The sequence below is a fragment of the Polypterus senegalus genome, unplaced genomic scaffold, assembly GCF_016835505.1.
Source record: "Polypterus senegalus isolate Bchr_013 unplaced genomic scaffold, ASM1683550v1 scaffold_3850, whole genome shotgun sequence".
Taxonomy (NCBI): Eukaryota; Metazoa; Chordata; class Cladistia; order Polypteriformes; family Polypteridae; genus Polypterus; species Polypterus senegalus.
Genome location: NW_024385209.1, coordinates 79,935 through 152,023, shown reverse-complemented (window position 1 = coordinate 152,023; position 72,089 = coordinate 79,935). Strand labels below are relative to the sequence as shown.

The 72,089-nt window shown below is 40.7% G+C and overlaps 1 protein-coding gene across 1 annotated transcript; it reads right to left on the bottom strand.

The window, feature by feature from the left end:
* Positions 1-18,420: 18,420 nt before the first annotated feature.
* On the bottom strand, positions 18,421-66,591 carry LOC120522257 (E3 ubiquitin/ISG15 ligase TRIM25-like; the record flags this gene model as incomplete). Its single annotated transcript, XM_039743315.1, has 5 exons — positions 66,013-66,591; positions 57,831-57,926; positions 52,942-53,175; positions 28,789-28,948; positions 18,421-18,481 (listed from the first exon to the last, which is right to left on the bottom strand). Coding segments are annotated over exons 1-5 (1,130 nt in total), but the record flags the coding sequence as incomplete, so codon positions are not given.
* Between the last annotated feature and the right edge of the window lie 5,498 nt (positions 66,592-72,089).

The window sequence follows — 72,089 nt, the reverse complement described above, 5'->3', positions numbered from 1 at the left end:
TCCACTGATACACATTTGTAGGACAAGTCAATTAAAAGAGTCCGACAAACAGCAACTGAGATATTAAAACATTTTATTGAATCTGTTCTGACAATTATAGTCTTTTAATTAAAATAATGATTATAATTATCTGAAAACATAGCCATTTTAATGTCAGCATAAAACCAGGCCAATAACATCTTTGTGAAATAATATCAGCAGTTTTATAAATTCCAGAATGTACACTGATAGCACTGGCATGAACTTCCTTACAAGTATCCTTTGTCTACTAAACTCAACAAATAATTTTCATATTCCTCCTGTTGCCCTGCTTGTCTTTTTTGACAATAGTAAAGGTCATCCCCTTGAAAAAATTATATTCACACAGCAATTAATAATATGGTTATAATGTAAAACACTTCAAACAAACCTGCAAAATGTACATTTTCTTTGATTAAGTTGACTTCTTCAATGGATCTAACACTTAAAACATGGGGCACTACAACACACATACGCAGATATCGTTTAGTACTGTTTTAAGATAGCCTTGAAATTTGTTAGTATCTGTCCCTCTATCCAAGCCATCCATTTACAAAAGAGATTTACAGGCTTGGGCCAGAAGGACAAAAAATGAAATGGAAAGAAATGCCAATCTAGTGCTTGCCACACTGACGCTCGCTCATACTACTACGATTTGCCACCCAACCTGATGCCAACTCTTTCAGATGGGTAGTGAAACCCGGAAAATGTATTAATGGATACAGGAAAAAAGTTGAAAGACTTATTCTGACAGTAACCAAGTTGGGGATTGTTGATCTGTGAAGTGGCAGTAAAAATTAAAAAAAAAAAAAATTAAAAACCTGATTACAAAATATGTCAAGAAACCCCAAAAGGTTTATAATGATTAATTTATGAAACCTCCATAGAATACTTTCTAATACATGTTTTCCTTCAACAGTCATGCTAATGTCAGAATTTCAGTGTTTTATCACCTATACTTTATGCACATATTGAAGCTGTTTTATGGAAAACGCAGCAGCACGAAGTAAATAATTGTCAGCGGTTACAATTTAAATGTATATTTGCAGTATATACTGTATCCTGAAATGCCAAATTGGAAATGAGAAGATGATGAAGTTATTTTTTGCTTAATATACTTTAAACAAACTGATCACAAAATTTCCAAATCAGTTTGACTTTGTTGGTACCCTAGAGTGGCACATATCTTGGAAGTCCTATCAGGTTTATTTGGATTTTAAAAAACCTAAATAATAATAATAATAATAATAATAATAATAATAATAATAATAATAATATCTTACATTTATATAGCATTTTTCTGGCTATTCACAGCGGTTTTCATAGACATACTTAAAAAAAGACAGTGTAAGCACTTGTTTGTTTTTTTATTAGTGGATAAGTAAGGACATAGCAGACAAAATAGTGATATAGAAGACTTCCTTCAATCTCTTTTAAATAAACTGTGGACAGTTTTGTAATTCCAGTATTAATTTACAAGCAGTAGACAGGGCATACATTTCTACAGCATAGACCAAGCTGTGTGAAATAAGTATGTCTCCTCTGCTAGAAGGGATTAAGAGACACAATCGATATGAGTGTGCTAAAAAGACTGTCTGATAGGCTTATTAAAGAAACTGGGCACAATTTAACTGCCTGGTGTTCACCTTGTAATGGACCACTACAGATAAGGAATGTCACAGGCTACTAAAAGTTTTTAAAATACATTTGATGAGTTTTAATCTCCCATGAAAAACGCTGCACAGAACTCCTATGTGTTTTAGATAGCACAATTGCACCTGCTGTGAAAATGAGATTCCCATCCAATGTACAGTGAAAGGGTGGGTGTGATAGGAAATTATTTTTATTTATATATATATAACTATATTTCATTCCAATAGTTTAGTGACTATCGAGAGGAGTCAGATGAGGTGGCTCGGGCATCTGATCAGGATGCCTCCTGGGCTGCCTCCCTGGTGAGGTGTTCGGGCACATCCAACGGGAGGAGGCCCGGGGAAGACCCAGGACACGCTGGAGGGACTATGTCTCCGGCTGGCCTGGGAGCATGGGATTCTCGGAAGAGCTGGAAGAAGTGGCGGGGAGAGTCTGGGCCTCTCTGCTTAAGCTGCTGCCCCGGACCCGACCTCGGATAAGCGGAAGAGAATGGATGGATGGATGGATAGTTTTAGTGACTCACATGGCGGAGGTGAAATTTGAGTTCAACAACAAAAACTTTCCCGTGGTTTTTTTTGCCCTTTTTTTATTCCCAGGAAAAACTACCTTGACATTGTGTGCAGCAATACAGGGGCGCCGCAGGGGACTGTACTTTCTCCGGTCCTGTTCAATCTATATACATCAGACTTCCAATACAACTTTGGAGACCTGCCACGTGCAAAGTTAGCTGATGAACACTGCTATTGTGGGCTGCATCAGGAGTTGGCAGGAGAAGGAGTACAGGAAGCTAATCAAGACTTTGTTAAATGGTGCGACTCAAACCACTTACACCTAACACCAGCAAGACCAAGGAGCTGGTGGTGGATTTTAGGAGGCCCAGGCCCCTCATGGACCCTGTGATCATCAGAGGTGACTGTGCAGAGGGTGCAGACCTATAAATATCTGGGAGTGTAGCTGGATGACAAATTGGACTGGACTGCCAATACTGATGCTCTATGTAAGAAAGCTCAGAGCCGACTATACTTTCTGAGAAGGTTGGCATCCTTCAACATCTGCAGTAAGATGCTGCAGATGTTCTACCAGACGTTGTGGCGAGTGCCCTCTTCTAGCGTGGTGTGCTGGGAGGCAGCATAAAGAATAGGGCGCCTCCTGGACAAACTTGTTAAGAAGGCAGGCTCCATTGTAGGATTAAAGTTGGACAGTTTAACATGTGTGGCAGAGCGACGGGCACTAAGCAAACTTCTATCAATCATGGAGAATCCACTGCATCCACTGAACAGGATCATCTCCAGGCAGAGGAGCAGCTTCAGTGACAGACTGAGGAGATCGTTCCTCCCCCACACTATCGACTCTTCAATTCCACCCGGGGGAGTAAATGCGAACATTAATTTTATTTTAATTCTTTTAATTTTATTACTATTTAATTAAATATTGTTTCTTTGTATCAGTATACTGCTGCTGGATTATGTGAATTTCCTTGGGATTAATAAAGTATCTATCTATCCCATCTATCATCTATCTATCTTATCTATCTATCTATCTATCTATCTATCTATCTATCTATCTATCTATCTATCTTATCTATCATTTGTAAATGTTTAAGAGCAAGCTGTCACTTATCGCATGACAATGGATTGCTACGTTTATTTTAACGAGCTGTCTTTTAAATGTCTTTGTAAAGTGTTACTGGGTGTCGAGCAATGTATTATTATTACTGATATTTTACTAAATCTTACTATCCACGTTTCTTGTTGATGAGTCCGTTGAAGAATGTTTTGGTAACAGAACAGTAAATACGCTAAAACTACTGAAAACACAACTGGACTAGTATTTTTCGATATCATTTTACCAAAGTTTACTGTCGCCTCAATCACAGAGCACCCCAGTAAAGCGTCAATAGCGTTTCATAAACCTGCAGCCTTAGAACGCAGACATCGGAACGCTGCGCGGCGTGTTTACTAACAGATATGACAGCATTTTGCACGAGCATGCGTTAAAACAAATTGATTAAGATCAGCGATTTCAACGGTTCACATGTTTGACGTAAGATTTTTAAAGCAATCTAATTAAAAACTTCTTTGAAGAAATATGACACAAAATCGTCTACTACGCAGATTCTATACCATTTATAGGATTTTATATCATTATTTTAATAATACACATACACTATATGTGGACTATAAATCAATACATGTATAATTTTGTGTATTTTAACCAGTTGACATCTCTCAACTTGTTAAAATTTGTATATAATCAATTTATATGAACCTTTACTTCAATAATATACAATTGTTTGTATATGGTGCAACTTGCTGTGTAATTATTTCAATGAACTTTGGTATTTCGAGCACATAGTGTCTATTCATACCCACTCGCAGAGCTGAATTTGATCACGCATTCACGCGTATAATTAATAACAACAATAATAATAATAATAATAATAATAGTCCATTATTATTATTGTTGTTATTAATTCCTTACGTTTTATAGCGCCTTTCTTACTACTCAAAGCAATTTGTAAAATAAATGAATAAAATAACAGAAAGGAAGCCCCCGAACACAAACCAGTGATCATTTAACTGCGAGTCAGTAATTCCCTCTTAACCACCACCTCTTCCTGTTAGATACGCGCATTATAATTTGGAGCACTACTTTATTTTATACTGTCATAAACAAATTATATCAAAAGGTTTTTAAAAGCCAATTTGAAGCAAAGAAGGTAAGTAATAACTATTTTCTTTTGTAAGTCAATCAAAAATGCTTAAGCCTAAAAAAAGATTGTCCTGTCAAAATAAGAGACTGTTTCACCTTGTTGACGTGAATCATCTTTAAATTAAATGCTGCCAATAAGGAATAATAGAAATCACTGCGCTGCTTTCTAACTTGGACGAACTAAAGTTTTATTGGGTGAAAAAAATCATCTTCCGTGACAGATACACTTAATCAGTAGTGTTGCACACGATTTGTGAGTTTGAGTGTTTGTGTTGTGTAATGCTGTTTGTGGTTTTCTCAGTTTTACAAAAAAAACAGAGATCAGTTATTTGTGAAGCAGGAATATTCTGATCATTCTGGTCCCTGATCAGTGGGGTTCTACATTAAATTGCTCCCCGGCGAGACTCCCACCTGGCCCAAAAAATGACATGACAAAACTAACATTTTGTACACACCACACGTTTATTGTAGTAATTCCGTATTCCGTACAGACCAATTTTTGCAAAATAAATAAATAAATAAATAAACTGCTCATAACTTAATTATACTCTGTACAAACCAATATTATTTAAGAAAATATATTTTAAATTATTAAGAATAATATACAAATAAAAAATAGAATAAATCACACTAAAGAAAATTAAATTATTTCACTCAGAACAGAAAACACAAACTGAAACTAAAATCTGACATTTCTGGCCTTTCTAGATGCAAAGTCATCAATAATGGCATCATATGAAATATGCTCCCTACTGAATGATTAATGCTTATGACAGCAAGGCCAGTGAGCGTTCCTGAGACATGGTTGACCTCAGGTATGTCTTGATTAACTTCAGTTTGGAAAAGCTCCTCTCTGCTTGAGCCACAGTCACTGGCAGGGTAAGTGCAATCCTGAGAGCAGTCCAAAAGTTGGGTAGATCTCAGATAGATCCTTATCGTGCATGAAAGTGATAAGCTCGAGGAGGCTCATGGTTTTGATGGCAGGTGAGGGAAGTTCTTGATTTCCTGCAAAAGCTCTCTACTGTCCAAATCAGAATGCCCTTCGAAGTGCAGTGGTACCTAGTGCATTGCACTGCTCTGCCAGCTCCTCATCTGCAAGACTAGGAAATTTGTCAAAACCCCAAATTTGTTTTCTCCACATTTTCCAATGTGGAAATCTCTCCGATGGCTGACAGGGCTGCATCAAGAACAACATTGAAGAATCCAATCTCCAACTTCCTAAGGGCATCACTGAAAGGCTCATCATGTGATTCATATGAGAAGTGGCGCTTTTGGACCTCAGCATTTTTGTTCAAAACAGCTTCACATTCATTTCTTCACAAATGTCTTTGGCCGCCATCTGTGCAGTCACAAAGCCACTTGCCCTGTAGCCTGGAGACCTTGCTCAGTCTTCAAAAGATTCACAGCTAGGTGACATGCATATTTGGAGACTGCATGAGTTTGCTGACATGCTGTATTGCAGATAGTATGTCATACCAAACAACCGTGCAGATGCTGAAGCGATCGGAGGAACAATTAGCTCCTTGGTTAATTTACTGCCTCAAATTATATGCTTTGTCACGTAACAGAGTTATAGCAAATGGAAAATGTTTGTCTTTTACACAATCTACACATATGTAAATTACACTGGCTATTTACAGTAGCCAACACAAACCATGGAAATAATATAACTGTACTTGCAACAGTTTTGTTGCAAAAGCATAATTTTGTGGTTAAATTTTATTAGATCTCGTGTTGTATACACTGCTGAAAAACAATAGAACCCTGCCCAAAATAACAGAAAATGTAATGGATTTAATGGTTATAATGGGGAATTGTATTGGTTTTAATGGTAAGTATAACAGTGTCTGCTGGTATATGATGGATTCTATTGGTGGGTGGGATGGTAAATCCTATTGGAAAAGTGCCCAAAACACACTACAATAAGGAATTTTGTAATAGCTTCACTGGAAAAAAGTTAATGGTTCACAATGGTATTTAATAGAAACCATTAGAATTTCTGTGATGGCTTTTACTGTGTTTTTTTTAGTAAGGTAAGCATAGCATGCATGCATCATAAGCCAGAAGACTAACAAAGTAAGAGTTAACGTTATACCACTAATTAACACAATGACATGAATACCTTAATCATACAGAGAATATTGTTGCATACCTTTATCTTTGCCCGCTTCTCCTCATCATCTTTTCTTTTTTTCCTAAATTGGGCACCTGTGTTTACTAAGTAATCGGCAATCAACAGATTTCCCATCAATCCCCAACGCTGTCACTCAGACCGGAAGTCAAGACTAAACCAATTCACCTGCACATCATAATTGTTTTATTACCTATTTTATTAGCCATTTCACACAATTAAATAAATAAATAAAAATGTGCCAATTATTGGTCTGTCACAAACCGACACTTCGTGAGTAACATTTTTAGAAAGTTCAAAAAGAAACGAAATCGCAAAGCGCCTGTGTGCCGAGTCGAACAAGCTTTTGCAGAATACATTAACTGACAAGAGGCTGGCCGCACTTTCCGAAGTTTTGGTAGTCGTGATTGGTCAATTCTTGGTAGCCGGCTAGCCGTCATTGGTCAATTCTTGGTAGCGAAATGGGTCGATTGGTCAATTCTTGTAGCCGATACGAGGCCGCGATTGCGTGCTTTCAATTCTGGTAGAATCTTGGTAGCGGAGAGCGATCCGATTGGTTCTCGCTACAAGAATTACTCGACTCACAGCTGCTTCTTGCGTCTTCAGCAGCAGGGCGGCGAGGTATCATAGATAATAGAAAACCGCTTAGCTGGACAGATGATTTTTTCCTCCAAGTTCGGCGCCCCCACGTGTCATGAAAAATGCCGCCGGCGGCGCCCCTGTCGCCCATGCCAAACCCGCCACTGTCCCTGATCACTGATAAACATTCAGAAGAAACAGCGCTATTCTAGTGTTTTCCTCCATAACATCCTTTCAGCAAACAGGACTAAGTTCCTTGCTGAAACAGATCAGCTTTAATGAAATGCTGCCAATATGGAATAACAGAAATCACCGGGCTTTCAGTCAATAATAAACCAGCGTCTGTTGAGGTGAAAAATGGTAGGTACTCCGGTTGCTATCAATGCTTCCTGGTAACTCAGGTTTTGAGAAGAATCTGTTTTATGGGGTGAAAAAATAATCGTCCTTGGCAGATACGCTTAATCAGTAGTACGTGCGACTCAGGATTTGTGAGTGTGAGTGTGTGTGAGCGTGTACGTGCTTGTGTGTGGTTGTGTTAGTTTTACTATAAAAACAGTTAAACATCAGTTATTTGTGAAGTGCAAATATTCTGGTCATTTTGATCCATGATCAACATTTAAAGAAAGAGAGCAACTCCAGTGTTTTCCTCCATAACATCCTTTCAGCAAACAGGACTAAGTTCCTTGCTGAAGCAGATCGCCCTTTAATGAAATGCTGCTAATGCGGAATAACACAAATCACCGGGCTTTCCACCAATGATAAACCAGCATCTGATGAGGTGAAAAAATGGGACGTACTCCGGTCTGCGATTAATGCTTTCTAGTAACTCTGCTTTTGAGAAGAATCTGTCATGGGAGGGACAAGAGGGCGCGAGTGAGGCGGGTACAATGAACCTGGGTGGGACGGAGCGAGGCGAAGAGGCGGGTATCTGTGCGAGTGTTTTAAATAATGAAAGGAAAAAAAGTGCTTTGAAATCGGGACCCCCAACCAAGGGCTTCTGAAACAAAACACGACAGACAGGCATATGCTACTTGTATAAAATGTGCATATAATTACAACAGTGTTGAAGCAATGATAAAGCGAAGGGAGCTGCTAAACATGGGTGGCGTTGTGCCTGCCCATAAATCCAACCAATGTATACTGTATATCTGAACGGATCTATCTGAACCAATACAGTATATATATCAGAATGGATGTATCTGAACCGATGTATATATTTAAACCAATCTATTTTAACCAATATATATATTTAAACCAATGTATATCAACCAATATATATATTTCAACCAATGTATATATTTGAACGGATGTATTCAAACCAATGTATATATATCAGAACGGATCTATGCAAACCAATTTATATATATCTCAACCAATGTATCTAAACCAATGTATATTTCTGACCGGATGTATTGAAACCGATGATTTGTATATATCTCATACCAATATATATATTCTGAACCGAAATATATATCTGAACAAAATGTATTAAAACCAATGTATATATTCAAACAATGTATCTGAAACATATATATATGCCCCTACTGGTTCATTTCAATGCTTATGACAGCAAGGCCAGTGAGCCGTTCCCGAGACATGGCTGACCCCAGGTATGTCTTGATTAACTTCAGTTTGAAAAGTTCTCTGCTTGAGCCACAGTCACTGGCAGGCAAGTGCAATCCTGAGAGCAGTCCAAAAAGTTGGGGTAGATCCCAGATAGATCCTATCGTGCAAGGAAAGTGATAAGCTCAAGGAGGCTCATGGTTTTTGATGGCAGGTGAGGAAGTTCTTGATTTCCCTGCAAAGCTCTCACTGTCCAACCAGAATGCCCTTCTGAAGTGCAGTGTGGTACCTAGTACTGCACTGCTCAGCCTCATCTGTAAGACTAGGGAAATTTGTCAAACCCCAAATTTTGTTTTCCACATTTTCTCCAATGTGGTAAATCTCTCCGCGATGGCTGACAGGGCTGCATCAAGAACAATATTGAAGAATCCAACTTCCAACTTCCTAAGGGCATCAATGAAAGGCTCATCATGTGATTCATATGAGAAGCGGCGCTTAGACCCCAGTATTTTTGTTTCAAACAGCTTCCACATTCATTTTCTTCACAAATGTCTTGGTCAGCCATCTGTGCAGTCACAAAGCCACTTGCCTGGTAGCTCTGGAGACCTTTGCTCAGTCTTCTTCAAAAGATTCACAGCTAGGTCGACATGCATATTTGAGACTGCATGAGCTTGCTGATGCTGTACGCAGATAGTAAGGTCACACCAAACAACCGTGCAGATGCTGGCGGTACGGAGGAACAATTAGCCCTGGTTAATTTACTGCCTCAAATTATATGCTTTGGTCACGTAACAGAGTTATAGCAAATGTGAAAAATGTTTGTCTTTACACAATCTACACATATGTAAATTACACTGGCTATTTACAGGAAATAAATACAAACCATGGAAATAACACAACTGTACTTGCAATAGTTTTGTTGCAAAGCATAATTTTGTGGTTAAATTTTATTAGATCTCGGTTGTATACACTGCTGAAAAAACAATAGAACCCCTGCCCAAAATAACAGAAATGTAATGGATTTAATGGTTATAATGGGAATTGTATTGTTTTAATGGTAAGTATAACAGTGTCTGCTGGTATATGATGGATTCTATTGGTGGGTGGGATGGTAAATCCTATTGGAAAAGTGCCCAAACACACTACAATAAGGAATTTTGTAATAGCTTTCACTGGAAAAGTTAATGGTTCACAATGGTATTTAATAGAAACCATTAGAATTCTGTGATGGCTTTACTGTGTTTTTTTTTTTTTTAGTAAGGTAAGCATAGTATGCATGCATCATAAGCCAGAAGACTAACAAAGTAAGAGTTAACGTTATACCACTAATTAATACAATATTACGAATACCTTAATCATACAGAGAGAATATTGTTGCATACCTTTTATCTTTTGGCCCGCTTCTCCTCATCATCTTTTCTTTTCCTAAATTGGGCACCCAGGTTTATTTAAGTAATCGGCAATCAACAGATTTCCCATCAATCCCCAACGCCGTCACTCACGCACCAGAAGTCAAGACTAAACCAATCTACCTGTACACATCATAATTGTTTTTATTACCTATTTATTAGCCATTTCACATAATTAAATAAATAAATAAAAATGTGCCACCATTAATCTGTCACAAACCGACACTCGTGAGTAACATTTTTAGAAAGTTCAAAAAGAAAACGCAACGCAGCGCCTGTGTGCCGAGTCGGTCAAGCTTTGCAGAATACATTAACTGACAAGAGGTTGGCCCGCACTTTCCGTAGTTTTGCAGTCGTGATTCATTAATTCTGGTAGCCGAGCGAGCCATTGGTCAATTCTGGTAGCCAATGGGTCGCGATTGGTCAATTCTTAGCCGATACGGGCCGCGACACCTGCTTTCACCTCTGGTAGAATCTTGCAGCGGAGAGCGCATCCGATTGGTTCCGCCACCAAGAATTACCTCGACCAGCCGTTTCTAAAGTGTGCTCCTTTCAGCAGCAGGGGCGGCGAGGTATCATAGATAATAGAAAACCGCTTTTGTACGGACAGATGATTTTTTTTCCCTCCAAGTCTGTGTGCCGCCCCCACGTGTCATGAAAATGCGCCCGGCGGCCGCCCCGCTCGCCCATGCCTAAACCGCCACTGTCCTGATCACTGATAAACATTCAGAAGAAACAGCGCTATTCTAGTGTTTTCCACAATATCCTTTCAGCAACAGGACTAAGTTCCTTGCTGAAACAGATCGCCCTTTAATGAAATGCTGCTAATATGGAATAACAGAAATCACCGGGCGGCTTTTCAGTCATCAACAAACCAGCCTGTTGAGGCAGAAAATGGTAGGTATCCGTTGCTATCAATGCTTCCTGGTAACTCAGGTTTTGAGAAGAATCTGTTTGGGTGAAAAATAATCATTCTTGGCAGATACACGCTTTAATCAGTAGCACGCATGACTCCAGGATTTGTGGGAGTGTGAGTGTGTGTGAGCGTACGTGCTTGTGTGTGGTTGTGTTAGTTTTATTTTATAAAAACAGTTAAACATCAGTTATTTGTGAAGTGCAAATATTCTGGCCTTTTGATCCATGATCAACATTTAAAGAAAGAGAGCAACCCAGTGTTTTCCTCCATAACATCCTTTCAGTAAACAGGACTAAGTTCCTTGCTGAAGCAGATCGCCTTTAATGAAATGCTGCTAATGCGGACAACACAAATCACCGGTGTTTTCCACCAATGATAAACCAGCATCTGATGAGGAAAATGGGACGACCGTTGCGACACGCTTTAGTAACTCTGCTTTTGAGAAGAATCTGTCATGGGAGGGACAAGAGGGCGCGAGTGAGGCGGGTACAATGAACCTGGGTGGGACGGAGCGAGGCGAAGAGGCGGGTATCTGTGCTAGTGTTTTAAATAATGAAAGGAAAAGTGCTTGAAATCGAGGACCTCAACCAAGAGGGCTTACTTAAACAAAAACACGATAGACAGGCATATGCTACTTGTATAAAATGTGCATAATAATTACAACAGTGTTGAAGCAATGATAAAGTTGAAAGGAGCTGCTAAACATGGTACGTAAGCAGCCTGCCCATAAATCCCAAATCCAATGTATACTGTATATCTGAACGGATCTATCTGAACCAATACAGTATATATCAGAATGGATGTATCTGAACCGATGTATATATTTAAACCACCCGGCCTTAAATCCAATATATATATTTAAACCAATGTATATCAAATCCAATATATATTTCAACTAACGTATATTTGAACGGATGTATTCAAACCAATGTATATACATCAGAACGGATCTATGCAAACCAATTTATATATATCTCAACCAATGGTATCTAAACCAATGTATATTTCTTGACCGGATGTATTGAAACCGATGTATATCTCAACCAATATATATATCTGAACCAAATATATATCTGAACAGATGTATTAAAACCAATGTATATATTCAAACCAATGTATCTGAACCGATATATATCTGAACCAATGTATATATTTACGAACCAATCTTTTTTTTCCTGAACGGCCCCCTCATTATATATATATATATATATATATATATATATATATATATATATATATATATATATATATATATATATATATCTATATATATATATCAATTATAAGCATAAAATTGCAATATGCTTGTTATTATAACAATTTAACGATTGACAATCCATCATTTTTAGTAATGGCCACAATTAAAGACAAGGGAAGTACAAGGCGCTGTCGAACTCAACCCTCTTTGGTGGTCTAATGTATACCGCTCCCCTAAATAACACTGAGTACAAAACACTGTGTAACACTCCCGAGTGCCGATATTCTCAAATCAACACCAGAATCAACTCTTGTTAAAATGAATCCTGAAAATAACAACACTAAACAACACTCAAGATTTTGCATTTGGCCGTTTTTTAGTGTTTATTTTACCAATCTGGTTTTTATATATTGTTTTGATAATGTGAGAGCAAAAATGAATGTTGGCAGATTAGCAAATTATTTATTGGGTCAGGATAAGCCTGCCATTTATATCTCGAGGAAGGAAAAAACACGAATGATAGGGAGTCTTGGTGGGTTTTTAAGGCACAATTAAAATAAGAATTTTATTAGAGTTCGTTTTATAGACGACCCACAATTTGCAAACATTTGCTAACAGTGTAAATGAATGCAATTTGTAAAATTGTTAATGAGGAGTGTGTTCTTGTTTTGTGAATTAATTATTGGTGAAACTACAGCAAAAACTCATTCATAGGTTACATAGGAGGTTCTTTTTGATGGTTATTTGTTTTTGTATTTTGTATTGATTGTTGATTGTTTAATAAAAGGTATATTAAAACTCAAAAAAAAAACTTGCTGTCATTATTGCTTTAGTCTCATGTTTATTTATTGTTCTGTTCCTGCCTTGCCTGTTTCCATGTTTACCACTAATCCTTATTGTATGTAGCGTCAGCCAGTTATTCTTGAACCACATCAGAACACAGGTCACTGGGGTCTGCTGAGACAATCCCAGCCAACACAGAGAGCAAGGCAGGTGATATAAAGCCTCTTCTTTTTACTTATTTTATGAATGACACTCAAGGACAGACTACCTCGACACCACGCGCCTTTTCCTATTTTCCCGTTTATATAAACGCACAAATAGGCCTGGCCACGTGATGGCAGAAGCGCACTTCCGCCACGTAAACGCAGGCGAGGAGAACACAAGAGAGCCAAGCCTGAGGGGTGTCAGGTTCAGCAGGCCGACTGAGGAGCTCCGCAAAAGAAGGCGCTTCATTGCTCAGCTGTCAGATAGCCGATCTGCACAGCAGGAGGCAGCGGTGAGCACAACGACATAGAACTCGTAACCGCAGATTCTGTGATATTTGTCCTACTTTTCTTGGTGTCCAAACCAAATGGAATCCGGCGTAAAATGGTAATGGTTGCAAAAAGATGATGACGCGTGTCATTTGTGTTTGTCAAAACTGGAAGTCAAAGTCAACGATCTCATAACTCGCCCGGCCAATTGTAACAACCTGAAGATGCCGTCTAACGTGCGGACCAAACCTGCTCTCCTCCCTTCAGCCCCCAACTCACTGCAGTGCGCGTTTCAATCTCAAAGCGCAGCACCGGACCAAACCAGTCGGCACCCGCAGCGAGCGTGTCACACTGAGACTCCAGCGAGTGAGCCCTCACGCAGCCGTCTGCTTACAGTCGAGGGCTCGCCTAAAGCAGATCTCAAAGTGTCCCATAACACAAGACGGGCTGAGACAGTCCACGGTTGCGTGCGTACACTCGAGATTTAAGGAGCACCGAGAAAACGATAAAGGAGAACATCAGTGATGGAGACACTGAGAGAGAGCGACATCTTCAGATTGGAACGTCTGTGACTATTGGTGGGATGACGTGAAGAGATAGCCAGATATGTTAAGGAGAACTTGAGCTGCTGAATAATCGCCGAGTATCGCGTTAAAATAAATGCAATATATTTTTTTTGATTACATCTCGCCTGAAGAAGGGCCGGAGTTGCCGCGAAGCTTGTATATTGTAATTTTCTTTGTTAGCCAATAAAAGGTAATTTTACTTGACTTCTCACCACTTCTACAATTCCTAAAAATTTGTTAATTGAATCCAGTAAATCTGACTGCTAGTCTCACGCTAAAGTTAGAAGAAGAACTAAAACAAATGCAAGTCTGTTAATAATAATAGCAGGTCACTGGCACTTGATCGTTATTACAGTTATATTATTATGACTATCATCTAATAATTATACACTGCTACCCCATTATTACGACTGAGTTTGACTATGATGGTGCCCAGTGGGTGGCAGGAGAATTGTGTACCTAAGGGTTTTGCAATGAAAGCCAGCAGGGAGGTTTACAGGCTGGTATGGTGCCCACTAATCACACTTCCACCCTAACACACATTCTGTCATTAAACTGGCCGATATCAGAGGTGACGCCTGTGCTGCGGGCTCTGTAACTCGAAGGATATTGATTAGCATGGAGCCATAAAAGCTGTGCTAATGTTTCAGGAGGCGCCTACCTGTTGGAAAGACAGAGACAAAGTGACTGGACAGATACACAGACAGACACACAGACATTTGTCCTTTTATTGAAGAGGATTAATCATAAACAAGAAGTCTTAATATCATCAGAACAATGAAATATGATAAGATCAAAGAATTTATAAACAAAAGTTACTAAACGAACAGATCTGACAACAACAGTCGTCTAGATTTTTATTTTCAGTGTTTTGATCTTTTTAGATTAATAAGCACCAAATTTTTACAAACTGTGAAGCATTAACAGCCATTTATCTCTGTGAATGTAACACCTAATCGTAATTAACTAAAGATTAATCTAAATAAGTATTCTTTTACACATTAATTATTATTAAACCAAACTGTCCTTCAAGGTCATGTCATTATTCTGGCTTCATTTTAGATCTCAACAAACACTTCACATCCTAACTCTCTTGTGTTTAGTATAGAGGCCATAAGAGGGAGTAGTTTGGCTCCAGAAGAATCAGCTGATGTCACAGCCCTGAAAGTCACAGGAATGTCACTAAGGCAAGTCACATGACCAGCGCCTGAGTTGACAGCACATGATGAGGGCTACAGGAGCTGACGCGGAGTCAATTATCAGTGACTGGCGATGTGTCCAGTGCTCATCGACTTTTATGACATTTTGCCCCTGAATGTGCCCACCCGCCCACCCTGCTGACTGACATTTCCATTTCATTAATTCTGAGCTCTAAAAGCCTCCCCAAGGTCACAGGAGACCACCTCAACCAACACAAACATCAGACGACAGGACAACATGGCTGGGGCCTGTAGAGTTTAAACGACTGCCAGTGTGCAGCTGTGACGAGACCTGAGTGACCAGGACAGACCAGTGGCTTTAAGGAGGTCACACAGGGGACTGGAAGCAATGGCCGAGGACAGGAGAGAGAAGAGGGCAGCAGGGCTTAGGTCAGCAGTGAAGAGTTCATCGGTGACAAATTCCGTCTGATAAGCTTTAGTGCTTAAAGAATCAGACGCCCGTCACAAATCGAGATATGGATTTGATCATCGAGGAATAAAATTCAGATCACAGGACGGCCATATCAGCGTGTGACGAGTCAAAGAGGAGAAAAATCAGGTGGAGGAACAAAACTGATAAACACACAAGTGACACTGTCTGACTCACTCTTTGTCTCAGGTCACCATCTCACCCTTTATCACCCTTAACTCTTTCTCTATCATCCTCACCTCCTCACTCTTTATTCACTCCTCTTCCTTTTAACCCCTCAGACTCAAGGAAGATGACAGATTTAGAAGTCATAGTCGCTATCTGCCGGTGAGGCCTGTAATACACAGTAAAGCGCTGTCATCCTGGGCTCTCTACGGCTTCTTCACACACACTGATGTCAGGGTGACACTGGGGCCCTTGAGGGTCCTGAGGGAATTGTAAATTAATTCTGGGAATGTGTGTGTTAGTAGAAAGATAAAAGGTCCCTGGCAACAAGATAAGTGATTGTCACTTTGAACACCCCACATGACCGTGAAGTGAGTCAGCTGACCTTGCCTCCTTGAGGTTGGGGTGACAGTGGGGACAACAAGGAGGAGGTGTAGTTTAATGTTCAACGTGACACCCAGTGACTCAGTAAAACACCAAACTAAGCACTGTATGGGCTGACATGGTGACTGAGCGGTGAGTCCTCGTCTTAGACATTCACAGTGAATTCATTCAGAGGTGACAGACCACCGAGTAAATAATAGGGGCAGATAAATGTCTGTTCAGAGGCCAGCATCTAGTCACTTTCTGTCATTTCCCTCTGCTCCTAAATAGTCACCACCGAGGCCTCTGATACTGAGACAGGCATGGTCTCTGCAGGAGCAGCACTACTATATGCTTGCACTGACTGACAGGTGATATCTAGTGACACTCAGAGGTCACAAGGGTTGGGGTGTCAGCCTGAAGGACATGTGTCATGAATCAACAGTGTCCCTGCTGGTCAGACTGGTATATGGAGGTCTGAGGTCACCGCCCCTCACCGCGATACACACACCCGATTGGTTACCTGCACCAGCCAAAATGGAACTACATGACCGCCCTCATTCTCATCCACAAATCTACCTTACAGAGGTGTTGCTCCCCACCCATAGGAAAAAATCAATTTTGACACCAAACTGCAAACACAAAGTATATCTGTCGTGGGGACATCAAGTGACCATGGAGGGTACTGGTCAGTGGACACATGCTGTCAGGTGGCTGATGGTTATACTCGAGCTTAAATAAAGCCCAACCCTGATAGAGGGGCCTAGTGAAGGAGGTGTTGAACTTGTGCAGGAGGTTCATTGCCTGAGACGCTTATAAATGACAGAGAGCCAGGCCAGTCTAGATACACACCTATTGTGGGGCTGTAGGGGTACTGATTACAGTCTGCTGGTTATTGTGCCACAGAGTACTGGGAATCAGACCACCACAACACCAGGACTTGTCAGTCAGATCCAGGTCACACCCTCCCCCTCCTTTCCTTGCTCAGTCCTTTATATGCGACTCCAATCACCAAGACGTCTCCACTGCACTCACCTCCCAGTAACAGTGAAGTCCCAGTCAGAGCCTCTCTCTGCACAGAAACATGAGGCCAGAAGTCAATCAGGATGATCAGGATATTCAGTCTTTGTCACCTCATATGTCACTTTTTTGTTCCTTTCAGACAGACGGAGGACTCTGTTTGCCGTGTTGATGTCCAGTGTGAGGGACAGAAGTCTGAAAGGAGAGAAAAGAAAACGAGGAGGAAATCTGGGAGTGTAATGGGACCAAAAGGGAGCTCAACAGACAATTACCAAGAACCAATCAGAGCTGCAATGATGACACTAATAGTAAAAGAGCTCATCTGATTGGACAGAATCTGTGGGGATTAAAAAAACTAAATCATAAAACAACAACAGACAAAAAGCAAAGGCAGGCAAGTCAGTCATTTGAAAGTCATCTCAGTCGTCAGAAATTATGACAAACAAATATAAGGTCACCATTGAGGTCAGAGTTCTGATGGACTGTCCACACTGACCGCTGGCTTTATTAAATGACATGTTTTATTGTCACCGCCCACCTCTTAATTTAAAATTAATCAACTGTCACACATCAGAACCACATTAATTATTTCAATAAAAGCTGCAAACCAGTATTTACTATTTTATTCTATCAATCTATAATACAGTGCCTTTCCCATCTGTCATTGTCTCTTTCTTTAGTGTGTTTCCTGTCATCTCTTTTTATTATTTGACTGTTGGTTCTTATCTAAGGTGACTCCCATCATCTGAGATTCCATTGTTTTTCTTTCTTTGTCCAATCAGAGCCCAGGCAGGCAAAGTGGGATTTGCTGAGGCTACACATGGTGTCTGTAGTGGGATTTGAACCCACAACCTCAGGGTTTGAACTCCAAAGCCCTTCACCACCACACCACTGCATTTTCTCCTCCATTCCTCTCTTCTGTTCAATCTGAGGTCAGCTTTACTCAGTTGGTCTCATCAGGTAGGTGCTACAGTCCTGTGGACCCTCAAATATCTTGAGAATATTAGCAGTTGTGCTTCATTGGAACATTGAAGGTCTGCTGTGGAGGTGGTCTTGTAGTTCCCACCGGGTTCAAAAGACGGCTTTGTCTGAGTTCTATTCCATAATGCACCAGTCACAGACCCCTTCACTCTCAGCCCCAGTCACACAACACTCAGACTTTCATATCCTAAGCCTGTCCTGCTCTATTAAACTTCAATGATTTTTATTGTGATGATCCATTCAGTCAAAAGCACAACTCACATTTCCAAAAGTCGTCTCTGCCTGAGGTTTAGGAGGCTGAGGATGAAAAACTGGAGTCGAGCTGAAAACAAAAAGAAAAGAGAAGAAGAATGGAAATCGTGAAGATGGTATTGTGTGATCTTAGTTTAGTTCTCTAAACACGAATTACAAATGCAGAGAGAAGTTCAAATAAACATTTAAAATATACAAGGGTTAAAAATTAGGCCAAAACAACATTTGAATATTCATATTAATAATAAATATACAGGGAGTCAGAGAGTATTGAGACTCTACTTTCTGCACACACTTTACTGTGTTTTTAGATTTTATTTTAAATGGATTAATGTGCCTGTGAGAGACAGAAGTTGTACGTCACTGTGCTGATTGTACACTTGCTGGCCTAATTCCTTCTCGATTAGAAAGAACCGCAGCTACACCAGAGAGTAGATAACACCCTTCACCAGCCTGCCTAAGGACTTTGATAGATTTGTATACGTAAGTGTATGTGTGGTATCTAAACAGAAATAAATGAATACAATAAGTGCACAAATACAAATGAAATACATATATGCACATCTATACTAATAAAAGACAAAGCCCCTCACCACTCACTCACTCACCACTCACCCACCATCACTAATTCTCCAAGTTCCCGGTAGGTAGAAGGCTGAAATTGGCAGGCTCATTCCTCACAGCTTCCTTTACAAAAGTTGGGCAGGTTTTACTCTGGAAATTCTACGTAATGGTCATAACTGGAAGGTATTTTTCCATTTACTGTAATGGAGTTGAGCTTGACCGCTGTGGGGGCGGAGTTTCGTGTGACATCATCACGCCGCCCACGTAATCACGTGAACTGACTGTCAACGCAGTACATAGAAACCAGGAAAAGAGCTCCAAAATACGCTGAAGAAAACATGCATTATATAACTGAGAAGGCAGCGAAACAATAAGAAGCGAGTGAGTGACATATACTACCATATTCATCAGTGCAGCTACTCTCGAAAGAAAGCAAGGTATAAACCTAAAATTTAAATTAAGTTCATAGACAGGCTACTGGGCTGGCTTTTCATGCCCACGGCAATGCAGGATGCAAGTTTAATGAGAGAACGAGGATATAAACGAGAGTTTTGATCACTTTGTAACTAAGTTAAAATTGCAGGTGAAGGAGGTGCTTTGGTAAATTCTGAGAGAGACTGTGTCGGGGACTATGTTATATGGGGGAGTCACGTCATCATCTACCTCCCATTCACTCCTCATTTCGGCCTGAGCGAGCCCGCCAAGCACACCGTCTTCCTCAAGCAACTTTTGTACTTGCCACCAACACTACAGAAACCGCGTTAATACACACGCTGTCTCTAGAGTTTTCCACACTTAGTCCTCCAGGCATTACTTACAAAAGGTCATACATTGACAATCGTATACGTTATTTTAAATCTTTCCTTTCTTAGCACAAGCACAGCTGGAGAAGCTTCGATGCATGTGCTCCATAACGCCGTTAAAAAATAATGCATTTAATCACACTTTGCATTATGCTGTAAGGGGAGCTTTTTGTCAATGCATGATTTCCTGGTACACCGATTACATTGATCAGCGATCCTGATTCATTTTACACTCGCACTACCTTAGTTTGAGAAGAAGTACATGATAAAATAAGGAGGTTAATACACAAAACAGATCACCAATTCAAGCTTTGCGAATAATCGATCTGTCATCAATAATTGTTTTGGCAGTTTCACCTGTAACCTATTTCACAATTTTCCGCCTTAACAGTCATGATTAAATGAACGTAAAAGTAAGAGCGAAGCGACGGTGACTTATTTAGGCAGGCATATATATGACAGCAACACTCATGACAATGTCAATCATGTTACTATTATTAAAATGTTTCCTTTTCTTTTTCATTACTTAACCCACTACATCTCCGCCATGCAGGCTAGGTATTTTGTATGAATGACCCAAAGAGCGCCTGAGACTTTAATATCCCAACGGTTCGCAAAACCGTGTCTCCTGCCCAGCAAAAGTCAGCCAGCCGCTCAGCTGCAGCGCCGGGCCTTCGAGATGCTGACTGGGCGCTTCTGCCTAAGTAAAAGTGAGCACTTTTAATTTTTTCATCCTCCCCAAGCGCTTATAGCCCAGACAAGTGCAAACACGGACGCCTACACCGCTGCAACCAATATGAAGGCGATTCACACTTTCTTTTGCATGTATACGATTATGAGGTCGCTAGCTCGGATTATGAAGACACGCACAGGAGTGAGGACTGACAGTGCCATCACAGCCGACAATGGCGGGACGCCCTCACCAGCTCACAGACTCCACCGCGATTGTCCCAAAAAGGCGATCATAACGCCAGCTTAACACATCTCTATACTATATAAAAGAAAAGGCAACTTTCCTTCTTTACACCTTTTTTTCTTTTATCCCAAACAAAGTTTTCTCTTACACTGCAGAGGACACAAAACTAATTTTTCTTTTAATTGCTGGTAAGGCACATTACCAGAGACAGAAATTTGGACGCTCACATAGAAATGTAATTTCTATACCACAGCTGTCGGTAGCGCCTCTTTCAAAAGGGATCTAATACCGAGATGATCCATATACATTTTATTGCTGTTAGTTCCACTTTACCTGTTGTGTTACAATTGTCTTTAAAATGTAGTTTACACGTAACCACCGAGTAGTGCTCAATGTAGCTGTACTTCTTAAAACGTTAATGTTTTACTGTTTTATAACTTATAGACTATATTTCATTATTTTTCCCTTGCACTCAGTGACTAAAGCTATACACACACATATAGACACATACATATATATATACACACATATATATATATATATATATATATATATATATATATATATACCTGTGTATGTTTGTATGTATGTGTGTATATGTGTGTATATATGATGTAGATAGTATGCATATATATATATGTATATGTAGATATTTATATAGATATGTATATATGTACAGTATATAGATATGAAGATATGTATGTATATGGATATATGTATACATATATATATGTAGACTCAAACCTATTCATGACAGAAGCAATCCAAGCTGTGAGAAAACACTAAAAAGGAGGCGGTCAGACGTCAGGGTACATTTTCTGATGCAGCTAGACGAAATCAAGTTTGTGACGCTGCCGCCAAATACACAAAACAATTACTTACAATCATGTTACATTATTTTTAAAATGTTTCCTTTCTTTTCTTTCCTTCTTTAACACACTACTTCTCTGCTGCGGTTGCGGGTATTCTGCTAGTAACTAAATAAATTTCAAAGTTACTCAGTATTCAGGAAGAGCAATGTTAAACATCACTCATCTACGTATTGTTTAATCAAAACCAGTAGGTGGCACTATTAACAAGAATAAAAGGAACAGCGTAACGCCCAAGACTATGGAGGAATATGTCAGAGAAAATTTAATAAATAAATAAATAAATAAATGCGCAAATAATTAAAAGTACTGTGAAATATGAGAACAAATAAATAAAATGTACAAGAAATGAGAGCCCCAATAAATAAATATGTCATGAAATGACAGCATTAATAAATAAATGTCACGTAAATATGTTTTTGTTGCTTATTTGTTTATTTAATTTTGTTCAGAATATTCCTTCAAACCATCATGAAATACGGCTTGAAATAAAACTGGCACTTTCACTCACAAAGGAAAGGGTGGGCTCCAACACCCTCTAGTTACTGATTGGTGAATCGATAGCACAAGAATTAAAATGGAAAAATGTTTACTTCCGTCGATGAAATGGATTCTGCCAAAAGATATTACGATTTCAGAGAGAGAATTGAGATTTATTGGAAGAAATTACAATGTTGGCGGCTATTTTAGACCATACTGATGAAAACTGTTTTTAAAAAATATCTAGAAATGGTGGACCGGACTCGAACAAGACCAATTTGGGTTCATAATGGGCAGACGCGACAGAATGTGCCAGCAGAAAGCATCCTTCACGTTAACGGCGATGATAAAAACCCACACTTCGGCGTGACCACGCATTTTTCACGGTACTGATGCCTGTCGCACGCAGTTTTTCGCTGTTTGGTAGTCCGGCAGCATTCCAGCGCCAGCACGGCACAGCCCTGTATCATTATTACGACGCCGCGCAAATGTTACTGAACTGGTTCCGCATTGTTTATTATGTAATGCATTCGATTGCAATTAATTTGTAACATATCGGTCCAGGAACAGCCATAGTATTCCAACACGATAACTGCTTTCTAGCGCTGTTACCTCACTTCTTCTTCTTTCTTCTTCTTCTTCTTCTTCAGTTCTCCTCGTTGAGTTACAGCAGATCATCTTTCCGATATTTTTCACCGCACCACCGGAGTATTTATATCACCGCATCTGAGTAAACACAGTAGCATGATCGAAAGAGAATTATCGGCATATTTGCATTGCCACACGTCAGCCCCTTCCACGAAAAGTTTGAAGATTTTCAGTACGACCGCAGTCTGTCAGCTTGGTCTCAAGAACTTTGAATGCACCCAAATCAACTGCCCTGCAGAACGGTTTCAGGCCTATGGCATGAACCACCTCATTTTAAACTTGCACTACAGCCATAATATCGCGCCCGAGCCGTGCCGCCGCATGATGATCATATCATTTTGGCGAATGCAGCGTAAACATGCTATTAAATTATATACATAAATTAATCGATTTAACATCTTATACTGGGAGTGTCGTTACGACAGAATAATCATAACACGAAAGAGCTATCAGTTTAACGCTTTTGAGAATCAGCGAAAGCAGACGGCTTAACGCCCATTACAGAGCCGATTGTATGGCGATCGTTACTGGGAAAGAAAAGCACTGACTGCAGACGGCTACGCCAATAATATATATTGAATATAAAACAGAAGATAAACAACAACAGCTAAAACACAGCCACAAATTTCGCAAAAGTTAAATGCTTGTGTCAGGAGCACGAGGCGTGCTATGCAGTGTCTGGGTAACGACATGGCCATCCAACGCATGACATTGGCGGCTAAGGAGCCACTGATTCTTCCTCTGTCAGTGCCGCCACCACAAGCCCAGAGCCGCCCCTGATTATTGTTGCAATATTTCATCGAGTGAACATAAGACAACGCAGCTTAATCTCCTATCAATATGAAATGACATCACGTGATATCTCAGTATTTTTAGCAGAGTTAATATCACAAAATGTAATGACTCTGTGTTCCGTTGAAGAGAGTTAGCGCAGATTCATACACAGAGCATATAGAAGATCAAACAGCAAAGATTTAACGCACATTGTCACGATGATTGAGAACCGTTAATCAAACGATTTTACGACGAAGCTTCATAACGTTCACTTAACGACAGTAAACCACGTGACAGTGGAATGTCGAGACTGGCCGATTACTGCGTTTTTCCCCACCGCGTGGTTTTTCCGTGGCTCAACGACATGACTGCAGGGCTTCATAACCGGCGACGGCGACTTGATATGACTTTATCGCACCGTTATCCCATCGTGGAGTTGCCCACGACGCTATAAACACGAGTCATCTCTCTTTGTTGATTATCTCACGGTTATTTGAATAAATAGCAGCTTTTGCTCCACTTTCAGATGCTCGCTGAAATTCTTATATTTCCCCAGATGCAGGAATCTGTGCACTGCAACCTACGTTCTTCCGCCACATAAATCCCGATCAGCTGAAAACTAACGCCGTGGCATCGCCAAGATTATGTAACGCCCAAATCCTCCCAGAATTAAGTTTCAATTGAATATGCAAATCAATATAAATCGCCTTAAGCGAGCCTTCTGTGAAAAGACAATGGAAAAGCACGGGAAAATATAAGAATTTCAGCGGTCACCAAGTGGAGGGCAAAGAAAAATATACTATTTGTTCAAATAAACTGTGTATAACTAACAAAAGGAAGTTGGATCGAAAGGACATAGCGTGTTGGAGAAACTTGAAAGCTCACATTCACAAAATCAGCATAGTGCCGGAAATAAAAAGAACTTGTCACATATCAAAGTTGCTGTGAAAGAAGAAAATGTAAGCCCACTGTCTGAGAGGTCATAAGTGAAAGCTTATTAGGGTACAGAAGTGCGCATAATGGTGGGGAAAAAGCACAAATGTCAACTTCAATCTCGACATTTTACCTTAATCACGTAGTTTTATTTTGCCATTAATGAATATCATAAACTCTATCTTTAAAATCGTTTAATTAACCAGTTTCTCAAATCACATCAGAATTAAAGTAGCACGTTAAATGCTTTGTTTTGTATTTGATCTTCATCAGAGCAAAGTCGGCGTGTGTGAATTACCACGTTTAAACTGCCTTCTTCCTCCAGCTGGACGAAATCATTACATCTGATATTACAGCTCTTCGAATAACTAAAATACTGAGATGTATACTTGATGTCATTTTCATGATGATAGAGCAAAATAATGCGACAACACTATGTGTTTCACTTTATGAAATAATTTATTGTCGAAATTTGTCGCTGCGTTTTTAGCTGTGTTGTTATTTTCTCTTTCTGTTTTATTCATATATTGGCGTAGGCCACTACTGCAGTGCTTGCTTTTCTTCCCCAAGTAACCGATCGCCATACAATCAGCTCTGTAATAGACGTTAAGCCATCTGTAAGCTTAGCTACCGATTCTTCAAAACGCTTAAAGAACATTGAAATATCTTCAGAGTACATGTTTAATTATTCTGTCCTTCACGACACTCCCAGTGAAGAATATAGATTATTTAAATGAAGAAGTTTTATGTGTATAATTTAACATATTTTGCTTCATTTCACCTTAAAATGATATCATTATCATATGTAACACGCCGCTTTATAAAGTGGCTCAGGTTGTGAGATATTATAACCGTAGCAAGTTTACAGGGTGGGGATTGTACGATAAGCAAATAAGTAAAGCAAATTGATTGAGGCATTTAAAGTTCTTGGATTAAACTGTTTCTGAACCACGAGGTCCGTGTACACAGGAAAGGCTTTTAAAACGCTTTTGCCGTGGCTGAGGTACTGTGTCCTTAAAGCTGTATACACTGATAATTCTCTTTCCGATCAGCTGCTGCTGTGATTCAAACTCAGATACAGTGATATAAATACTATGAGTGGTGCAGGAGAGTAATATGTGGAAAAAGATGATCCGCTGTGGCAATCTTCAACGGTAGGAGCTGGGAAAGAAGAAGAAGAAGAAGAAGAGAAGTGAGAGTAACACTAAAGCAGTTATGGTATTTGGAATACTTATGGTTGTTCCTGAACCATTATATTACATGAGTTAATTACAATCAGATGCATTACACTACAACAATAATATGTGTTAGTTTCAGTGTATTTATAAAGCCGCCATGAAAATAATGAGTAATCACACAAGAACAGTAGCACTGCTTTGACGCTTGCGCCGCCTAGTCGAAAACCGAGCGGAGAACTTATGTATTACAAGGCACAAGGAGGTACCGTGAAAAAGTGCTGGCTTTACGGCAAGTGTAGGTTTTATACATCGCGATTTGAATGTGGGAAAGTTTCATTTAACATTAAAGGACGCGATCGCTTATACATGAGGCCCTTGGACAGCAAATACAGCGCATCTCTCCCTAATGTTAACAGTACAGACTTAACAATATGTTCATTCGCAAACAGCAAACATACCTATAATAGCTTTTCTATACTTGAACTGGACCACAACATAAGTTGTAACTTTAACTAAGATGTTGGGTTACAGTGAACGCTGCAAAAAGGAAAAGACTTACTTTAATAGTAACGCACAACACACAGTTGCTGCTAAAAAGGAAACAGCAACTGTAACTTGGAAAAAACGCAAACAAGCAGGAAGAGACTGTGAGCTAAGCATAATTCAGGAAATAAAAACGCCAGGCATGCGCAGTAGTCTTAGCGGTTCTCAGGTTCAGCAAGCTGGGAATTTTGTGTAGTGCCTTTGTGCTCATCAGTCTACACTCAGTAACCCACAATGACAAACTGACCTCAGGTCTTCATGTTGTCTGCACATTTATTACAAATCAAAAACTAAAGTGAAACTTTCCTAGAAGTATTCAGACACTTAATTCAGGTCTTGTAGCTTCCCTTGTAGAGTTCAACCAAGTGTCACTTCGTTTACACTCCTGATTTGGCCAGTTGATCACATTCCTCCTGGCAGATCCTCTCAAATTCAGTCAGATTTCACAAGCATCTGTGAACTGCCATCTTCAGGTGTCTCCTGTTCTGTGGGGTCTCATGACACCAGACTCTGTCACAATGCCACTCCAGTGTTGTCTTGGCTGTAGCCCCAGGTTGTTGACTATTGCCCAGTCTGAGGTCTAAAGAGTTCAATGTTTGTCTCATCAGACCTTTAATCTTTCCCTTTGATGCTCTCAGGCTGTCATTTGTCTTTTACTTGAGAGTATCTTCTCCCCTAGCCACTTTAACATAAACACTTGATTTGTGGAGCACTGCTGAGATGGCTGTTCTGCCAAACAGTTTCTACTCATTTCAGCAGAGGACTTCTTGAAGTTCTGTTGTAGTAACTATTAGGTTTTGGTCACCTCCTGGCAAAGGCCATTACTTCCCAATTACTCAGACTGGCTATCTCTAGAAAGTGTCCTGGTGTTTCCAAACACTTTCCATTCCCCAATTCTTTCAGGCCACTGTGCCCTGGTAACACTTCAAAGATTTACAAATGGCTTTATCCTTGGCACTGATCTTTGCCTCACCAAAATTTGATCACAGAGGTCTGCTAGAAGGTCCCTTTGAACCCATGTCTTGTGTTCGTGCAGACATACAATGTCATCATAAATATTCTGTATTTTATATGACATTGACAAGCAGGTATGTCTTCACATCTTCAGGCTCCTTCTAGTTAAGAAATCCCACCCTGAGCTTTAGAGGGTGCTGCCCTGCCACGTCATCACTCAGTGAAGTCTACAGGCCACAAGATGAGTGACGCTACTCTACAGCCCGCTAATTAAGCTCCGCTTCTTCAGTGACACCACTATAAAATGTCACCAGAAGTGGGTGTTCATTACAGATCTGTGACTGAGAAGACGAGCTCGACTCACAAGTGATTTTAACTTGACAGCCTTTGATTGGGTAGCAGACTACCATCGCAATTGCCTTTGTGCTTTTTTATTTCATCTTCATCATCCATCCATCCATTTTCTAACCCGCTTGAAACCGAATACAGGGTCACGGGGTCTGCTAAGCCAACCCTGCCAACACAGGGCACAAGGCAGGAACCAATCCTGGGCAGGGTGCCAAATCACCGCAGGACACACACAAACACACCCACACACCAAGCACACACTAGGGCTAATTTAGAATTGCCAATCCACCTAACCTGCATGTCTTTGGATTGTGGGAGGAAACCGGAGTACTCGGAGGAAACCCACGCAGACACGGGGAGAACATGCAACTCCACAAGAGGAGGACCCGGCTAACTCGGTCTCCTAACTGCAGGCAGAAAGCTACCACTGCGCCACCGTGTCAAGAATGATATTTCAGGGTGGTACCCCAACTTTGTGCCCACTCTCTCTGCTTATTTCACAAAACACACATAGTTTATGTCTAATGTGGTGGACGGCTGTGATGGACCCTGTGCCCTTGGCTACTTGAACTTAGTTTGTGCTTAAAACAAATCGCTGTCTTTATAAAACCTACGAATTCATAATTTATAAAGTGTGTTTTACTCTGAGGCTGCACTCATTGAAATGTTCAGGGTGGTCCTCAATTAGTCAGAGTCTGAAGCAGTCCTCCAATTTGCTTATCTTCAACACTGAAATGAAGCAATGCTTTTGGTGTGTAAACCTTTTAAATGTCGTGGAGACACGACTTCTGGAGCAAACAACAGCAGGAATATAAAACACGAGAGCCTAGGGGAGCACAGCTGAAATGGATGAACGTGGAACTTTAACGTGGGACTCCATCTAGCAGAATGTAATGTGACAACGTAAGACTGCAGGAGCAGATTGAGATGTTCTGATGTTATAAAGCACTGACGCTTGAGCTCAATTTGAGTCCATTAACGCTCTTCTCTGTTCTCAAATAAACAATTCATTTGTGCTCTGAGCCGGCTTAGCCATTTAAAACACATTTCTGTTCATTAATCTTAAGGTGAGCAAAGCAAAGGAAACAGAATCAAAGTTAAGTGAAAAAGGAGTTTTAAGAGAACATATGGAATAAGTATATGAGTATAACATTTCAGTTAAATTATAAAACATCTGATTAAACACAGCTGATTATTTAGAGTTTGTTATCACTCAGCTAATCAAAGTGAAAGGCGCCATAGTAAAAAATAATAAACAGCAAAGGATGGCAGATAAATGTGAAAGACAGGGTCATCAGTGACCCTATTGTCACTCTGGTCCTCCTAATGGACTTCAATAACAAACACAATGTCACCAGACGCTGTACCCGATGGAGTCCTTTGCCGCGATGTCCCACTGGCTGATCTTCCACACTTTGTCAGACCTGACAGCTCCTTTTTCTCAGGTCCTGGGGATGAGAAATCAGCGGTGACAGTGAAGCTCAGCGAGTCTCCATCAGCAGGAAGGACACAGTGAGAGGAGAAAGTCTGGACAAGAGAGAATAGGACGAGATCGGTGAAAGCGAGACATTAAAAAGTAAGTACGCTGATAAGAGGGGCTCTACTGAATTAAGGATCAGTGTGGTGTGCAGTCAGCGAGGTTTAGATGGTGAGAACGCCTATCTTGACTTGTTGGTTATTTAGGAGAGAATATTTGGTGGAGTGTAGGAGCATCAGAGATTATCAATCTTAACTATCAATGAGCTTTTCACAGGAATCCATGAGCGAAGAGTCAAGATAAAGGGACTGAGGGGCAGGGTGGGACCAGAAGTGACTTGGGTACACAAAACAACGATTCGCATTTTATGTTTCTGAGACAAACTTAATGAAATTAAATTAAATGTAAAGACTAACACATGTAGGGAGAAAGTATTTTAATATCATTGTACAATTGAAGGACTGCATCAGAAGTGTGGGACTTGTGAGGAAATCCTGGGAGCCTTTGTGTCATCATCATCATCATCATCAACCATACAAAAGAGAGGAAGCTACATGACAAGTTGAGTTATAGCGACTACCATGTGTGGAGTGTAGATCAAGAAGAGAATCTCCATAATGTCTGCAATATTACAGTCGACATCAGGACTATTGTGTTGAGGAGAGAAAACATACCTAGAAAGATGAGAGATTTATACTGGACTGTAGGGTCTGAGCTAGGAAAATGCTGAAGGACGAATTCATCAGTTTAAGGATGGAGACATCAGAAGGTGGCCTTGGAAAAGAGTTTGCACCATCCTTTGTTGTCATCATTTACACTTCATAATAAATTCACTTTTTCACAGTCAGCTGTAGGATTCATCAGTCCGTCGCGTACATGAAGTAAAACAACTTTGAGATATTTGTAAAAAAGAATATTTGAAATGTTAAGGAAATATGAAAAGATTTATCTGTGTTAGGCTGAATGGCCCTTCTTACTGTTGTACAAACTCCTTAGATCTTTAAATTTCTCTAAATACCAAGTCCCACACACACTCCAGTCTGATCAGACTTTGAAGTGTCGCCTCACCTGCAGGAAGTGGAGATGGTCTGGTCTGTGAGCCCTTCAGCTCAGCTTCTCTCCTCTTCAGCTCCTCAATCTCTTCTCCAGTTGCCCAACCTTCAGCCTTCTCCATTTTCTTGATCTCTGATCCTCTTTATTCAGTTTCCCGTTGGCTTCCTCACGCACTGCTCAGAGCAGTGAAGCTCTTCTCATTTTCTTCCACCTCTTTACCACAGACCATCTGAACAAATAGTATAAAGATTTAGAATTGAGTCACCTGATAAGAATAACCAATCATGAGGCACATGTGTTGTTATTTTAATGTTTTGGAAGAATAGCCTGAATTGGCTGGAGTGACTGGTGGCAATTTTATTTCCAGAAGTAAGGTCAGTTGTACAGACTCTATACAATATGTTCACCTAACTATGCCGAAAATATCATCACTCTGATGATACGTAGTCATAAAAGCTTCCTGTGGGAGGATCTTGAGACACATTGGCAGGAGCTGCTGGGACACTCTACTGTCTTGTAAGTGACTCCATTTGACCTGATAGTTTCTTATAAAAAGTCTGCCTTTAAAATGGCATCTACTGCCCAGCCTGAGGTTAGGAAAATGGAGAGGGACAACACACACCAGGAATAAATAAAGAAGAAGAAGTATCTGTAAAGAGGAGTTAATTTGTGTGTTAGAAGGTACTAAAGTTAAAATAAAGGCATTTCAGACAGCAGGCATTTAGAAATATTATTAGTTGTTTTATAGTTTTGGGTATCAGACATCACCATGTCATTCCTGTAAGATCAAGATATTAAACAAGAGCTTCTAGGTGATGGTTAGGGGCTTCATATTTCCTTTAATTCTATGAAGTTTTTGCATATTTACCTTATTCCATCTTTTTCTATTGCAAGCTCAGAGCTTTGAGTTTTATTGCCATGTTTGATGTATTTCTTTACTTCATATTATTGCATTATTACTAATGAATTTGCTATTGTAAGTATGGCCTTACACTTATGATGACACCTGGCTTTGTGTTACTATGTGGGAAGAAGAAATGAGGTAAAGGTTCCTTGCTGTCCAGAACACCATACCCAAAGTTGAGGTGTTCTGCTTTTATTAGAACTTGCATATCTGGACAGTGACTCAGAAAACTCTGTGATAGAAGGTGAAGACGAGAAAGGTCACCTCCTAACCAGCCACTAGAATTAGGAAGAAATGATAATACAAGATTTATTATTAAGAAATTTAGATGAAGCTTTACTCTAAATACAGAGAGTCTCATGGAGTCTTTGACTTTTGGGACACATGTGGAAACTTCTGGTTGGGATGATTGGGTCCTGGCTGGAGTAGGGATGGAAGGATGCAGATGTCATTGTCACATGTGTCCAGTTCTATGAACAATTATAAGATTTAGCATCAGACCACCAGTGTAATTGCATAACAATTTAAACTCATAGGTATGAAGCTGAGCAGCAGTAGAGACAAAGTAATAGAACACATGCCAATAATGAAGACTTGGCAGCATCTGGCGAGATAGATTTGAGCCAAGCCATAATCCAAAACAAACAAAGTTTCCAAAGAGAATCCAAACACAGCTGTTGAAGAAACAAAGCACAGGCTGAAAAATCCAGAAAATCACAAAATCATAAGGACAAGCTAAAGAACACAAGAAATCAACAAACTTGCAGAGCATATCTACAATGAACTGTTGCTGAGACCTCAGGTTTATAGGCAGAAAGGAATGGTGATTAAGTAGTGATTGGCAGGAGGTCACCACTTGGTGAACCACACACAAACCATATGTGGAATATAACACGGGCAGCTTATAGACAAAATCAAATACAAAGAATAAAGCAAAATCAATATTAACATTAATAACAAAATGACATGAACAAGATTTTGAACAACATCTAGTGGAAAGAATCCTTGCAGAAAAATGTTGTGGTCATCATGGGTATAGAGAGGATTTACAAAATCAGTAATAAGCAGGAATTCTAGGAGGAAACAACAAAAGCAGACGAGCTGTGAGAACCATAAAATCAAGTGAAGGTCGGTCTCGAGGTTGGTCGGCATTCACTTGTACTTCATCAGCTGTTGGCCTCTGTGTCTGTATTGACCACACAGTGTTGAGGACAGATTGTGCCCCGCCCACTCCATGATGAGGAGTTTGACCGTCTGGGCACAGAAATGCCTGTGAAGAGTCTCTGTATCTGCTGGATGAGAACTTATAAATAAACTTGCAGAACTTGGCATCGGAGAGTGTGCTAACATAGACAGTCTGCCAGCTCATTACAGGGTCAGAGTTACAATTAGTGATCATAATGGAAGCCAATTTGGGGTTTTTGCCAATTAACCAAACTGAAATGTGAGGATGTGGTGGAAGATCCAGAATAACTAGAAGAAACTCCACTGAGATACTGAAGAAGGTAAACCTACATAGAAAGTGAATGGAGGAAAGTGGATCGATTCAGCAGATGCTATTACTGGACAACCTTACTGTCCTTTGTAGATAAAATATTAAAGCTGAAGTAAAACATTTGAGGTGTACGTATGCAGTGTAAAGTCTTCACTCAGTCAAACAGTGAGATCCTGTTGTGTGTCTATGCAACTGGAGAAAAGTAATGAAGCCTAAAAAATATAACTCACACATTTATAAAGTACTGTAAGTCTTTATATTCTACTCTGTGTAAAGTTAAAGACGAGACACAATCTGAGGAATTCTGTGATGTAATACAAATACAACAGGGACAATCTTAGTATAGAGGAACAATACCAACCTCTGACACTCCTGTCACTGGATTCTGTAACTCACCTACAAAGTGGAAACAACAGCCTGATAAAACTAGAAAAAAGTGGTGGAATTTTTATAAAGACGTTAAACTAAGTTAGCTCCACTATAATTAGCAAAGTATACAGAAGCTACAGACAACAAAAATCAACCCAAAAACCTAATTAATTTTCTACACCTCCAATTCCCATTTCTTCCAGAAGAAATCTTGATCAGTCGCTATGAGTCAGATAGCATCTAGCAACATATAAAATATCAGAATCTGTCTTAAGGGTCCTAGGATGCGGGGAAAGGACCTTTAACAACATCTTTAGAAAGGAGGAAGTCATTCATGTATAGAATATATTCAGCCCAGCATTACGCGAAGTAATTAACCATCTGACTTGATTCTTTCATCGATCAAATTTTATCCGCTTCAAAATTGGGTGAACCTGCAAGTGTGGCAATCGAGCTCCAGCCCCACTGGGCCACACATGTTTTGGGAGGCAAAATAACATCTTTTATGGGACAAAAATGTTTGAATGTTTTATCAGACAGCCTTGGGGGCTCAACCAATTTCCCAATCCATGCACAGCTGTGGCTGGTGGCTCAGAGGGGCCTAAAGGAGGACACAATGGACTGTAAATCGCTTTTTACCACATTGTGAGCCAGTAGACTTGTCCTGGGTTGAACTTGAAGAACCCAGCCCACCTGTGATAAGTCATCTATGATGTTTGACATTTAAAAAAAAAAAAAAAAATTCTCACTTAGAAGATTCTTCAAACCTTATAAAATATGGCAAGATCAAATTAATAAAACTTCTTTTAAAAGCAAAACATAGCAGGTGAAAAGGATATTCTGCCTACCTATTTATTTATTTATTTATTTATTTATAAATTATCAGGACTTATGGCCCAGTTCTCTATTCTTCTGTCTTTTTTCTGAGTTGCGTGAATTGTGTTTGTTAGTTTTTTTACTTTTGCATTTTTTTTTGTTTGTTTAGATTTGTTTTTTAACTTTAAGGATTTTTAATCATTTTTATTTTGACTTTGGAACGCTATTTGTTGTTGAACTTGATTTGTATGCAATGCTATTTTAAAATAAACACCAAATTATTAATGGACGTTGCAGTCGGCTGGGACTGAATTTAGAATATCAGCGCTGACCTTCTGTCGAGATCGCCGCAGAGCGTTCCTTTACAGCTGATGGAATATCCGGAGGACTTTAGGGTGATGCTGTCTGAGTCTCTACCGAATAACACCTGGGATTCTGACAACAGTGAAAGGCCATGAAGGACACCACAACACATCTTCTCTAATCCTCCCTTCGTGTTCCTACCATCATCACCAGTTAGATCTGTTTTCTAAGTTCTCATTTATTTTACCTCTTGATATGAAGTGTTGTCTTCTATTCCACTCACCTTCCTCAATGCCTACTGCCCTCCCTCGCCTCTTCAGTGTCTTCTTCTTAAGTTTCCTCTTGATGTCACTTAGTGTCACCCCCAGCCGTTTCTGCTTCTGACACACAAGAGACACACGTGGTCAGATCAGAATTCACGCTCACTTTGTGATTTCTTCTTTCTGACCCTGATATTTTCTTACAACACATTTAGTCGGATATTTCATGACACAACTTAGATTTGATTTAACAAAAGGGAAATACAATAAAGATTAAAAGAAAGGCTTAAATTAATCTTTGATGTAAGATTGAGTTTGGGTTTGAAGAGAACATCAAATACAGAAGATGTTTGAAGGAACACTGGTGTGTGAGTTAGCTCTTGACATTTAGAAGACATCATCACATCGACAAACTGGGGAATTATGAAGTTCACATAACACCAAAAAAAAATAAAACAAACTTTAGTGTGTAAGTAAAGAAACTGGTGAAAGGCCAGGAGGACTTAAACACGCGTCATGTCAGTAATTATAGGATCTACAAGGCCATTTGATATTATGAGTCGACATGTGAGACGTTAGGCGCCAGCCTTTCTGGAGTCAAGTAAGATACTGGAAATACACAAACGATTCTGTTGAGTTCAAGAAGAAGGCAACTAAAAGGAATTCTAATATTTAGAAATTATATTTTTTGTATGTTACTTATTTCAGGTGTTTTTTTAGGTGATTATTATTTTTAATAAAACTAATGAACTCCGCCCTGCTCACTTCGCTTGCCCACCCTCAGGTTTGGTTCCTGTGGTGCTTCAAACATTTAAACATTTAACGCCTGTACAAAGAATCAGTTCTTTTGTCTCACTGCCTTGTCTCTCCTCTCCCCCAGACATCCTCTGCTCCTGTGGTGGTCCCGCCTCCTGGGCACACCCCTATGAACATGAAGATTTTCTATTCTTCTAATTGAGATGAACTGCCCCTCCAACTACACACACAGAGCTCGGATTCACTCTGAAAGAGACTTAAGTTTGTTTGAAGTGTCTGAATAACGTTTGTCTCTAAAATCTCCCAATATCTGTGCTACTCTGTGACCAAAGCTTAGACTGCTTACGTGATTCTGTACTTCACCAAAACAACAACTCTTTTAATTCTCGAGGAGGCTTGTTCACTTGAAGAAACACTACTTTTCCCTGATGGCAACATGAATTAGATGATCTACAAGTCTCTGACTTAAAGTTTCAACCAAACAATATTCAATCTCTTTCACTGTTCTGTTATTCTCACCGAGTAATAAGTCCAGTTTGTTTCTTGCATAAGAAGATCTTACTTTCATTTTTATGACTTTCAAAACACAAGTCTCCATCTTACGGATCTTAAACTGGCCTCTGGACTTCAAAAAAGTCTCTTCAGAAAGATCACGCTCTTGTCTCTTTATAATAGAGGAGACATGTTTATTATGTTTATGTATTTTGCTTCCAGAGCCTCTAAGACCACCCAGCTATCCCTGTTACAGGGGCCAGCTCAGAGATGTGCAGGTGGTGAGCCTGTGGTGTCCTTGATGATGGGACTATCTGTCAGGCAGACTCATGACTGTGAGCAACACTGAGCAGCACAAGGAACAGGCCTGTCTTCGTTTTACTCTCTTCACTCTGCGCAACTACACTGCAAAGAACACAAATTTTTTTTGTATAACCAAAAATCACCCAAGAAGTGTGTCTCTCAGGGCTTGAACTGGCTATGTTTTGAGAGCCCCCCTACCCAGATAATTCAAGAAGAGAGAAAACAAGAAAATCGAGGTTGAATACACACAATAGTAGAGCTTAATGTTCCAAAGCCCCAGTCCACCTAAACTGCATGTCTTTCTGATCAGGAGGAACCTACATGAAGATAATGAGAATATTACAACTCAACCAGGGACAAGTCACGGTCAAAAATAAAGTTATATTTCTAATATAAGGACAACTCAAGATGTACGATTCAAGTGTATACAGACAGACTACATCAACAGACAACACCAAACATGAGTCTGTGTTACCTTAGTTGTCTTTTTCTCTTGCACTTGTAGGAAGGGCACATAACTTGTGATTTTATTCCCCATTATTTTATCCATAACATTTCCCAGCAAACCCTTATCTATTCAGAAGCAGCTTTAAATGTTCTTGCCCCAGTTCTCCTTCAGTTCTTAGTTACTATTAAGTTTCTAAATCAGCACTGTGATGGCAGTTTGCTTTCTCACAGGTTGTCTACACTCCCTCACAGCTCCTCTGTGTGTGTGAGACGCTGTCACCAAACTGATTCAAGTCCACTTTAGTTTTCACGAATTTATGAAGAGACCCTCACAACAGCTGTTTTCTCCTTTACACAGTTATGGTAGATAACCTCAGAATTACCCCTGGCTTTATCTTAACCACAGAGTCACAGTCAGAAGTTTTCAGACTCCAAGCAGGTGATCTCCAATCCTGGTTTATGGTCACCAGGAGGTGACGCTTGGTTCCAGATTGTGTCCATGGAGAGTTCCTCTGTCACACATTTAAGAATATTCAGTTTGCTTTTGTCTTTTCTTCTAACAGATTCTTTTTGTCTCTCTCTTGTCCTTTTCTCCTGTGACTGTGAGTTGTTCTAGTTTAAAGTCTTTTAGGAGGTTTCACACTTACTGGTTATCTTTTAGTGGCAAACAAATGTACAACTGTTGCTTGATTTCCTCCTTCTGTAATTCTTCAGATTTCAGAGGTGGTCTCTCTTACCTGTGCACCTTTGCTTTTATCGGGTCAGTACTGAATGAGACCCCATGTCCAACCTCCATTACAGGGGCCCTCAGCTTTACTGTCTGGCACCATGCTATCATCTTTGGAGCAGAAGAGATCATTTAGCCTTGTGATGGCCATAATATGGGGTCTTACTACAGGGCAGAAGATAATCCAGGGGCAGAGATCAGAGTTCTAGTGCTTACAAGGGTTATAGTATGACAGAGTGGACTTGTTGCCAGAGGGTGTCTTGGATGAACAGAACCAACCTTTTACTGCTAATTCTGCTAAGTTGTCCATCGTTGAGTTTAGCTCCTTTCAGTCACAAAGTGATAAAGAGGACGACTGAGACATCGCTATGTCATTTGGCTGTGTTTGATCAGACTGGATCAGATGAGACCCAAACTGTCAAGGAGAGTCCTGGTGAAGTGAACTGATATCTGAGCTGAAGGTACGAGTCAATAAAAGAGGGGCAGGCAGTGGCAGCTAAGAAAAAGACTTCTGACTAAGAAAGCCAGTCTGTCCCATAAATTATACGTCTGCTTTCAGGACATCTGAAGAACTGATTTATGTAAATCAATCCAAATCAAGTGATTGCCAAAAAAGAAAAACATAAAGAGATCAAAAATTAGATGCCGATATTAGTGACCTGATTCATATTAAACTGAGAAAATATCAGGCCACTTCAGAGACTTCATTGTTGTTTAAGATGTTGGTTTCTAAACGTGTCTGCCAGAGCTCCAGCCTTTAATATTCCAACGAGGACTCCACATTTGTGTCACTTATCGAGATTCTGGTAGAGCCGATGTGAAACTAGTCCTTTATTTGAAGAAACACCAAATGGTGGACTAAAGTGTCTTTATCTGAACTTACTGCACATTGAGGTTTTGTAGTGATGGGGATTTAAAATTTGGCTTAGATGGTCAGATTTACACTTAGTAAGTTCTTACACTCCTGCTGACTTGTTAGTGTTTTTACCAAATATGAAAGCTCAGAGTCTTTGTCAAAATCATACATGGTGGGATTATCACTCAGGGTTTGACATTCAAATGTCCCCATTGCTCCAATTAAATAACATGATGTCTAATCACTAATGAAGAGCCTGATGAGTTATATCATTAAAAACAGAAAATCTACACAGGAATAGTATATTGACATTTCTGAGCTGAACTTATTGTAAGAATCGTAGACTTAACTCTGAAGTACAATACAGATTGACATGTGACAATAATGTGTCTCTTTAAACAGCCCTGATCAGCCAAATGCAAACTCTGATCTCTTAAAATGGACAAACACTGTGCTGCAGACGAGCAGCTACACACTCAGCGTGTAAGTGTCAGCAGTACAGAGGTCTATTGGACGTGTCAGACCTTCTATTGAATTATATTTAGGATGACATTGTGTGCTCACTTACAACGCTTACATCAGCCAACTGTACATCATCTTGTTAAGAACACCTCAGGAGGGTCCGAATATCAGACATTTCTACGTCGCCCACGTGATGCTCGCACCCCCTGCCAGTGGACATTTCTAGACAGCAGGCCATATAGTTGGCCTCCTACTGCCTTAGAAACTCAAAAGAGAAACTGATCAGAGAAGAAAAGAAACTCAGCTGGCTGTGAGGAGAGAACTCAGGTGTTTGTGGACCATCTTGGGGAACTCATCCTGAGTTGCTCATGGCTTGCACCAGTCTCACCAGGATGGACTCCAGCAGCCAATGCTCTGAACTTGAAACATCAGGTTTATAAGGTCCAGTAAAACCGATTATCAGTCACGGTCAGGACAGAGGCTGTGACGATAAGAGAAAACGGATAACAGAGTAGCTACTTTAAAATGACACAGTAGATTAGTGCAGTGAACAGTCGAAAAAACTATATTAACAAAATGAATTAATTTATATAACATTGTAATGACCAGCTTAATAAGCAAATACAACTCAGAGGTCCTGGAGTTTTCTATGTTTTATATGTAGTCTTCTTTCCTCACAAGCGGTGTCCTGTCTTACTATCCGTTATTTGGCCATAGAGCCACCTCCCAAACAATCAAAGAAAGCATTCCCTGCCGATCAGTTGATCTCTGCCACTCGCTAGGTATTTCCTGATCCACAAACACTCCTGCTTATTGTCTCCTGACTCCCCTGTCTACACCTTCCTTCTCTCCTCACCTCCTGTCCGCCTCCTCACAGAACAGAAGCCCCTCAGCCAGTCCCATCACTTACAGCTTCCGCCTTTCTGACCCCATACAGAGCATCACAAGCTGCCTGAACGCTTACAATATATTAACACAACCTGATATAACAACAGAATATATAAAGAAAATTACAATGCAGAAGACTATTAACAATAATACAGAATAATATTTACTGGTTTCCATTTTCAACACATTTTTCAATTATTTCAGCATCCCGCTCATATCGCTCACTGTTGTCTTCCTACTCCATCATTGAAGCAATACTTGAAGAGTTGTTGCTGTTACGTAAACGCTTAATAAGTTCAAACAGTACACATACGCTGATAGGCCATAACAATATATAGCAGCAGCTTGAGCAGTGATGCCTCAGACTTCCTCTCCCCAGCCACTTCTAGTTTTCCCCAGGGAATCCCAGGCATTCCCTTTCCATAATAGTGTTATGAACAGAATCGTGACAAAGGGCAGCCCTGGTGGAGTCCAACTCACTGAAACGGGTTCGACTTACTGCCAGCAATGCGGACAAGATCTGACACCGGATGTACAGGGACCAAACAGCTCTTATCAGGGTCCAGCACTCCCCACATCTTCGGAGTACCCCAGGTTCCTCGAGGGACATGGTTATCGCCTTTTCCAAGTCCACAAACACATGTAGACTGGTTGGGCAACTCCCATGCACCCTTCATGACTCTGCTAGCAGTGTGTAGAGCTGGTCCGCTGTTCCGCCACCAGGACGAAACCACACTGTTCCTCCTGAACTGGAGGTTCGACTATCCGACAGACCTCCTCTCCAGGACCTCAATAGACTTTTCAAGGGAGGCTGAGTAGTGTGATCACCTGTAGTTGAACACACCCTCCGGTCCCCCTTCTAAAGAGGGGGACCACCACCGGTCTGACAATCCAGAGGCACTGGGTCCCTGATGTCCATGGATGTTGCAGAGACATGTGAACCAAGACAGTCCTACAACATCCAGAACCTTGAGGCATATCTCATCCACCCAGGGCCCTGCCACCAATGACTTTTTTTGACCACCGTGACCTCAGTCCCAGAGATGGGAGCCCACCGAGTCCCCAAGCTTTGCTTCTTTCATTGGAAGGTGTTAGTGGGATTGAGGAGGTCTTCTACTCCCCCTACCAACCCACAACATCCCGAAGTCGGAGGTCAGCAGCGCACCATCCTCATCATATACGGTGTTGACGCTTGCACTGCTTCCCCCTTCCTGAGACAATGGATGGTGGACCAGAATCTCCTCGAAGCCATCCGTAAGTCATTCTCCATGTACCTCCCAAACTCTTCCAAGCCCGAGTTTTTGCCTCATAGCAACCACCAAGCCCCATTCTGCTTTGGCTCAAGCCGACATACCTGTTAGCCACCTCCTGAGTCCAACAGGAGAAAAAAGGTCCCTTTAGGACTCTTCTTCAGCTTGACAGCATCCCCAGTGCCGTGTCCACCAACGGGTTCGTGGATCGCCGCCATCACAAGGCACCCCACCACCTTACAGCCACAACTCTGCTCAGCAGCCTCACCAATAGAGATATGAACATGGCCCATCTGGACTCAAATTGCCAGGTCAAAGTTCTGCCAGAGGTGGGATTTGAAGCAACTTTTGACAGGGGACTCTGCCAGACGTTCCCAGCAGACCCTCAACACGCTCGGGCTCTGGCCCAGGCCTGACCGGCATCCTCCCACACCATCGGCCAACTCACCACCACAGGTGGCAGGATCACAGTTGACAGCCCGCCTCCTTCACCCAAGTGTCCAAGACATGGGTCAGCAAGTCCCACTTCATTAATACAACCATTAAAAGTCGATCATCGACCTGAGGCCCATAGGGGTGTCCTGGGTGCCATGCACATATGAACACCTCATGTTGTAAACATGGTGTTCGCTATGGACAAGCCGTATGCAGCATAGAAGTCCAACAACAAAACACCACTGGTTCAGATTAGCGCCTATCCCTCCCAATCACGCCCTATCAGGTCTCACTGTCATTGCCCATGTGGAGTATTTTGAAGTCTCCCAGCAGAACGAGGGAGTCCCCAGAAGGTATGACATCTAGCACCCCCTCAGGGACTCCAAAAGGGTGGACATTACAACTGCTGTTTGGTGCATACGCACAAACAACAGTCACGACCCTTCCGCCACCAAGATGGAGGAGGCTGTACCCACTGCCCACCGGGTAAACCCCTAATGAAACAGGCTCCAAATTGGGGCACAGTATGTCCAAACCTGCTGGGCGCCTCAATATTGGCAACCCATAGTGGTAAAGAGTCCATCCCCTCTCAAGGAGATTGGTTCCAGAGCCTGGAAGCTGCATTAAGGTGAGCCCACTAAATTCAGGCCAGGAACCTCTATTTTCTCCTCCATTCCTCTCCTTCTGTTCAATCTGAGGTCAGCTTTACTCAGTTGGTCTCATCAGGTAGGTGGGCTACAGTCCTGTGGACCCTCAAACATCTTGAGAATATTAGCAGCTGTGCTCACTGGAACATGAAGGTCTGTGGAGGTGGTCTTGTAGTCTTCACCTCGGGTTCAAAAGACGGCTTTTGTCTGAGTCTCTATATTCCATAATGCACCAGTCACAGGACCCCCTTCACTCTCAGCCCCTCAGTCACACAACACTCAGACTTTCATATCCTAAGCCTGTCCTGCTCTATTAAAACTTCAATGATTTTTATTGTGATGATCCATTCAGTCAAAGCACAAACTCACATTTTAAAAGTCGTCTCTGCTCTGAGGTTTAGGAGGCTGGAGGGCAAAACTGGAGCTCAAGAGCTGAAAATAAAAAGAAAAGAGAAGAAGAATGGAAACTGTGAAGATGGCATTGTGTGATCTTAGTTTAGTTCTTAAACACGAATTACAAATGCAGAGAGTTCAAATAAAACATTTATAAAATATACAAGGGCTGGCAAATTAGGCCAAATGTCGATTTGAATATTCATATTAATAATAAATATACAGGAGTCAGAGAGTATTGAGACTCTCACTTTCTGCACACTTTACTGTGTTTTAGATTTTATTTTAAATGGATTAATGTGCCTGTGAGAGACAGTTGTACGTCACTGTGCTGATTGTACACTTGCTGGCCTAATTCTTCGATTAGAAAGAACCGCAGCTACACCAGAGAGTAGATAACACCCTTCACCAGCTCGCCAAGGACTTTGATAGATTTGTATACGTAAGTGTATGTGTGGTATCTAAACAGAAATAAATGAATACAATAAGTGCACAAATACAAATGAAATACATATATGCACATCTATACTAATAAAGACAAAGCCCTCACTCACTCACTCACTCACTCACTCACTCACTCATCACTAATTCTCCAAGTTCCCGTGTAGGTAGAAGGCTGAAATTTGGCAGGCTCATTCCTTACAGCTTCCTTACAAAAGTTGGGCAGGTTTCATTTCGAAATTCTACGTGTAATGGTCATAACTGGAAGGTATTTTTCTCCATTTACTGTAATGGAGTTGAGCTTGACCGCCGTGGGGGCGGAGTTTCGTGACATCATCACGCCCATGTAATCACTGCTGAACTGACTGTCAACGCAGTACATAGAAAACCAGGAAGAGCTCCAAAATACGCTGAAGAAAACATGCATTATATAACTGAGAAGGCAGCGAAACAATAAGAAGCGAGTGAGTGACATATACTACCATATTCATCAGTGCAGCTACCTCGGAAAGAAAGCAAGGTATAAACCTAAAATTTAAATTAAGTTCATAGACAGGCTACCGCTGGCGTTTTTCATGCCCACGGGTAATGCAGGATGCAAGTTTAATGAGAGAACGCAGGATATAAACGAGAGTTTTGATCACTTTGTAACTAAGTTAAAATTGCAGGTGAAGGAGTGTGCTTATGCAAATTCCGAGAGACTGTGTTTGTGGGGGACTGACAGTTAAGGCGGGTGGGGGAGTCACGTCATCATCTACCCTCCCATTCACCTCATTTCGCTCTGAGCTGAGCTCCAGCTACACCGTCTTCCGAAGCAACTTTGTGACGCTGCCACCAAATACTCACAGAAAAATCCACAAGTTAATACACACGCTGTCTCTAGAGTTTTCTCCACACTTAGTCCTCCAGGCATTACTTACAAAAGGTCACATTGACAATCGTGTTACGTTATTTTTAAAATCTTTCCTTTTCTTAGCACAAGCACAGCTGAGAAGCTTCGATGCATGTGCTCCATAACGCGTTAAAAAATAATGCATTTAATCACACTTTGCATTACAAGCAAAGGGGAGCTTTTGTCAATGCATGATTTCCTGGTACACCGATTACATTGATCAGCGCATCCTGATTCATTTTACACTCGCACCACCTTAGTTTGAGAAGAAGTATGATAAAATATGAGGTTAACACACAAAAACAGATCACCAATTCAAGCTTTATGAATAATCGATCGTCATCAATAATTGTTTTGGTAAAGCCATACTCAGTGTAATCCTCCTTCCATTTCATAATTTTTCCGCCAATAGCCATGATTAAATGAACGGTAAAAAGTAAGAGCGGGTTAATGGACTTATTTAGGCAGGCATATATATGACAGCAACACTCATGACAATGTCAATCATGTTACGTTATTATTAAAATGTTTCCTTTTCTTTTTCATTACTTCTTTAACCCACTACATCTCCGCTGCGAGGCGCAGGTATTTTGTATATGAATGACCTCCAAAGAGCGCTGAGACTTTTAATATCCTGAACGTGTCTGCAAAAACTGGTGTCTCCTGCCCAGCAAAAGTCGAGCAGCCAGCGCGCGTTCATAGCTGTGCCGGCCTTCGAGATGCTGACTGCGCTTCTGCCTTAAGTAAAAGTGAGCACTTTTAATTTTTTTCATCCTCCCCCTGCGCTATAGCCCAGACAAGTGCAAACACGGGACGCCTTTTCTACACCGCGGCAAACTAATATGAAGGCGATTCACACTTTCTTTTGCATGTATACGATTATGAGGTCGTCAGCTCGGATTATGAAGACACGCACAGGAGTGGAGGACTGACAGTGCCATCACAGCCGATTAATGGCGGGACGTCTCACCAGTCTACACAAGACCCACCGCGACTGTCCCCAAAAGGCGATCATAACGCCAGCTAACACATCTCTTATACTATATAAAAGAAAAGGCAACTTTCCTTTCTTTACACCTTTTTTCTTTTATCCCAAACAAAAGCCTTTCTCTCTTAACACTGCAGAGGACACAAAACTAATTTCTTTAATTACTGGTAAGGCACATTACCAGAGACAGAAATTTGGACGTTCACATAGAAAATGTAATTTCTATACCACAGCTGTCGTGAGCGCCTTTCAAAGGGATCTACTACCGAGATGATCCATATACATTTTAGCTGCTGTTAGTTCCACTTACCTGTTGTGTTACACCGTCTTTAAAATGTAGTTTACACGTAACCACTCGAGTAGTGCTCAATGTAGCTGTACTTCTTAAAACGTTAATGTTTTACTGTTTTATAACTTATAGACTATATTTCATTATTTTTCCCTTGCACTCAGTGACCAAAGCTATACACACACATATAGACACATACATATATATATACACACATATATATATATATATATATATATATATATATATATATATACCTGTGTGTATGTTTGTATGTATGTGTGTATATGTGTGTATATATGATGTAGATAGGTATGCATATATATATATGTATATGTAGATATTTATATAGATATGTATATATGTACAGTATATAGATATGAAGATATGTATGTATATGGATATATGTATGTATATATATATATGTAGACTCAAACCCATTATGACAGAAGCAATCCAAGCTGTGAGAAAACACTAAAAAGGAGGCGTGTCAGACGTCGTGGTACATTTTCTGATGCAGCTAGACGAAATCAAGTTTGTGACGCTGCCGCCAAATACACAAAACAATTACTTTCACAATCATGTTACATTATTTTTAAAATGTTTCCTTTTCTTTTTCTTTCCTTCTTTAACACACTACTTCTCTGCTCTGGCCTTGGTATTCTGCTAGTAACTAAATAAATTTCAAAGTTACTCAGTATTCAGGAAGAGCAATGTTAAACATCACTCATCTTTACGTATTGTTTAATCAAACCAGTAGGTGGCACTATTAACAAGAATAAAAGGAACAGCGTAACGCCCAAGACTATGGAGGAATATGTCAGAGAAAATTTAATAAATAAATAAATAAATAAATGCGCAAATAATTAAAAGTACTGTGAAATATGAGAACAAATAAATAAATGTGTCATGAAATGAGAGCCTCAATAAATAAATATGTCATGAAATGACAGCATTAATAAATAAATGTGTCACGAAATATGTTTTTGTTGCTTATTTGTTTATTTAATTTTGTTCAGTAAATTCCTTCAAACCATCATGAAATACGGCTTGAAATAAAACTGGCACTTTCACTCGTCAAAGTTGAAAGGGTGGGCTCCAACACCCCCTCTAGTTACTGATTGGTGAATCGATAGCACAAGAATTAAATGGAAAAATGTTTACTTCCGTCGATGAAATGGATTCTGCCGAAGATATTACGTATTTCAGAGAGAGAATTGGAGATTTATTGGAAGAAAAAAAAAAACAATGTTGGCGCTATTTTAGACCAACTGATGAACTGTTTTTATATCTTGTTGACCACTCAATACATTTTCTATAACCGAAAATGTCCGCAGAAGCATCTTCATAACGCATGTAAAAACCACTGGCGACAGCTTTCTGTCACGGATGGTTCCAGCGTTTTCACTTATCATATTCAGGCCGGCACGTTTATATTAATGAATACTCCGCATGTTATAGTTGCACGTATCATTATAATATCGCAGGAACAGCCATTAGTATTCCAAATCTATCTTTTAGCCGTACTCACTCTTTCTTTATTCTTACTTCTTCTCAGTTCTCCTCATTAAGATCATTTCATATTTCACGAGGAGTTTATACACGATTGATATTCACAGACTATCGAAAGAGATTTCAAGTGCTTACACGCGCCTCAAAATTTGACAATGTTCAAGCGCAGTCTTACAGTGCTCAAGCTTATACCAATCATTTCTCTTGCAGAACGGTTTGACTATGGACAAGACACTCGCATTTGAAATTGACTAGATAATATCGTACGAGTTAAGCCGATGAGATCATATATAATGCAGCAAACCATGTTTAAAATTAGATACATAAGACTTAATCTTTATTCATCTTTACGGGAGTGTCGTTGCAGATTCTACACAGAACAGGCTATCAGTTTAACTTTTAGTAGGCAAGGCAGACTGGATTCTTAACTGCCTATGACAAAGCTGATTGTATGAGCGATGTTACTGTGATAAGTGCACTGCTGCAGGAAGGTCGAAACATTATATTGAATAAAACGAGCTATAACATTTAATCACAGCTAAAACACAGCCACAAATTTCCAAGTTAAATGCTTGTGTCATGAGCACGAGGCGTGCTATGCAGTGTCTGTAAATCGAATGGCATCCAACGCATGACCATTGGCGGTAAGGAGCCACGATTCTTCATAGCCAGTGCCACCACAAGCCAGAGCGCCCCTGATTGATTGACAATTATTTCATCGAGTGAAATAACAACGCATTAATCTCCTATCAATTTATCACGGATTTAGTATACGAGTGTAATATCACAAATGTATGATGTAGTTTAAGTTAGCAGATTTACAATGACATATAGAAGATCAAACTACAAAGATTAACGAGCTATTGTACGATGATTGAGAAACGTTACATCGATTTTCGACTAGCAATTTCATTAATAATAACCAGATGACAATGAGACTGGACTTCCCCAGCGTTTTTCCCACACGCGACATTTTCCGGCTCAGATCTTTGACATGTGATCTGTGCACACTGCAACTTCCACGTTCTTCCGCCACATAAACCCCGACCTGCGAAAACTAACGCCGGCACGCCAAGATTATGTAACGCCCAAATCCTCCCAGAATTATGCCTAATTGAATATGCAAATCAATATAAATCGCCCTTAAGCGCAGCCTTCTGTGAAAAGACAATGGGAAAAGCACGGGAAAATATAAGAATTTCTTGAAGGAATACCAAGTGGAGGCAAAGAAAAACATACTATTTGTTCAAATAAACCGTGGTATAATCAACAAAAGGAAGTTGATCGAGTGACATAGCGTGTTGGAGAAACTTGAAAGCTCACATTCACAAAATCGCACAGTGCCGGAAATAAAAAGAACTTGTCACATATCAAAGTTGCCGTGAAAAGAAGAGTCGTAAGCCCACTGTCTGAGTGTCATATGAAAGCTTATTAGGGTACAGAGAAAAAGGCACACGGTGGGGAAAAGCACAAAATGTCAACTTCAATCTCGACATTTCCACTTTAATCAATGTAGTTTATTTTGCCATTAATGTAGAATATCATAAACTTCATCTTAAAATCGTTTAATTAACCAGTTTCTCAAATCACATCGTAATTAAAGTAGCACGTTAAATGCTTTGTTTTGTATTTGATCTTCTACTCGTATGTGCTCTATGTGTGTGAATCACTACTTGCTTCTTAAACCGGCTCTTCCTCCAGCTGGACGCAAAATCCATTACATTCGTGATATTACAGCTCTCTGAATAACTAAAATACTGAGATGTATACGTGATGTCATTTTCATGATGATAGGAGTTAAAGCACGCTTATTAAACATGTGTTTCACTTGATGAAATAATTTATTGTCGAAATTTGTCGCTGCTTTTAGCTGTGTTGTTATTTTCTCTTTCTGTTTTATATTCAATATATATTGGCGTAGCCGTCACTGCAGTGCTTGCTTTTCTTTCCCCAAGTAACCGATCGCCATACAATCAGCTCTGTAATAGACGCGTAAGCCATCTGTAAGCTTAGCTCCGATTCTTCAAAACGTTTAAAGAACATTGAAATATCTTCGTAGTACATGTTTAATTATTCTGTCCTTCACGACACTCCCAGTGAAGAATATAGATTATTTAAATGAAGTTAAAGTTTTATGTGTATAATTTAACAAACATATTTTGCTTCATTTCACCTTAAAAATGATATCGTCATCATATGTAAATACGCGCTTTATAAAGTGGCTCAGGTTGTGAGATATTATAACTGTAGTGCAAGTTTACAGTGGGGTGATTGTACTTATAAGTAAATAAGTAAAGCAATTGATTGAGTGCATTTAAAGTTCTTGGGATTAAACTGTTTCTGAACCACGAGGTCCGTACAGGAAAGGCTTTAAAACGTTTTGCCGTGGCTGAGGTACCGTGTCCTTAAAGCTGTATACTGATAATTCTCTTTCCGATCAGCTGCTGCTGTGATTCAAACTCAGATACAGTGATATAAATACTATGAGTGGTGCAGTGAGAGTAATATGGAAAAAGATGATCCGCTGTGGCAACTCCTAACGGTAGGAGCTGAAAGAAGAAGAAGAAGAAGAAGGAGAAGTGAGAGTAACAACACTAAAGCAGTTATGGTATTTGGAATACTATGGCTGTTCCTGAACCATTATATTGTTACGAAGTTAATTACAATCAGATGCATTACACTAATAAACAATATGCGGTTAGTTTCAGTGTATTTATAAAGCCGCCATGAAAATAATGAGTAATCACACAAGAACAGTAGCACTGCTTTGACGCTGGGTGCCGCCAGTTTGCAAAACCGAGCGGAGAACTTGCGTATTTACAAGGCATGAGGTACCGTGAAAAAGTGCGTGGCTTTACGGCAAGTGTAGGTTTTATACATCGCGATTTGAATGTGGAAAAGTTCTTACGCAACATTTCTGTGCGTACGCACCGTTTATACATGAGGCCCCTTGGAGCAAAGTAAAATACAGCGCATCTCTCCCTTAATGTTAACAGTGCACAGACTTAACAATATGTTCATTCGCAAACAGCAAACATACCATAATAGCGCTTTTCTATACTTGAACTGACCGTCAACATAAGTTGTAACTTTAACTAAGATGTTAAGTTACAGTGAACGCTGCAAAAAAAGGAAAAGACTTACTTTGTCAGTAACGCACAACACACAGTTACAAAAGGAAACAGCAAACTGTAACTTGAAAAACGCAAACAAGCAGGAAGAGACTGTGAGCGCGTTACAATTCAGGAACAAAACGCTGTGCATGCGCAGTAGTCTTGTGGGGCGTGTCTTCAGGTTCAGCATAAAGCTGGGAATTTTGTGCAGTGCCTTTTGTGCTCATCAGTCTACACTCAGTAACCCACAATGACAAACTGACCTCAGGTCTTCATAAAGGTCTGCACATTTATTACAAATCAAAACTAAAGTGAAACTTCTTCCTAGAAGTATTCAGACACTTAATTCAGGTCTTTGTGGAAGCCCCTTTGGTGGTGTTCATAACTAAGTGTCACTTCAAGTTTTACACTCCTGGATTTGGCCAGTTGATCACATTCCTCCTGGCAGATCCTCTCAAATTCAGTCAGATTTCAAGGTAAGCATCTGTGAACTGCCATCTTCAGGTGTCTCCTGTTCTGTGGGGTCTCAAGGACACTCAGACTTGTCACAATGCCACTCCAGTGTTGTCTTGGCTGTAGTCTTCAGGTTGTTGATCTATTGCCCAGTCTGAGGTCTAAAGAGTTCAATGTTTGTCTCATCAGACCTTTTAATCTTTCCCTTGATGCTCTCAGGCTGTCATTTGTCTTTTACTTGAGAGTATCTTCTCCCTAGCCACTTTAACATAAACACTTGATTTGTGGAGCACTGCTGAGATGGCCGTTCTGCCAAACAGTTTCACTCATTTCAGCAGAGGACTTCTGAAGTTCTGTTGTAGTAACCATTAGGTTTTGGTCACCTCCCTGGCAAAGGCCATTACTTCCCAATTACTCAGACTGGCCATCTCTAGAAAGTGTCCTGGTGTTTCCAAACACTTTCCATTCCCCAATTCTTCAGGCCACTGTGCTCCTGGTAACACTCAAAGATTTACAAATGGCTTTATCCCTTGGCACTGATCTTTGCCTCACCAAAATTTGATCACAGAGGTCTACAGAAGGTCCCTTGAACTCCATGTCTTGGTGTTCGTGCAGACATACAATGTCATAAATATTCTGTATTTTATACATATTGACAAGCAGGTACAGTTCTTCACATCTTCAGGGCTCCTTCTAGTTAAGAAATCCCACCCTGAGTCGAGAGGGTGCTGCTCCTGCTAATGTCATCACTTCAGTGAGTTCACAGGCCACAAGATGAGTGACGTCACTTCCACAGCCCGCTAATTAAGCTCCGCCTCTTCAGTGACACCACTATAAAATGTCACCAGAAGTGGGTGTTCATTACAGATCTGTGACTGAGGAAGACGGAGCTCCGACTCACAAGTGACTTTAACTTGACAGCCTTTGATTGCAGCAGCTCGTGTGCTCCGTCTTTGTGCTTTTTATTTCATCTTCATCATCCATCCATCCATTTTCTAACCCGCTGAAACCGAATACAGGGTCACGGGGGTCTGCTGGAGCCAATCCCAGCCAACACAGGGCACAAGGCAGGAACCAATCCTGGGCAGGGTGCCAACCCACCGCAGGACACACACAAACACACCCACACACCAAGCACACACTAGGGCCAATTTAGAATTGCCAATCCACCTAACCTGCATGTCTTTGGATTGTGGGAGGAAACCGGAGCGCCCGGAGGAAACCCACGCAGACACGGGGAGAACATGCAAACTCCATCGCAGGGAGGACCCGGAAGCTTAACCGGGTCTCCTAACTGCAAGGCAGCAGCGCTACCACTGCGCCACCGTGCCGTTAAATGGGATATTTCAGGGTGGTACCCCAACTCTTTGTGCCCACTCTCTCTGCTTATTTTCACAAAACACACATACAGTTTATGTCTAATGTGGTGGACGGCTGTGATGGACCCTGTGCCCTTGGCTACTTGAACTTAGTTTGTGTTTAAACAAATCGCTGTCTTTATGTGTAAACCTACGTAATTCATAATTTATAAAGTGTGTTTTACTCTGAGGCTGCACTCACTGAAATGTTCAGGTGGTCCTCAATTAGTCAGAGTTCTGAAGCAGTCCTCCAATTTGCTTATCTTCAACACTGAAATGAAGCAAATGCTTTTGGTGTGTAAACTCCTTTTAAATGTCGGTGGGAGACACGACTTCTGAGCAAACAACAGCAGGAATATAAAACACGAGAGCCCAGGGGGAGCACAGCTGAAAATGGATGAACGTGAACTTTTAACGTGGACTCCATCTAGCAGAATGTAATGGACAACGAAGACTGCAGGAGCAGATTGAGATGTTCTGATGTTATAAAGCACTGACGCTGAGCTCAATTTGAGTCCATTAACGTCTTCTCTGTTCTCAAATAAACAATTTATTTGTGCTCTGAGCCGGCTTAGCCATTTAAAACACATTTCTGTTCATTAATCTTAAGGTGAGCAAAGCAAAGGAAATAAAAAGAATCTCAAAGTTAAGTGAAAAAAGGAGTTTTTAAGAGAACATATGGAATAAGTATAAGGAGTATAACATTTCAAGTTAAAATTATAAAACATCTGATTAAACACAGCTGATTATTTAGAGAGTTTGTTATCACTCAGCTAATCAAAGTGAAAGGCGCTATATAGTAAAAAATAATAAACAGCAAAGGATGGCAGATAAATGTGAAAGAGCAGGCCTTCATCAGTGACCTCTTATTGTCACTCTGGTCCTCCTAATGGACTTCAATAACAAACACAATGTCACCAGACGCTGTACCTGATGGAGTCCTTGTCATGATGTCCCACTGGCTGATCTTCTCCACACTCTTTGTCAGACCTGACAGCTCCTTTCTCAGGTCCTCAGATGAGAAATCAGCGGTGACAGTGAAGCTCAGCGAGTCTCCATCAGCAGGAAGGACACAGTGAGAGGAGAAAGTCTGGATCAAGAGAGAATAGGGGACGAGATTTCAGAAAGGAGACATTAAAAAGTAAGTAATGCTGATAAGAGGGGGCTCTACTGAATTAAGGATCAGTGTGGTGTGCAGTCAGCGTAGGTTTAGATGGTGAGAACGCCTGTCTTTGACTTGTTGGTTATTTAGGAGAGAATATTTGGTGGAGTGTAGTGGAGCATCAGAGATTATCAATCTTAACTATCAATGAGCTTTTCACACAGGAATCCATGAGCGAAGAGTCAAGATAAAGGGACTGAGGGGCAGGTGGGACCAGAAGTGACTTGGCACACAAAACAACGCATTCGGCATTTTATGTTTCTGAGACAAACTTAATGAAATTAAATTAAATGTAAAGACTAACACATGTAGGGAGAAAGCTATTTAATATCATTATACAATTGAAGGTCTGCATCTCAGAAGTGTGACTTGTGAGGAAATCCTGGGAGCCTTTGTGTCATCATCATCATCATCATCATCACCATACAAAAGAGAGGAAGCTACGACAAATTGAGTTATATAGCAACCACCATGTGTGGAGTGTAGATCAAGAAGAGAATCTCCATAATGTCTGCAACACACAGTCGACATCAGGACTATTGTGTTGAGTGTGAGAGAAAAACACACGAGAAAGATGAGAGACGATACTGGACTGTGGGGTCTGAGCTGTGAGGAAATGCTGAAGGATTTGAATCTCATCAGTTTAAGGATGGAGACATCAGAATGTGGCCTTGGAAAAGAGGTTGCACCATCCTTTATTAGATGTCATCTTTTATACTTTATAAAAAATTCACTTTTTCACACAGTCAGCTGTAGGATTCATCTGTCTGTCATGTATATGAAGAAAACAACTTTGAGATATTTGTAAAAAGAATATTTGAAATGTTATGGAAATATGAAAAGATGATCTGTGTTGGACTGAATGGCCTGTTCTTGTCATGTTGTACAAACTCCTCAGATCTTTTAAATTTCTCTCTAAATCTTCTCAGGTCCCACACACCCCAGTCTGATCAGACTCCCTTTGAAGTGTCGCTCTCACCTGCAGGAAGTGGAGATGGTCTTTGGTCTCTGAAAGCTCCTTCAGCTCAGCTTCTCTCCTCTTAAGCTCCTCAATCTCCTTCTCCAGTTCCTCCATAACTCCTTTAGTCTTCTCCTTTTCTCTCTTTTCTTGTTCTCTGATCCTCTCAGTCAGTTTCCTGTGGGCTTCCTCAATGCACCGTATCAAAGCAGTGAAGCTCTTCTCATTTTCTTCCACCTCTCTTACCACAGACATCTGAAAAAATAGGTGAAAGATTTAAAATTGAGTCACCTGATAAGAATAACCAATCATGAGGCACATTTCTTGCTATTTTGATGTTGTGAAGGACAGTTTGAATTGGCTGGAGTGACTGGTGGTACTTTATCTGCAGATGGAAGGTCAGTTGCAGACTGACTCACATATAATATGTTCACTCCATTATGCCGAGTAACATCATCACTCTGCTGATGCTGCTATTAAGGAATCTGCAGGACTTTATGAGATACGCAGTCATAAAAAGCTTCCTTGTGAAGGATCTTAAGAGTCATTGGCAGAAGCTGCTGGGGACAACTCTACTGTCTTATGAGGACTCCATTTGACATGATAGTTTCTATAAAAGTCTCCCTTTAAAAATGTCATCTCCTGTTCAGCCTGAGATTAGGAATGGAATAGGACAACAAACACCAAGAATGAAGAAGAAGAAGAAGAAGAAGAAGAAGAAGAAGAAGAAGAAGAAGAAGAAGAAGAAGTATCTGTAAAGAGGACTTCATTTGTGTGTTAGAAGGTAAAAAATAAATTTCTGGACCAGAGACTTGTGTATTTCAGACATCACCATGTCATTTCTGTAAGATCGAGCAAGGGGTCTATTTAAAGGCATATTAGTTGTTTTATAGTTTGGGGTGTCAGACATCACCGTGTCAGACCTGTGAGATGGAGACATTAAACAAGAGGGTCTAGGTGTTGATTAGGGGGCTTCAGATTTCCTTTAATTTCATGAACTCTTTGCATATTTACCGTATTCTATCTCTTTTCTATTTCAAAGCTCAGAGTTGTGATTCTTTATTGCCATGTTTGATATATTTCTACTTCATTATTGCATTATTACTAGTGAATTTGGTATTGTAAGTATGGCTCATACTTATATGATGACACCTGGCTTTGTGTTACTATGTGGGAAGAAAATGTGAGGTAAAAGGTTCCTGCTGTCCAGGAACACCATCCCCAAAGCTGGAGGTGTTCTGCTGTTATTAGAACTTTGCATATCTGGACAGTGACTCAGAAAACTCTGTGATAGAAGGTGAAGACTAGAAAAGGTCACCTCCTAACCAGCCACTAGAATTAGGAAGAAATGATAATACAAGATTTATTATTATGAAATTTAGATGAAGCTTTACTCCAGATAAAGAGAGTCTCATATGGAGTTTTGCCTTTTGGTACACATGTGGAAAACTTCCCTGGTTGTGTCCTGGCTGGAGCAGGAAAGGAAGGATCCAGAAGTCATTGTCACATGTGTCCAGTTCTAAGTGAACAATTATAAGATTTAGGATCAGACCACCAGTACTGCAGAACAATTTAAACACTTAGGTATAAAGCTGAGCAGCAGTAGAGACAAAGTAATCAGATGTTCAGCCTATGCCACACGTAAAACTGGCAGTATCTGGCGTAAATAGATAGATAGATAGATAGATAGATAGATAGATAGATAGATAGATAGATAGATAGATAGATAGATAGATAGATAGATAGATAGATAGATAGATAGATAATTAAAGATTTATTATTCATAAAGTTGTATTCCAAATACACAAACACCCTATTGATCCAAACAAGCCAATCCAAAACATAAAAAGTTTCCAAAGAGAATGAAAACACAGCTGTTAAAGAAGACAGCACAGGCTGAACAATCCAGAAAATCACAAAATCATAAGGCACAGCTAAAAGAACACAAGAAATCAACAAACTTGCAGAGCACATTCACAAGGAAACTGTTGGAGACCCTCGGCGTTTATAGGGCAGAAAGGTATGGTGATTGGCAGTGACTGGCAGTTGGTTCACCACTTGGTGAGCCACACGCAAACCACATGGAACATAACACGGGCAGATTATAGACAAAATCAAATACAAAGAATAAAGCAGATACTCAACAAAATCAACATTAACATTAATGAATAAAAAACAACATGAAACAAGACATTGAACAACATCTAGTGGAAAAAATCCTGGCCGAAAAAAGTTGCGGTCATCATGGGTGTAGACAGGTGAATTCATGCATCAGTAATAAGCAGGAATTGTAGGAGGAAACAACAAAAGCAGACGAGCGTAGAACCATAAACCGAAGTGAAGGTCGGTCTGTGAGGTTGGCTCTTCTTCACTTGTACTTCATCAGCTGTTACCTCTGTGTCTGGATTTGACTACACAGTGTTGAGTGACGGATTGTGCCCCGCCTACTTTCTTTGAACTAAACACACACCACTGGTCTGAACTGGCTGTGTTTAGTACTTTAGTACACTTGATGGTTTTGGTCTGTTTAGTGTGAGTCTGTGTTAAATAAATTAGGTTGGATGAGTTTGGTCTGTCTGGGCACAGAAATGTGTGTGAAGAGTTCTGTATCTGCTGGATGAGATCTTTCACATAAATGAATCCTGGTAGAACTTGGCATCGGAGATTGTGCTACCATAGACAGTCTGCCAGCTCATTCCAGGGTCAGAATGGAAGCCAATTTGGGGTTTCTGCCATTTAACCAAACTGAAATGTGAGGATGTGGTGGAAGATCTGGAATAAATGGAAGAAACCCACTGAGATACTGGAAGAAGGGGTAAACTCCACATAGAAAGTGAATGGAGGAAAAGTGGATCTGAGATTCAGCAGATACTATAACTGGACAACCTTACTGTCCTTTGTGATAAAATATTAAAGCTGAAGTAAAACATTTGGAGGTGTACGTTATGTAAAGCCTTCACTCAGTCAAACAGTGGAGATCCTTAAGCTGTGGAGTCTAACTAAAAAGAGAAATTCCAGAATGAAGAAAAGAAGACCATTACGATCTCCAGAAAAAATCAAGAATATCCTATCTTTCCAAATGAAGTAATTTACAGGAAAAGGCAGGCTCTCCAATCGGAATATATCCTCTTTTTAACAAAAGAACCTGAACAACCCATCTTAAATCACAACATGATTGCGGTGAACATGAAGAGAAGGCTAATAAGATCTTAGCTCAGTAATTTACAAGTAAGAAGTTTGCAACACAACAACAGAAATTACCAGTGCAACTGGGGAAAAGTAATGAAGCCTAAAGAATATAACTCACACATTTATAAAGTACTGTAAGTATTTATATTCTACTCTGTGTAAAGAAGACGAGACACAATCTGAGGAAATCTTTGATGTAATACAAATACAACAGTTGGACAATCTTAGTGTAGAGGAACAATACCAACCTCTGACACTCTCAGAACTACTGGATTCTGTAAACTCACTCCAAAGTGGGAAAACAACAGGCCTTGATGGCAACCAGTGGAATTTTATAAAGAAGTTTTCAACTAAGTTAGCTCCACTATTATTAGCAAAGTATACAGAAGCTACAGACAACAAAAATCAACCCAAAAAACCTACTCAATTTTCCACACCTCCCACGCATGTCCTTTCCAGAAGAAATTCTGATCAGTCCTTAGGAGTCAGATAGCATCTCAGCAACATATAAAAACATTTCAAAGAATCTCCCCTTTAAGGGTCCTAGGATATGGTGAGAGAAGGACCTTTTAATGAATATCTCAGAAAAGGAGTGGAAGTCAGTCATGCATAGAATACACTCCAGCTCCATACGTGTGAAGTACTCAACCATCTGACTTTGATTCTTTCATCGATCAAATTTATCTCATTTAAAATTGGGCAGGAACCCAACCTGCAAGTGTGGCAATCGAGCTCAAGCCTCACTGGGCCACATGTTTTGGGAGGCAAACAAAGTAACATCTTTTAGGGACAAAATGTTTGAATGTTTTATCTGACAGCCCTGGGGTCACAATCACTCCTAACTCTCCAACAGCTGTGGTTGGTGGGCTACCAGAGGGCCCTAAAGTGGAGGAGGGCACATTGACTGTAACTGCTTTTACCACATTGTGAGCTAGTAGACTTGTCCTGCTGAACTTGAAGACCCCCAGCCCACCTGTGATAAGTCACTGGGTCACTGATGTTTGACATTTAAAAAAAACAAATTCTCACTTAGAAGATCTGTTCAAAACCTTTATAAAATATTGCAAGATCAAATTAATAAAACTTTTAAAAAAGCAAACATAGCAGGTGAAAAGGATATTCTGCCTATTTATTTATTTATTCATTTGTTTATTTATTTATTTTCATAAATTATCAGGACTTATGGCCCAGTTCTCGGTTCTTCTGTCTTTTTCTGAGTTGCAGCGTGAATTGTGTTTGGTAGTTTTTTACTTTTTGCATTTTTTTTGTTTGTTTAGATTTGTTTTTTAACTTTCTGATTTTTTTAAATTATTTTTTATTTTGACTTTGAACGTCATTTGTTGTATAAGTTGAACTTGATTGTATGCAATGCTATTTTAAAATAAAAACAACTTAGACCATTAATGGACGTTGTGCCCGCTGATCTAATTCAGAACATCAGCGTCGACCTTCAGTGTGAGTTTCTGTTAGTAGAGTTAAGTCCCCTTTAAGTATCTGATGGTAAATCAGAGGACTTTAGGGTGATGCTATCTGAGTCTCCACTGAATAACACTTGGGATTCTGTCAACAGTAAAAGGTCATGAAGGACACCACAACACTTCTTCTCTATCTCTCCCTTCTCGTGTTCCTACTCATCATCACCAGTGAAGCTCTGCTGCTCTCAAGTTCTCATTTATTTCTCCTCTCTTTGATATGAAGTGTTTTCTTCCTATTCCACTCACCTTCATCACGTCCATCGCCCTCCTCGTTTCCTTCAGTGTCTTCTCTCTCTCCTCAAGTCTCCTCTTGATGTCACTAAGTGTCACCCCCAGCTGTTTCTGTTTGGACACACAAGAGGACATGCGTGGTCAGATCAGAATTCACGTTCACTTTGTGATTTCTTCTCTTTCTGACTCCTGATATTTTCACAACACATTTGTTTGACATTTCATGACACAACTTAGATTTGATTTAACAAACAGGAATGACAATAAAGATTAAAAGAAAGGTTTAAATTAATTGATGTAAGATTGAGTTTGGGTTTGAAGAGAACGTCAACTACAGAAGACAGTTTGAAGGCACACTGGTGTGTGAGTTAGTTCTTGACATTTAGAAGACATCACATCGACAAACTGGGAATTGTGAAGTTCACACAACACCAAAAATAATAAAAACAAACTGGAGGATAAAGTAAAGAAACTGGTGAAAGGCCAGGAGGACTTAAACATGTCAGTAATTATAGGATCTACAAGGCCATTTGATATCCTGAGTCAGACATGTGAGGACGTTGTTTGCCGTTGTCATTTTCTGGAGTCAAGTAAGATACTGAAATACACAAACGATTCTGTTGAATTTAAGAAGAAGGCAACTTAAAGGAATTCTAATGCTTAGAAATTATATTTTTTGTATGTTACTTATTACAGGTGTTTTTTTAGGTGATTATTATTTTTAATAAAACTAATGAACTCCGCCCCCTGCTCACTTTCCTCGCCCACCCTCAGGTTTGGTTCTTGTGACGCTTCAAACATTTAAACATTTAAACGTCTGTACAGCACCTGTCCTTTTGTCTCACTGCCTTGTCTCTCCTCTCCCCCAGACATCCTCTGCTCCTGTGGTGGTCTCGCTCCCAAGGCGCGCCCCTATGAACAGGAAGATTTTCTATTCTTCTAATTGAGAGACAGAACTGTTCCCTCCGACTACACACAGAGCTCGATTCACTCCTGAAAGAAACTTATGTTTGTTTGAAGTGTCTGAATAACGTTTGTCTCTAAAATCTCCTGTGTACCTGTGCCCCTCTGTGACCCAAGCGAGACCGCGTATGTGGAGTTTGCTTTCACCAAACAACAAATCTTTTAATTCTCGTGGAGAGGCCTGTTCAATTTGAAGAAACACTACTTTTCCCTGATGGCAACACGAATTAGACGATCTACAGTACAAGTCTCTGACATAAAGTTTCAATCCAAACAATATATTCAATCTCTTTTCACTGTTCTGTTATTTCACTGAGTAATAATTTCCATTTGTCTGAGTGAATGTGATCTTTACGATCATTTGTAGACTTTCAAAATGGCCAAAGTCTCCATCTCGCAGATCTTGCTTCCATCTCTCTGGACTTCCAAAAAGTCTCTTCAGAAAGATCACATCTCGTCTCTTATAATAGAGAGATGTTTCTTATGTTTATGTGTTTTGGTTTCAACAGAGCCTTCAAGACCACCCAGCTATCCCTGTTAAGGGGTCAGCTCAGAGATGTGCAGGTGGGTGAGCCTGTGGTGTCCTGATGATGGACTATCTGTCAGGCAGACTCAAGGACTGTGTGAGCAACACTGGAGCAGCACAAGGAACAGGCCTGTCTGCTTTACTCTTCACTCTGCACCTCACACTGCAAAGAACACCATTTCTCTTTCTTGTATATCCAAAAATCACCCAAGGAGTGTCTCAGTGGGCTTTAACAGACCATGTTTTTGAGAGCCTCCTACTCCAGATACCCTAAGAAGATAGAAAAAACAAGAAAATTGAGGTTGAATACACACACAGTAGAGCTAATGTTACAAAGCCCCAGTCCACCTAAACTGCATGTCTTTCGATTGTAGGAGGAAACCCACATGAAGATAATGAGAACATGCAAACTCCACCAGGGACAAGTCACGGTCAAAAAATAAAATGTATTTCTAATATAAGGACAACTGAAGATGTACGTATTCAAGTGTATACAGACAGACGACATCAACAGACAACACCAAACATGAGTCTCTGTTACCTTAGTTGGTTCTTTCTCTTGCACTTATAGGAAAGGCACATAACTTGTGATTTTATTTCTCATAATTTTTATCCAAAACATTTCCCAGGAAACATCATTCATTCCCAACCAGCTTTTAAATGTTCTCGTCTCAGTTCTCCTTCAGTTCTTAGTTACTTATTAAGTTTCTAGAGTCAGCACTGTGATGGCAGTTTGGTTTTCCTCACAGGTTGTCTACACTCCCTTACAGCTCCTCTGTGTGTGTGAGACGCTGCTCTGAACTGATTCAAGTCCACTTTAGTTTTCTTACTGAATTTATGAAGAGACCCTCACAACAGCTAAGCCTTCTCCTTCACACAGTTATGGTGATGTCAACTCCCAGAATTCACCCCTGGCTTTATCTTAACTACCGAGTCACAGTCAGAAGTTCTCAGACTCCGAGCAGGTGATCTCCTGACTTGGTTTATGGTCACTCAGGTGGAGGTGACGCTTTGTCCAGATTGTTGTGTCCATGGAGAGCTTCCTCTGTCACACATTTAAGAACATTCAGTTTGCTTTGTCTTTCTTCTAACAGATTCTTTTCTCTTTCTTGTCCTTTTCTCCTTGTGACTATGAGTTGTTCTACAGATTAAAGTCTTTGAGGTTTCACACTTACTGGTTATCTTTTAGTGGCAAACATGTACAACTGCTGGTTGATGTTCTCCTTCAGTAATTCTACAGATTTTAGAGGTGGTCTCTCTTACTTGTGCACCTTGCTTTCCTTTATCAAGTCAGGACTGAATGAGACCCCCACGTTCAACTCAATTACCGGGGTGTTCAGCTCTTCCCGTCTGGCACTACGTTATCCTTTGGAGCAGAAAAGATCATTTAGCCTTTGTGATGGCCACAATAAGGATCTTACTACAGGGCAGAAGATAATCCAGGGGCAGAGATCAGAGTTCTAGTGCTTACAAAGGGTTATAAAGGACGGAGTGGACTTGCTGCTGTAGGTGTCTTGGATGCACAGAAATCCAACCTTTTTACTGCTAATTCCTGCTAAGTGTTGTCCATCAAGTTGAGTTTTGGCTCCTTCTTCAGTCACAAAGTGATAAAGAGTGACATACTGAGACATCGCTGGGTGTCATTTGCTGTGGTTGATCAGACTGATCAGATGACACCCAAAACTGTCAAAGAGAGTCCTGGTGAAGTGAACTGACATCTGAGCTGAAGGTACGAGTCAATAAAAGAGGGGCAGGCGGTGGCAGCTTAAGAAAAAGACTTCTGACCAAGCCGTGCCAGTCTGTCCTACAATTACATGTCTGCTTTCAGGGACATCTGAAGAACTGATTTATGTAAATCAATCCAAATAAAGTGATAGCCAAACAACAGAAAACATAAACAGATCAAAAATTAGATGTCGATATTAGTGACCTGATTCATATTAAACTGAAAATATCAGGCCACTTCATAGACTTCATTGTTGTTTAAGATGTTGGTTTCTAAACGTGTGTTCACCTGTGAGCCGAGCTCTTTTAATATTCCAGTGAGGACTCGGCCACATTTGTGTCACTTACTGAGACCTGGCAGAGCCGATGTGACACTAGTCCTTTATTTGAAGAAACACCAAATGGTGGACTGAAGTTAAGTGTCTTTATCTGAACTTACTGTACATTGAGGTTTTGTAGTAGTGATGGGGGATTTGAAATTTGGCTTAGATGGTCAGACTTACACTTCTAGTAAGTTCTTTACACTCCTGCTGGACTTGTTAGTGTTTTACCAAATATGAAAGCTCAGAGTCTTTGTCAAAATCATACATGTGGTGGGATTATCACTCAGGGGTTTGACATTCAAAATGTCCTTACTGCTCCACTAAATAACATGATGTCTAATCACTAATGAAGAGCCTGATGAGTTATATCATTAAAAACAGAAAATCTACACAGGAATAGTATATTGACATTTCTGAGCTGAACTTATTGTAAGAATCGTAGACTTAACTCTGAAGTACAATACAGATTGACATGTGACAATAATGTGTCTCTTAAACAGCCCTGAGATCAGCCAAATGCAAACTCTGATTCTTTAAAAATGGACAAACACCACAAAGGCAGACGAGCAGCTAAGCACACTCAGCGTAAGTGTCAGCAGTACAGAGTGTGTCTATTGGACGTCAGACCTTCTATTGAATTATATTTAGGATGACATTGTGTGCTCACTTACAACGCTTACATCAGCCAACTGTAACATCATCTTGTTAAGAACACCTCAGGAGGGTCCGAATATCAGACATTTCTACGTGTAGCCCACGTGATGCTCGCACCCCTGCCAGTGGACATTTCTAGACAGCAGGCTATAGTTGGCCTCCTACTGCCTTAGAAACTCAAAAGAGAAACTGATCAGAGAAGAAAGAAACTCAGCTGGCTGTGAGGAGAGAACTCAGGTGTTTGTGGACCATCTTGGGGAACTCATCCTGAGCTGTTTCATGGCTTGCACCAGTCTCACCAGGATGGACTCCAGCAGCCAATGCTCTGAACTTGAAACATCAGGTTTATAAGGTCCAGTAAAACCTCGATTATCAGTCACGGGTCAGGACAGAGGCTGTGACGGATAAGAGAAAAACGGATAACAGAGCAGCTACTTTAAAAATGACATACAGTAGATTAGTGCAGTGAACAGTCGTAAAAAACTATATTAACAAAATGAATTAATTTATATAACATTGTAATGACCAGCGTAATAAGCAAATACAACTCAGAGGTCCTGGAGTTTTCTATGTTTTACATGTAGTCTTCTTTCCCTCACAAGCGGTGTCCTGTCTTACTATCCGTTATTTGGCTTACAGAGCTCACCTCCTAAACAATCAAAGAAAGCATTCCCTGCCGATCAGTTGATCTCCTGCCACTCTCGTTGTGTATTTCTGATCCCACAAACACTCCTGCTTATTGTCTCCTGACTCCCTGCTCCACACCTTTCCTTCTCTCCTCAATTCTCCTGTCCGCTCCTCACGGACCAGAAGCCCCTCAGCCAGTCCCATCACTTACAGCTTTCCGCCCTTTCTGACCCCATACAGAGCATCACAAGCTGCCTGAACGCCACAATATATTAACACAACCTGATATAACAGAATATATAAAGAAAATTACAATGCAGAAGACTATTAACAATAATACAGAATAACATTACCATCACTGGTTTCCATTTTCAACACATTTTCAATTATTTCAGCATCCCGCTTCATATCGTTCACTGTTTGTCTTCCTACTCCATCATTGAAGCAATACTTGAAGAGCTGTTGCTGTTACGTAAACGTTTAATAAGTTCAAACAGCACACACATATGCGTTGATAGGCCATAACAATATATAGCAGCAGCTTGAGCAGTGATGCCCAGACTTTCCTCTCCCCAGCCACTTCTTCTAGCTCTTCTCAGGAATCCCGAGGCATTCCCTTTCCATAATAGTTATGAACAGAATCGGTGACAAAGGGCAGCCCTGGTGGAGTCCAACTCTCACTGGAAACGGGTTCGACTTACTGCCAGCAATGCGGACAAGATCTGACACCGGATGTACAGGGACCAAACAGCTCTTTATCAGGGGGTCCAGTACCCCACACTTTCGGAGTACCCCCTACAGAATTCCTCGAGGGACATGGTTGAATGCCTTTTCCAAGTCCACAAAACACATGTAGACTGGTTGGGCAAACTCCCATGCACCCTTCATGACTCTGCTAAGGTGTAGAGCTGGTCCGCTGTTCCGCTCCTCCAGGACGAAAACCACACTGTTCCTCCTGAATCCGAGGTTCACTATCCGACAGACCCTCCTCTCCAGGACCCCGAATAGACTTTTCAAGGGAGGCTGAGTAGTGTGATCGCTCTGTAGTTGGAACACACCCTCCGGTCCCCTTTCTAAAGAGGGGACCACCACCTCGGTCTGACAATCCAGAGGCACTGTCCCTGATGTCCATGTGATGTTGCAGAGACATGTGAACCAAGACAGTCCTACAACATCCAGAACCTTGAGGGCATATCTCATCCACCCCGGGGCCCTGCCACCAAGGAGTTTTTTGACCACCTTGGTGACCTCAGTCCCAGAGATGGGGAGCCCACCTCCGAGTCCCCAAGCTTTGCTTCTTCATTGGAAGGCATGTTAGTGGGATTGAGGAGGTCTTCTAAGTACTCCCCTACCAACCCACAACATCCCGAGTCGAGGTCAGCAGCGCACCATCCTCATCATATCTGTGTGTTGACGCTGCATTGCTTTCCCTTCCTGAGACAATGGATGGTGGACCAGAATCTCCTCAAAGCCATCCGTAGTCATTCTCCATGGCCTCCCCCAAACTCTTCCCAAGCCCGAGCTTTTGCCTCAGCAACCACCGAAGCCCCATTCCGCTTTGCCTGCCGGTACCTGTTAGCCACCTCCTGAGTCCAACAGGACAAAAGGGTCCTTTAGGACTCCTTCTTCAGCTTGACGGCATCCCTCAGTGCTGCTGTCTACCAACGGGTTCGGGGACTGCCGCCATCACAAGGCACGACCACCTTACAGCCACAACTCTGCTCAGCAGCCTCAACAATAGAGATATGGAACATGGCCCATTCGGACTCAATGTCAGGTCAAAGTTCTGCCAGAGGTGGGATTTGAAGCAACTTTTGACAGGGGACTCTGCCAGACGTTCCCAGCAGACCCTCACAACACGTTCGGGCCTACCAGGCCTGACCGGCATCCTCCCACACCATCGAAGCCAACTCACCACCAGGTGGTGATCAGTTGACAGCTCCGCCCCTCTCTTCACCCAAGTGTCCAAGACATGTGGCCGCAAGTCCGCGACACAACCACAAAGTTCGATCATCGACCTGAGGCCTAGGGTGTCCTGGTGCCAAGTGCACATATGAACACCCTTATGCTTGAACATGGTGTTCGTTATGGACAAGCCGTGGCGAGCATAGAAGTCCAATAACAAAACACCACTGGGTTCAGATTAGGCGCCATTCCTCCCAATCACGCCTATCAGGTCTCACTGTCATTGCCCATGTGAGTATTGAAGTCTCCCAGCAGAACGAGGGAGTCCCCAGAAGGTATGACATCTAGCACCCCCTACAGGGACTCCAAAAAGGGTGGATACTACAAACTGCTGTTTGGTGCATACGCACAAACAACAGTCACGACCCTTTCCGCCACCCGAAGATGGAGGGAGGCCACCCACTCGTCCACCGGGGTAAACCCCAATGAACAGGCTCCAAATTGGGGGGCAATAAGTATGTCCAAACCTGCTGGGCGCCTCTCAATATTGGCAACTCCATAGTGGTAAAGAGTCCATCCCCTCTCAAGGAGATTGGTTCCAGAGTCCAAGCTGTGCATTAAGGTGAGCCCGACTAAATCTAGCCAGAACCTCTCGACCTCGTGCGCCAGCTTAGGCTCCTTCCCCTTCAGAGATATCACATTCCACGTCTCTAGAGCCAGCTTCTGTAGCCGAGGATCGGACCGCTAAGGTCTCCGCCGTCGGCCACCACCCAACTCACACTGCAGCCAACCTCCTTGGCCCCTCCTACAGGTGGTGAGCCCATGGGAAGGGGGACCCACGTTGTCTCTTCGGACTGTGCCCGGCCGAGCCCCATTGGTACAGGCCCGGCCACCAGGCACTTGCCATCGAACCCCACCTCCAGGCCTGGCTCCAGAAGGGCGCCCCGGTGACCCGCGTCTGGGTGTGGGAAAACACCATCCAAAGTTTTTATTCAACATAGAAGGCTTGCTGAATCGCTTTTTGTCTCATCCTTCACCAAGGACCAGTTTGCCTTGGGTGACCCAACCAGGGGCAAAAAGCTCTGGACAACAGAGCTCCAAGCATCATTGGGACACTCAAACCCCTCCACTGCGATAAGGTGTCAATTCGAGGAGGGGACAATGTACATAAACAATGTATAGTAGTTTAGTTTAATTATAACAAAAGAGAAAAGCTACAAAACACAATTCAAGCTGAATGTACGGAACGGACACTGGGATTTCTGTTGTTCCAATTTGCAGAACTTCGCAGTAGTAATCGGAGAGGCATGGCGTGTACAAGGTTGGTTTTTGTTATTTAGTCCTGACAGGTAATCAAGTGACAGATAATCGAGTTTTACTGTAGATGAACAGATTTCTCTGTCACAATAAATGTACAAATTCCTTAACTCAAAGTTATTCAAACAGTTTCCATTAAACACTAAACATCACTCACCTGCTTTTCTTCTCTTTCTGTCTCCAGCTCGATCATTTCATGACTGTTATGTTCAGTCACTCCACATGTCGTGCAGATACAGGAATCATCAGTTTTACAGAATATCTCCAGAATTTTCTGATGTTTCTCACAGAGTTTCTCCTTCAGATTTCTATCAGGATCAATCAGGGTGTGGTGCTTCAGAGTCGCTACTTTATAGTGAGGCTGCAGGTGAGTCTGACAGTAGGAGGCCGGGCAGGTGAGACAGGACTTCACCGCTCTGAACTTCTTACCAGTACAGAAGTCACACTCCACGTCTCCAAAGCTGGCATAATTCTGAGACAGAGGTGGACTTAGTCTTGGTCTTTTAAATTTCTTGATGACTTCATTCAGCAGATTGTTTCTCTTCAGTTCAGGCCTAAGCATAAAGACTTGTCTGCACTGAGGACAGCTGCACACTTGGCTCTGATCCCAGTAGTCTGTGAGGCAATTCTGACAGTAATTGTGACCACAGGGGATTGAGACGGGGTCAGTCAGGGTGTCCAGACACACCGAGCAGGTGAACTCGTCCTGTGACACAAACAGCTGGGCTTCAGCCATCGTCAGTCTGAGGAGAGGCAGGCAGAGAGAATCAGTCAGTGAAACAAGGAAGTGACTTGTGAAGAAACGAAAGGGAAAGTTTGTCTGAGCTCAGTGAGGAGGAGGAGGAGGAGATTTAAAGAGAAAGCTGAGAGCTCACAGAGAGAACATCTGAGGAGACACTGAGGGTGAACAGTTAATGTGAGACAGGAGCTCAGAGAGTGAAGACCACCAAGTGAGAGAAGAGATGACCTGTCACAGGGGGTCTGCTAAAGTGTCATTCATGTCAGTATTTCTTCTTCATTTATTACACACTGAAGTTCACATCAGACTCCACATTACTCCTCTTTATTAAAAAAGTCATCCATCCCATAATAAGTTCTCATCTCCTTCTTATCAGTAATGAATGTTTGTGTTTTTCTTTGTCCATGTCAGGAATTTATCAGATTATTCAGTAAAGACCCCAACTGAAGCCCACTCAGTTTAAGAAACAGAATAATATGATACATTAATAAACACAAGAATAGAAATATGAAAACAACATAAAAACTGATAATAGGCAGACAGACAGACAGACAGACACGTAACACACAGCAGGCACTTGCCGCTCTCTCGGCTCCTTCTCAGTTTTTTAGATTTTCTTGGTTATTCAAGTCGTTTTATCTCAGAATTTGTGAGACTTAATCAAGTCTGTTGAACAGGCTCGTCTACTCCAGCACCCTATGATTAAGACACACAGATCCTAGTCACACAATTGGGTATAAGTGATGCCCTGATGCCAGTCCCTCTGTAATAGCCCACATCAGACTCATTCCACTTAAGTACATAAGAGTGACCCCTCCAGCCTGTCACTTCTCAGTGCCCCACACGGACTCGCTGTCACCAGCACTAACAAATGTACAGATGTATCTAAGACACATGAAGGCTCGTATAACATTTGGTTTTATGGCAGTTACCTTATGGCAGTTACCAACCAAGGGGGTCTTACTTCTGCCACCCTTGCTCTTCTGTAGCCAGCAGACACACCACATGTACTTCAGATCAGGTCATCTACCTCAACCTAAATATATTCAGACCTGGCCAGTACTTGGAATGGAGACCATCTAGGAAAAGCTTGGGTGTCTGCTGGAAGAGGTGTTGGTGGAGGCCAATAGGGGCTTACCGGTGGTCTGAATGTGGATCCCAATGCCGCAGTGACGAGGACACTGTGCTGTATAAATGGTGCTGTCCTTCAGATGAGATGTAAAACTGAAGTCCTGACTCTCTGTGGTTATTAAAGATCCCTGTGTGTCCTCCATAAAGATGTCTTTGCTAAACTGCCCTCCAAAGCCTTGTCATTGTGTCCCCCTAATCGTCCCCTGTCTCTCATTAGCTAACTGTTTCTCTCACCACTTCGCCTTCTAATAGCTCATGTGTGGTGAGCATACTGGCACAGAAATGGTTGCCATCACATCATCAGGTGGATGCTGCACATCAGTGGTGGTTGAAGTTGCTCCCCACTCACTGTGTAGAAGAGCTTTGAGTTGTGAGAAAAGCACAATAAAAATATAAAGAATTATTATTATTATTCAAGTGCAGCCTCTCAGCGTTGATAACACCCTCGGCAAGAAAGCAGTCATTTATAATATCTGTTGCTCTAATATTTACTTCAGTCAATCAAGAAATAAAGACAAAGTATAGAAATGTCAATGGAATGTGTCATTTAATAATCTGGGATGAAATATAAATGATCAACGTGGACCTCAGTGTTATCATCTGCAGTGCACCACCTATTGGAATGTAAGTCATGTATTAATAAAATGCATTTTATTTTATTCAACAGATGGCACATCTCAAACATTTGTAATTTTTAACCAAATCCAAAATTTGCAGTTTTTACAATTCACAGGTGCTCTAGGAGCAAACTCCTCGAAAGTTGGGGTGTACTGTACAATTTAGTATGGGATTTGTAAAAGCCATGCTAATGTTTGAGATGTGCCATCTGTTGGAATGACGAATTTAACATGATGTCTCTATTACACACCATTTGATGTTGGGTTTGTCAAAGCAGTGTTAGTATTTGTGATGTACCATTTGATGGAGGGACAAATGTCATTAATTTTATTACTTCAAATGTTTGTGTTGTGCCATCTGTTGGAATGAGAGAGACATATGAACCGAACTGACACACAGATACACAGACACAGAGACACTTTTGCTTTAATTAAGGTGGATAATGTTGAGAATTATGATTAGGGATCAATATGCTTTATTATTAGTTTTAGTGCTATTAGCTATGTAAAGTGTAGTCCTGAGGTAACTTTAAAAGGACACCATTTATGTCAGCAGAAGGGCCCTGGCCTGCCAGCCTTTTCACAGGCAGATCTTGTTTTGTGAAGGCCGGTGCTGAGCCGCTCACTGACAGAAGACAAACAAACTGCAGGCAGGGCCTTTGCCAGTGTGAGTACTGGGCAGGCTCTTAGGCTGGCACATCAAACATATAAGCACTTAATGGCATTTACATTTATTAGGGCTCAGTAATACTTTGGACAATAACGTTACAATAAAACGCATTCTGATATCTACCTAGTCTGAGCTACTGTATATTGGGGTTAAGAGCTGATTATTGAAGGTTACGGACCTTTCACTGATCATCGATGTCCGTGAAGTTAGCAGCAGCTTAGCCCTGACAGACGAGTGAGGCTTTTATATGAGCACACGCAGATATATGTTAGATTAGCACTTAGGTTTATATGCCTCTGCTTCTTTGTATGTCCTAATGATAATAAATAAAGTTACAACAGAACATATTAGTTAGTTTATTTAATCAGTTGTGAAAGGCTTGTCTTTTTACCTTCTTTCATTCCACAGTTTGGCCCTCATCAGTGAAGCTGCGCGCTGCCGCTTACCGGCACAGTTGCCATTTATTTTAGCCTTACAGCAATGTGGCTCAACCTGTGGGACGAGATATCTACAGGGGGGTCGCGAAGAAAAAATGGAAACTGAAGAAGAAGCTATTGTGACGTACTGTAATGAATGTTTCCTGTTTACTCTGTTTACAGCAGGCTCTTCATTTTTACAGCTCCATAGAAAGACAGAAGGTGTGTGCGGAGGGGAGGGAGGAGACAGGAAGGAGGGAGTGTGCGGATGAGGAGAGAGAAAGAAAGTCTGAAGAGTCAGCAGTGTATGAAGAACGGGTAACGACAAGACACAGAGTGACATTTTGTTGTTTTATAGGTGTGCCTAGCGACCCTAAACAGCAGGCTGGGGAAGTTGTATTGCTGTTCTGTTCAGTTCTTGTTTAAATCTGTAAAGCAAATAAAATGAGGGATTCTTTTCTATACCCACTGTAAAAATGGTTTTAATGCATCATGTCTTGAAATGACAAATGCAATGTATTTTAGGACTACAAATGCTTTTAATGTACCGTCTGCTGGAATGGCAAATGCAATGCATTTTATTACACAATTATTTGTGCTGTGCCATCTGTTGAAATGAAAAATGGAATGAATTTTATTCTATAAATGTTTGCGGCTTGTGGTGACAAATGCAATGCATTTTATTACCACAATTGTTTGTGATATGCCAACTGCTGAATAAAACATTGAATGCATTTTGTTACCACAAATATTTGTGACTAGCAAAATACCAATGCTTTGCAGCGGAGAGGTGGTGTGTTAAAGAAGTAATGAAAAAGAAAAGGAAACATTTTAATAATAACGTAACATGATTGACATTGTAATTGTTTTGTCAGGTGTTGCTGGCATATAAATATATATATATACATACATATCTACATATATATACAGTATATATATATATATATATATATATATATATATATATATATATATATATATATATGTATATCTCTATATATCTATTTATATCTATCTATATCTATATATCTATCTATCCATATAATCTACATATCTATATATCTATCTATCAACCTACTGTATATATCTATATCTATATCTATATATATACACATATCTCCCTTTGGGGTGCGAGCAGCTGTTCCTGGGGTGCCAGAATCCATTGAGGAAGAAAAATTAAAAACATTATTTGGACAAAATCTTAATTTATCTATCCATTCCTAAATAATTAAATGGGCAGGCTATTTCGTATTAGTGCAATATGCTGCTTGTTAAAACGGATGACTCCTGCTCTTCCGTGCACTTAGTGCTATGCGGATATTATGAACTATCGTATTTGTTCAAGTTCTATTTAAATTTTAAATGTAAGTAATTTTTATTTGGTCGACAGAAATATGTTTAGTAGGAATGAAAGTTAAATTTAGTCATCATTGCATAACTTTTTCTTTACCATAGAAGTTTAAAGACTTTAATTCAACTTCCATTCATACCAAAGATATTTCTGGTGACTAAATAGACCCTACTGTAGTATATCCAAATTCGAGCTATTGAGCTGTCACCTGCCTGCCTGAATAAGTCACCTTTGCTTCTCTTACTTTTTACCATTTATTTAAACATAGGGTAGTCATGAAAAATTATAAAATACCAAAAAATTATTGATGGCTTAATAAAGTATCCATTATTCATAAAGCTTCAATTGGTGATCTGTTTTTCTGTGTTAACCTCAGATTTTTTCATACTTCTTCTCAAACCAAGGGGGTGCAAAGGTAAAATGAATCGGGAAGCGCTGATATATACATATTGAATATATTGAAATAGTTTTACTGTCAAATAATGCAAACAGTACGGCTGGCACGTTTCCACTAATTCTGGGCTCATCAGTACGCATACACTCACTGCACCCCCTCTCGGGAATCAAACCTCGGACGTCAGCGCACACAGGTGTGTGGTTCGTTTATTTGACAGTATTTAGATCGGGGTGTATATATATATATATATATATATATATATATATATATATATATATATATATATATATATATATATATATATATATATATATATATATATATATATATATATATATATTACTTTTGAGAATGCAAAGTATAGTTTTGTCCAGGAGGAAAGCAATGTTGCCTCAAATCAATGGCATCCTTTTGTAGTGTCTGTCCCTGAGACTTATTACTTGTCATTGCGCAGCAGAGCCTTACTGGAAATTGGAGGCATCTGAATTGAAATGGGAGATCAGAGGGTTAGGGGTAAAGGGGACGTGAGGAATACATTGAGTGTGGAGAAACTCTAGAGACAGTGTGTGTATTAACTTGTGGATTTTTCTGTGAGTATTTGGTGGCAGCATCACAAAGTTGCTTCCGCAAGACCACGTTACCGCGGAGCTCAGCTCAGAACGAAATAAGATGAATGGGAGGGGAGATGATGACGTGACTCCCCCACCCACCTTAACTGTCAATCCCCCCACAAGCACAGCCCTTCACCAGCAATTTTAACTTAGTTACAAAGTGATCAAAACTCTCGTTTATATCCTGCGTCCTCTCATTAAACTTGTATCCTGCATTACCTGTGGGCATGTGAAACACCAGCGGTAGCCTGTCTATGAACTTAATTTAAAGTTTAGGTTTACACCGTGCTTTGTTTCCGAAG